This window comes from Helianthus annuus, chromosome 5 (assembly GCF_002127325.2).
Source record: "Helianthus annuus cultivar XRQ/B chromosome 5, HanXRQr2.0-SUNRISE, whole genome shotgun sequence".
NCBI classification, from domain to species: Eukaryota; Viridiplantae; Streptophyta; class Magnoliopsida; order Asterales; family Asteraceae; genus Helianthus; species Helianthus annuus.
In genome coordinates this window covers 46,328,982-46,401,070 of record NC_035437.2, presented here as the reverse complement: position 1 = coordinate 46,401,070, position 72,089 = coordinate 46,328,982, and the positions used below count along the sequence as shown (strand labels likewise).

Sequence of the window (72,089 nt, the reverse complement as noted above, 5' to 3'; positions counted from 1 at the left end):
TAAGCGACATGGAAGCTTGGGAAAGAAGCGGGTCAAATGGAACTTATGTGCACGGGAAGCGTACTCGGATGCAAGGTAAGTAAGCTTACACCCTTTTTGTAGAATATTTATTCGTTGTATTGATTACGAACATGGTAAGTAAACATGTGAAGTATGATGTTCTGACAAGTATTTGATACGGTTTGGAATATGTGGGTATGATAAGGAAATTAAAGTTGAAGTTTAAAAAAGGGTAAAATGTACATTTGGAACTAACGGGTCAAATGGTGGAGATGTCATCATTTGGCATTATCGACTAATGAATGGTTTTGTCAAGTATTATGAATTCACAGATTTAATAGCGAAAGGATCTCGCTGTTATCATCTAACAATTTGGTGGACGAAGTATTAAACGGATCTTAGCTTTGATCCAAGCAAGGTATGTGTGTTTAAAGTTGTAGTTAAGTGATAGGGATGGTTGAATGTGCATTGAAGTCCTTTGTTGAAAAGGATGGAGCGAAGTTGACAAAAATGCCCTTGATAGGTATATCGGGCAAACGAATTTAAAAGGTTGTTTAGAAACAAGCCATCAGATTAAATGATTACTTTGTATATGTATGAAAGCGAAAAGTATGATTTTTACGAGTCAAGGTCCTTAAAAATGCGTAAATACCCTTAACGGGTCAAAATAACATTTAAGTGGAAATGGGTTGGGATGTTGTAAGAAACCCGTGATTGGGACCTTATATGATAGACGATGTTGAAATTATAAGGTTCATGAGGAATTTAGGTTAAACAATCAAGTTATGTTGATATATGCATGAACGGGTCAAAATTTGGTAAAAGGGTAATAAGCTGAAGGTTTAGAAGTCATAAATTATGGTAGTCCAAATATTGGATTTTCACTCCATGTGATGGAGAATTAAATTACGGTTGTATAGGAAAAAGAATCGAGTAAAACGGATAAACGGTTTGAAAGTTACGGCCCTTTTCGTAAAAATAATAAGCCGAAAACGTATAAGTTAAGAATTTCCTTAACCCGGATGTTAAATTTCAAGTTCACATGATAGAATGTTAATTTACGATCATGTAGGAAGAAACGGGAGGTAAAACAGACAAACGGTTTGAAAGTTACGGCCGTTTTCGTAAAAAGGATTAAACCGATAAATCTGTAGCTGGGCTGCGGCGTAACCTACGGTTCAGCGTAGGCTACGGTACTGGAAGGGCTGTTTTGTTGATTAATCTGTAGCTGGGCTGCAACGTAACCTACGGCTCAGCGTAGGATACGGTATTGGAGGGGCTGTTTTATTGATTATTAATGGACTGTAAGCTACGGTCTGTAGACTGTAGCCTACGACAGGATTGATAAAATTGTTATATGTTGTTCTTTGATGGTGTATGAGGTAAATTATGATATTTAATAACTTTTTACACTTATAATACTAACATTTAAAGTTTTTAAATGTGGTTTGGGTCTCTAAGTATAGGGAACTCATTCTAATCAATTTCTAAAGCCTTATAAACAGTGTTAAGATAAATTTGATATTAAGAAAGATAAGGAAGGCATGTATATTTATGAAAGGATGAGAATGTAAATCGTTGTGATAAAAGATTATGATCTACACGATACGGTATGATCGTCAAGGACGATGATGTATAAAGTATGCATTATAAAGTGAATGTAATATTGTAACATGAGTTCCAATATGATGAAGAGATGTGAAAAGTCAAGGAGGAAACTTATTTATGTTTATAATGTGTGCTAACGTTATGAATGTATGTGGTGAGCGCAGGTTGATCGGGTCACGGAGGATTAACAAGGGACAGAGATCATGGACCGAGTCACATGAAGGATTGTACGGGGTGTCTAAGAATGTAATTTGTTATACATAAGTTATGTTTTATTCTATGATTGAGTTAGTTTCATGTATTCAATATAAAGGAGTTATTTTAAAAAGTGAACTTTCAAGTAAGACATAAGGTTTATAATGAAAGAAATTTTATGGCATGAACTTCCGCTGCGAATTTTGTCAATTACGTGTTAGGGTCTTACAAGTTGGTATCAGAGCCTTGGTTTGAGAGAATCAAGTACATGAGTATAGGTACTTGAACTCAAACATGTGTGCTCTTATGATAAGGAACCCGTACAATCCATGACTCGATCAAGATCTAAAGGTAGAAATTGAATGAAAGCGTGTATGTATGCACTCATATGAAGAAGCTAATGGTTTTGTATGTGCTAGGTAAGCTTAAAAGTTTGAAGAGGATGATCCGTGAATGCAGTCTAAGATGGACGCTAAGGCAGGCAATGATGCGAATGGATTGACGGACCCCAGGTACACAATGTTAATATGTATGGGTACCGTTGTTAAAAGAAAAAGGAAGAAATCTCCTTGGGAGGGTAAGTACTAAACGGAAGAGAATGATATTGTCTTGATAAGAATGTAAAAATGTAGCACGAACTGAGACCCACTATTGCAGACATAAGGCGATGATTACCTGAAGGCATGGAATTAGTATGTGAATTGCGCACCTGGCCAGTACGCAAGAAGCATATGACGTTCGTGAGACCGTGGTAATTATCACAGGTATCTCCGTTAGAATTGGGTAGCAGGTGGGCGTGCGGGTGAAGTGGGTAGTAAGACTCTCGGGATATTGAGAGTACTATGTAGGAATGAAAAACATGTGTGACATCTGTGCTTGTAATCATTGTAAACAGTTCAATTATCAATGAAATAAAGTTATTTGATCCCTATGTTTGTTTATTTGTGTTTGATGTTTTTCATGTTTTGACTTTTATTCGATTTCAAACTCTATATCGCTTTCTGGAGAATTATACGCAAACTGGTGCGGAAACGTAGTCAGTTAAAAGTGACAAATACTCCGGAACACCAATTTATGCTTAACATACCTTAAATAACCTTTACATAACTTAGAAATAAGTTTTGAAGGCTTTGGTATGGCAAAATCCAGTTAATTCGCTTACAGGGACTAAAATTGACAAACTGCGAAAAGTATGCCGATTTGAACTGTAACGAACATTCCGGAACATGATCATAAGTTAAACACACCTTAAATATCCTTTACATAGCTTAGAAATAGGCTTTGAGGGGTTCGGTGTGCTAAAATAAACTTTATGCTCATTTAGGGACTAAAAGCGTCAAAAAGTGCATAAGTTTGCATTTTCGCGCATAACTTACATTCTGAACACTTCCGGACATCCAAAAATTTATGTAATCATTAAAATATTATATTTTAGTGTTTGGCTTGTCAAAAATCCATTCGTCACGCAATTTGGATCGTTTTTGCGTCCGTTACGACTTCCGTCGTAATTAACCGAACAACGCAATCGTACGGCCAAACGAACCGACATCCGACATATTTTTTAGAATGTTTTATGTTCCCTATACTTTAACATCCTTGTAGAGCTTAGAAATGGGTTTGACGGGTGTTAGAAGTGCCAAAACACGACCATACGCGCACAGGGACCAAAACTGCCAAAACTGAAACATTGCTGGTCTGCAGGGTCCTTACGGACCGTATGGACCTGCTTACGGTCCGTAAAGCCTCCCCAGATCAGCAGAATGTGCTTTCCAGCCATTTCCAGCTGTTACACACCTTTACCCATGGTTTCTTGCATCTTGTGAGCTGGTTTTGGATGTCCCATGGTTTTCTAAAACAATGGGCACACATGGAGGGTGGAGATCGAAGCTCGGATTTCAAGAAACGATCCTAACGGTTCTACGAAATCTATAAATACCCCCCACCCCATTCACTCAAACCCACTTGATTTTTCTAAGATTTCTCTAAGTTGAAGTGTAATCACTTCATACCTGAGAATACTTGGAAAGATCAATCTTGCGGGGACCTTCTGTAAGTTTTCTTTCGCGTTTTTCGTTCATTTTAGCGTTTAAGTCAAACTGTGTTTGACTTTCTGCATTGACCAGTTTATGGTCAACGCGAAGTTCGTTTGAACTTCATAACGTGAGCGTAATCACGATGGTTATAGTCCCTAGTGACTATACCTACTGATTACCATGTTATCTAGGCTCAGTGACGAGTCGTAGTTTCGGCCAAAATGCGTTTCCTCGCGTATTTTGTAACCAAACTACTCTAGGGTATTAAAACCATTTGTTTTAATACCAAACCTGTTTTCTAACTTCACTAAACATGTTCTAGCATGTTTAGCTCGTCGCTTCTAGTTTTGTGCTTGTCTAAGGGTCGTAAGGTAAGCGATCTAATCAATCGCTTATGCTTACGAACCCGACCCATTTGGTCAATCATTAGGATCCGACCAAACATATTAGGTGACCATAGTTGTATAGGGAATAACCTTCCGAGGTTATACCTTATGGTCACATCGTTTAACTAGTTGTATGATAGGTAACGTATGTGCCTTAGGTAAATTACCAAAATACCCTTTTTACGCCAAAATTCATTTTAAGCCTATGTAACATAATTTTTGGTATCTAAACTGATTTAACAACAATATTGAACATGTTAAGGCATATCTTGTTTATCATAGGGCTAGTTAGGCATTCCGAACGCGTTTTACGCGAACGACGCGTTAAAGTAGCATAAGCTACCTAAGCGGGTCGTAACGGGTCAAGAGCACTTAGGATAGGTTTCGTTTTAGTACGTAGGCTTTGTTAGACCATATTACATAAGTTCCCACACTTATTTGGTTTACGAAACCTCGTACTACCCGATCCTCCGATAGGTCCGCTTATTAATGTAGATACCTTTATATGTGCCGTTTGATTCCGTGATCTTCTAGCATTGCTTGGTGGTTATCCTACGACTTCTAAGCAATCTCAAGTGAGATAATAGACCCCTCTTTTACTGTTTTCCAAACATTTTGGGGTGAAACACATGTGCCTACTTGTTACTTTCATGCTTTTCATGTTTTCGCATTATATACTTGCTATGTTCATTAGTACATTATTAGTACATGATTTCATTATGTTCTTGCTATGTATGTCCATTGTGCGCATACTTAGTACATCGTTTTACATGACATTTTCATATTATGTATGTCCATCATACTTATTACATTGTTTTACATGACATTTTCATGCTATGTATGTTCATCATACTTAGTACACTTGTTTTACATGACATTTTCATGCTATGTATGTTCATCATACTTAGTACATTTGTTTTACATGATATTTCACGCTATGTGTGTACATTTGATTACATACTTAGTGCATTGTTTTCACATGTTTATATTTTGGGTATGACATTTGGTTTGTTTAAGTGGGACCATATACATTCATTAACTTTGATCACACCGCTCGTTAGTAGGTAGTGGTACCATAGGAATTGACAACTCCCGTTCCTGACATCCTGGGTATGTTTGGATGAAAGGAATGACCGAATTCGATTTAAACATAAAAACCGATTGACCTTTAATTTGTTTAAAGGTTTATCACCACAGTCACAAGGCTTGGATGTATGCATTTTCACAATACCGCATAAATGTTTGTATTCAGTATAGCATGCATCTCCGCAAAACATAACGTTGACTTAAACTGAGTTTTACTTCAATACTTTGTTTTGTGCATTTTCACCTATGGTTTAGTTGATACATATTTCACTTACCATACATGATATTTTGTTTACACATGACATGATTTACATTGACATAGACATTTTGATATTGTTACACACATTACATGATTTACACTTGACGTTAGACAAGGTTTTTCGCATAAACATTTTGACATTTGGTTAAACATAAACATGTTTACACTGGTGGTTTGTTTGGGTAAGTGATTTAAGTAACGAGGCGTGTGTAATATGATACAAACATGGTGGATACGCCGCTGGTACTTCCTATATAAGTGTTTGTATGATATTACGCATCGCAGCGTTGTTTAAATCATTTCAGTTTAGCTATATAACATATTTTTCACAATACATTGTTTTACAAACAACTTGTTTTATACAACTTATTTTACTTGGTTATTCATTTAACCATACATTATTCTTTCAAAAATACATATCTACCATCGTTTTTCAAATGATTTACAAACAATACAATCAACAAGGTTCATGACTACATTCATTAAACATTTTTCTAAAACCTAAGTCATGGATCCTATTTTCACAAAACCTATGTATCTCACAGGCATTTTTATGCTGACGTACCTATTTTCACATGTGTTTCAGGAGCAAATGCATAGGATGATCGTGATACACTAGGATGGACTTGGGCCTTAGTGACGATAAAATGGATCTAGACTAGTTAAAACTTGTTATGTACTTTATTTCTTTTTATTTTAAGACAATGTAACTTGTGGGTTCTCGTTTGAAACAATGTATTCCACCCTTGGGTGATGAATAAAATATTATTTAAATTACCTTGGTTGTGGAACAATAATTCTGTTACAACACTCCCCGACGTTTCCGCCACGATTTGGTGTTTTACGTGGTCGGGGTGTGACAGAAGAGTTGGTATCAGAGCCAATGGTTATAGGGAATTAGGTTATTAGTAATGCATTGACCTAGACTATAACCTTTCTAGGACCCCAACACAAGTTATCTTGTGTTTAGATTTTAAAACATGCACTTCACCTATCCTTAGGTGATCACCAAAACAAGAACCCAGTTTTTCTAAAACGAGTTTTTTTTTTTTGAAAAACAATCTTCTGTTTTCAAATGATTTATTATATGGTTTTGAACCCCTTTTTGGTTTTTCAATTTGATTTTGAAACTTTATCATTTGTTTTTAAATGATTCTTTTGGCCTTGTGCCTTCCAAGTTTTCAAAATCTCGTCAAAGTTTTGGGTTCTAAATAGTGTGAACACGTGCAAACTGGAAGGGTGAATGCCTGTACCCTGGGTTTTCTGTCTAAGGCTAGAGTGTTCGTACAAATCCACATAATCGGACCAGTCACTCTTACCTGGGAACTCCTGGGGTGAGTGTTCACTTATAGGCGAGCATGTCTTCGCTAAGCATTATTTATGAGCCCATTTACATTGATTAGTCACTGTGTGTCGTTTGTTTGCTTTGTGATATGGACAAATAACCACCATCCTTGCTTTGTTGATTTTGTTTCGTCTCGTTCTTTTCATCTAATCATCTCACTCGTTTCCTCTCATGTTTTCCTCTTTTTAGCATGCCTCCTCGACGCGAAAATCAGCTACCCAATGCCGAACTGGCAGAAATCATCACACCGCATATGGCTGCTGCGTTCCCGAATCTTATTGCTCAGTTTAACCAAGCCAACATCAATCAGAACGCTCCTTGTAACTTCAAGAGCTTCAATTCGGCTAAACCACTAAAGTTTAGTGGTACTGAGGGGGCAACTGGGCTCCTTCAATGGTTTGAGAGCATTGAGAATACTTTCCGTCATGTTCAGTGTCCTGATAATCGCAAAGTTGAGTTTGCTTCAAGTGTTTTTCAGAAGAGGGCGTTAACATGGTGGAACGGGGTTATGAGAGATCGAGGTGCTGAAGTCGCTTTAGCGCAAACATGGGCGGAATTGAGGACTCTCATGATGAGTGAGTTTTGTTCTCGTCATGAGCTACGAAAGTTGGAAAGGGAGTTCGACGATCTGAAACAGGTTAGTGGTGAGCACCGGGCGTATACTGATAGATATGAAGAGCTGAGTTTGTTATGCCCAACGATGGTCACCCCACTTGACAAGGCTATCGAAAGATACATCGATGGTCTACCTGACTCTGTGCAAGACATCGTTACTGGTAGTAAACCTACCACTGTTCGTCAGGCAATCGAACTATCTGCAACGTTGACAGAATCGCAGATCAGAAAGGGTAAATTGCATAGGAAGGGTGACAAGGGCAAGAATCAGGCGTCTGACAAAGGGGATAGCAAGAAAGGTAAGAAGGGGAAAGATTCTGGCTCATCAAAGGGCTCCAGGAAGCGAAAGGCTTCCCAAAATTTTGCCATCACTGCCCAACAGAACCAAGCGGCTCCCAATCAGCCAGCGCAACCTCCCGCAAAGAAGCGGTATGAAGGGAATGCACCTTTGTGCAATAGGTGCAATAGTCATCATCAACAGCAACTCCCGTGTCGTTTCTGTACCAACTGTGGAAAATCGGGTCATCTTGCAGAGGTTTGTCGTGCTGCTAGAAATCGAGCCCAACAGGGAGCTCAACTACCTGTTCAACAGCAAGCACAAGCTGCACGACCTCACTATCCTCCTGGCTCGTGCTTTAATTGCGGAGACCTGACCCATTATCGAAACCAGTGTCCAAGGCTGGTTAATGCAAATCCAGTTCAGGCTCAGGCTCGTGGACGAGCTTTTAATATGAATGCTGTTGAGGCGCAAGCAGACAACGAGGTGGTGAACGGTACGTTCTTTGTTAATAATCAACCTACGTCTGTTCTTTTTGATTCAGGGGCCGATAAAAGTTTTGTGTCGTTATCTTTTGAGCCTTTGCTTCGCGTGTCTAGAACGAAACTAGGAAAGCCTTTGACAGTAGAAGTTGCAAATGGTGAACCCATTGTTCTTGATTCTGTTCTTCGCAACTGCCAGTTGAACCTTGACAACCACCTCTTTCCTATTGACCTCACGCCTATGCAACTTGGGAGCTTTGACATCATTGTTGGTATGGATTGGTTAGCCAAGCATCGCGCAGAGGTAGTTTGCTTTGAGAAGATCGTTCGTGTGCCGCTTTCGTCAGGTGAGATACTACAGGTTCGTGGTGAAAAACCTGCTAGTAGCCTCAAGCTTATGTCTTGTTTTCAAGCTCGGAAGTATCTGCGAAAGAACTATGTGGCCTTCCTGGCACATGTTACGGCAGATAAAGACCAAGGTAAGTCTGTTCAAGATATCCCTGTTGTTCGGGATTATCCGGAACTGTTTCCGGAAGAGTTACCTGGTCTACCCCCAGCACGCTAAGTCGAGTTCCGTATTGATCTTGTACCTGGTGCAAATCTTATTGCCAGAGCTCCATATCGTCTTGCACCATCTGAGATGCAAGAACTGTCTAAGCAGCTTTAAGAGCTTTCTGACAAAGGTTTTATTCGTCCTAGCTTTTCACCTTGGGGTGCTCCCGTTCTTTTTGTCAAGAAAAAGGATGGATCCTTCAGAATGTGTATCGATTATCGTGAGCTGAATAAGCTTACCATCAAAAATCGATATCCCCTACCTCGCATTGATGATCTCTTTGACCAGTTACAGGGTGCTACTTGCTTCTCGAAGATTGACCTTCGTTCTGGGTATCATCAACTTCGTGTGCATGAAGAGGATATTCCCAAGACAACATTCCGCACTCGATATGGGCATTATGAGTTCACAGTCATGCCATTTGGTTTGACCAATGCTCCTGCTGTTTTCATGGACTTGATGAATAGGGTTTGTAAGCCTTATTTGGATAAGTTAATCATCGTTTTTATTGATGACATCTTGATTTATTCTAAGACGCGAGCTGATCACGAGCGCCATCTTCGTCTTACTCTGGAACTCCTAAAGAAAGAGCAACTTTTTGCCAAGTTCTCCAAGTGTGAATTTTGGCTTAAGGAAGTTCAATTTTTAGGACATATTGTCAACGAACAAGGTATACATGTAGATCCCTCCAAGATCAGTGAGATTAAGGATTGGGATACGCCTACTACTCCTACTGAGGTTCGTTCTTTTCTTGGTCTTGCGGGTTATTACCGCCGCTTCATCGAGAACTTCTCAAAGATTGCAGTTCCTCTAACTGCTCTAACTCAGAAGAATAAACCCTTTGAATGGGGTTTTAAGCAAGAAGAAGCATTTCAGACCTTGAAGCAGAAGCTTTGTGATGCACCTATTCTGACTTTGCCTGAGGGCAATGATGATTTTGTTGTCTACTGTGATGCATCGAAATTGGGTCTTGGCTGTGTTCTGATGCAAAGGAATAAAGTCATAGCCTACGCATCAAGACAATTGAAGGTACATGAGAGAAACTACACCACTCATGATCTTGAGTTGGGTGCAGTCGTCTTCGCTCTCAAAACCTGGAGACACTATTTGTATGGTACAAAATGCGTGGTTTTCACTGACCACAAAAGTCTTCAGCATATCTTCAATCAGAAAGAACTCAACATGAGGCAAAGACGTTGGGTCGAACTCCTAAACGACTATGATTGCGAAATTCGCTACCATCCTGGTAAAGCGAATGTTGTGGCTGATGCATTAAGTCGAAAGGAACGTACTATGCTTCATTGTGTTCGTGTTCAATCTGCTATTCATGCTCGATCTGATATCCAAGCACGCATTACTCAGGCTCAACAGGCTTGTGTTTCACAAGACTTGATGGGTAAGGAATTACCCTATCACATTAAGCCTGATCTTGTGCTGAAGAAAGATGGATCATATTATTTCATGGACCGTTTGTGGGTCCCAAGCCAAGATGATCTTCGCACTTTGCTTATGGATAAAGCCCATAAGTCTCGTTATTCTATTCATCCTGGCTCAGATAAAATGTATAAGGATCTTCGTACTCAGTATTGGTGGCCTGGTATGAAGAAAGACATTGCCTTGTACGTTTCAAAGTGCCTTACTTGTCTCAAGGTCAAGGCTGAACACCAGCATCCTTATGGTCTTTTGGAGCAACCTGAGATCCCAGTTTGGAAATGGGAAAACATTGCTATGGATCTCATTACCAAACTCCCGCGCACTAAGAAAGGTCATGATGCCATCTGGGTAGTTGTTGATCGTCTTACAAAGTCAGCGCATTTCCTGCCGATCCGTGAGAATCTATCTGCTGAAGATCTGGCTAAAATCTATGTGGATGAAATCGTATCTCGACATGGTGTTCCCCTGAACATTATTTCTAATAGAGATGCTCGTTTCTCTTCTCGTTTTTGGAGAACCATGCAATCTGCTATGGGGACCCAACTCAATCTGAGCACAGCATATCATCCACAAACAGATGGCCAAACTGAAAGAACAATCCAGACACTGGAGGATATGCTTAGAGCTTGTGTGATCGATTTTGGTGGTAGTTGGGATTCACATCTTCCATTGATTGAATTCTTCTACAACAATAGTTATCACTCCAGCATCAACATGGCTCCTTTCGAGGCTCTCTATGGTCGAAAATGTCGTTCACCAGTCTGCTGGAATGAAATAGGTGAGGCTCAGCTTACTGGACCTGACCTCATTCTAAAGACAACTGACAAGGTTAAGAAGGTTCGTGATAACTTACAGGCAGCTCGAAGCCGTCAAAAGAGTTACGCGGACCAACGACGCAAGCCCTTAGAATTCCAAGTCGGTGATCGTGTATTACTTAAGGTCTCACCTTGGAAAGGTGTGATCAGCTTTGGAAAGAAAGGAAAACTTGCACCTAGATACGTTGGACCATTCAAGATCGTCGAAAGAATCGGTAAGGTAGCCTACAGACTTGCATTACCTCCCGAACTTGGAAATGTTCATCCAACTTTCCACGTATCCAATCTCAAAAAATGTTAAGTTGATGAGAACCTCCACATACCACTTGACGAAATCCGTGTTGATAAAACACTTCATTTTGTTGAGAAACCTGTGGAAATTATGGATCGTGAAGTCAAATGGCTTAAACGCAAGCGCATTCCATTGGTTAAAGTTCGTTGGGAATCTAAACGTGGACCTGAGTTTACTTGGGAACGTGAAGATCAAATGAAGGCGAAGTATCCACATCTTTTCCCACGAGTTTCCTCTAAACAAATTTCGGGACAAAATTCCCACAAGTAGGGGAGACTGTGACATCTGTGCTTGTAATCATTGTAAACAGTTCAATTATCAATGAAATAAAGTTATTTGATCCCTATGTTTGTTTATTTGTGTTTGATGTTTTTCATGTTTTGACTTTTATTCGATTTCAAACTCTATATCGCTTTCTGGAGAATTATACGCAAACTGGTGCGGAAACGTAGTCAGTTAAAAGCGACAAATACTCTGGAACACCAATTTATGCTTAACATATCTTAAATAACCTTTACATAACTTAGAAATAAGTTTTGAAGGCTTTGGTATGGCAAAATCCAGTTAATTCGCTTACAGGGACTAAAATTGACAAACTGCGAAAAGTATGCCGATTTGAACTGTAACGAACATTCCGGAACATGATCATAAGTTAAACACACCTTAAATATCCTTTACATAGCTTAGAAATAGGCTTTGAGGGGTTCGGTGTGCTAAAATAAACTTTATGCTCATTCAGGGACTAAAAGCGTCAAAAAGTGCATAAGTTTGCATTTTCGCGCATAACTTACATTCTGAATACTTCCGGACATCCAAAAATTTATGTAATCATTAAAATATTATGTTTTAGTGTTTGGCTTGTCAAAAATCCATTCGTCGCGCAATTTGGATCGTTTTTGCGTCCGTTACGACTTCCGTCGTAATTAACCGAACAACGCAATCGTACGGCCAAACGAACCGACATCCGACATGTTTTTGAGCATGTTTTATGTTCCCTATACTTTAACATACTTGTAGAGCTTAGAAATGGGTTTGACGGGTGTTAGAAGTGCCAAAACACGACCATACGCGCACAGGGACCAAAACTGCCAAAACTGAAACATTGCTGGTCTGCAGGGTCCTTACGGACCGTATGGACCTGCTCACGGTCCGTAAAGCCTCCCCAGATCAGCAGAATATGCTTTCCAGCCATTTCCAGCTGTTACACACCTTTACCCATGGTTTCTTGCATCTTGTGGGCTGGTTTTGGATGTCCCATGGTTTTCTAAAACAATGGGCACACATGGAGGGTGGAGATCGAAGCTCGGATTTCAAGAAACGATCCTAACGGTTCTACGAAATCTATAAATACCCCCCACCCCATTCACTCAAACCCACTTGATTTTTCTGAGATTTCTCTAAGTTGAAGTGTAATCACTTCATACCTGAGAATACTTGGAAAGATCAATCTTGCGGGGACCTTCTGTAAGTTTTCTTTCGCGTTTTTCGTTCATTTTAGCGTTTAAGTCAAACTGTGTTTGACTTTCTGCATTGACCAGTTTATGGTCAACACGAAGTTCGTTTGAACTTCATAACGTGAGCGTAATCACGATGGTTATAGTCCCTAGTGACTATACCTACTGATTACCACGTTATCTAGGCTCAGTGACGAGTCGTAGTTTCGGCCAAAATGCGTTTCCTCGCGTATTTTGTAACCAAACTACTCTAGGGTATTAAAACCGTTTGTTTTAATACCAAACCTGTTTTCTAACTTCACTAAACATGTTCTAGCATGTTTAGCTCGTCGCTTCTAGTTTTGTGCTTGTCTAAGGGTCGTAAGGTAAGCGATCTAATCAATCGCTTATGCTTACGAACCCGACCCATTTGGTCAATCATTAGGATCCGACCAAACATATTAGGTGACCATAGTTGTATAGGGAATAACCTTCCGAGGTTATACCTTATGGTCTCATCGTTTAACTAGTTGTATGATAGGTAACATATGTGCCTTAGGTAAATTACCAGAATACCCTTTTTACGCCAAAATTCATTTTAAGCCTATGTAACATAATTTTTGGTATCCAAACTGATTTAACAACAATATTGAACATGTTAAGGCATATCTTGTTTATCATAGGGCTAGTTAGGCATTCCGAACGCGTTTTACGCGAACGACGCGTTAAAGTAGCATAAGCTACCTAAGCGGGTCGTAACGGGTCAAGAGCACTTAGGATAGGTTTCGTTTTAGTACGTAGGCTTTGTTAGACCATATTACATAAGTTCCCACACTTATTTGGTTTACGAAACCTCGTACTACCCGATCCTCCGATAGGTCCGTTTATTAATGTAGATACCTTTATAGGTGCCGTTTGATTCCGTGATCTTCTAGCATTGCTTGGTGGTTATCCTACGACTTCTAAGCAATCTCAAGTGAGTACATAGACCCCTCTTTTACTGTTTTCCAAATATTTTGGGGTGAAACACATGTGCCTACTTGTTACTTTCATGCTTTTCATGTTTTCGCATTATATACTTGCTATGTTCATTAGTACATTATTAGTACATGATTTCATTATGTTCTTGCTATGTATGTCCATTGTGCGCATACTTAGTACATCGTTTTACATGACATTTTCATGCTATGTATGTCCATCATACTTAGTACATTGTTTTACATGACATTTTCATGCTATGTATGTTCATCATACTTAGTACACTTGTTTTACATGACATTTTCATGCTATGTATGTTCATCATACTTAGTACATTTGTTTTACATGATATTTCACGCTATGTGTGTACATTTGATTACATACTTAGTGCATTGTTTTCACATGTTTATATTTTGGGTATGACATTTGGTTTGTTTAAGTGGGACCATATACATTCATTAACTTTGATCACGCCGCTCGTTAGTAGGTAGTGGTACCATAGGAATTGACAACTCCCGTTCCTGACATCCTGGGTATGTTTGGATGAAAGGAATGACCGAATTCGATTTAAACATAAAAACCGATAGACCTTTAATTTGTTTAAAGGTTTATCACCACAGTCACAAGGCTTGGATGTATGCATTTTCACAATACCGCATAAATGTTTGTATTCAGTATAACATGCATCTCCACAAAACATAACGTAGACTTAAACTGAGTTTTACTTCAATACTTTGTTTTGTGCATTTTCACCTATGGTTTAGTTGATACATATTTCACTTTCCATACATGATATTTTGTTTACACATGACATGATTTACATTGACATAGACATTTTGACATTGTTACACACATTACATGATTTACACTTGACGTTAGACAAGGTTTTTCGCATAAAAATTTTGACATTTGGTTAAACATAAACATGTTTACACTGGTGGTTTGTTTGGGTAAGTGATTTAAGTAACGAGGCGTGTGTAATATGATACAAACATGGTGGATACGCCGCTGGTACTTCCTATATATAAGTGTTTGTATGATATTACGCATCGCAGCGTTGTTTAAATCATTTCAGTTTAGCTATATAACATATTTTTCACAATACATTGTTTTACAAACAACTTGTTTTATACAACTTATTTTACTTGGTTATTCATTTAACCATACATTATTCTTTCAAAAATACATATCTACCATCGTTTTTCAAATGATTTACAAACAATACAATCAACAAGGTTCATGACTACATTCATTAAACATTTTTCTAAAACCTAAGTCATGGATCCTATTTTCACAAAACCTATGTATCTCACAGGCATTTTTATGCTGACGTACCTATTTTCACATGTGTTTCAGGAGCAAATGCATAGGATGATCATGATACACTAGGATGGACTTGGGCCTTAGTGACGATAAAATGGATCTAGACTAGTTAAAACTTGTTATGTACTTTATTTCTTTTTATTTTAAGACAATGTAACTTGTGGGTTCTCGTTTGAAACAATGTATTCCACCCTTGGGTGATGAATAAAATATTATTTAAATTACCTTGGTTGTGGAACAATAATTCTGTTACAACACTCCCCGACGTTTCCGCCACGATTTGATGTTTTACGTGGTCGGGGTGCGACAACATGAGTGATAAGAATGAAGAATGTTGAATCCATAAGAGAGTACGAATCAACAAGATATGAATGAAATGATTAAATCCGCGAGACGGATTCAAGGAATGAACGGTATTCAAGGTATGAAAGGCATGAATGGAATGTTTGAATCCGCGAGACGGATTCAAAGAATGAAATGTGTGAATGCAATGTTTGAATCCGCGAGACGTATTCAAGGTATGAAAGGCATGAATGGAATGATTGAATCCGTGAGACGGATTCAAGGTATGAAATGCATGAAGGGAATGTTTGAATCTGCAAGACGGATTCAAGGAATGAAATGTAGAAATGATAAGTCCGAATCCGCGAGACGGATTCAACATATGTAAGGAATAAAAGATGTGAATGATATGTTTGAATTCGTGAGACGGATTCAAAGCGTAGAAGGAAGAGAATTTATAAATGGTATGCTTGAAACCGCTAGACGGATTCAAAACATAGAAATAATGAAAGGTATGGATGCTACGATTGTGTTCGCAGGACGAGTATAAAATATAGAAATGATGAAAATAGCCCACATCGCGATGTGTCAATAGTTTGACCGTGGTTGTGTCAAACGAATCATGTGAGTAAATGTAAAGTAACTGAATGAAAGAATGATCATGATTGGCACGCAAACCTAAATTTCAAATTTAAAATGAAAGAAAGAAGTTCTGAATAAGTTATGTGTTAAATGTGCTGGTAATCAACTATTGGGAGTCAAAATGAATGACGGGCTAATACCCGGACAATGATTTAAGTACGCACAAGAAGGGTAGGTTTTGTTAAGAATGCCGAAATGATGTAAGGAATGTTTGAATGAAAAAGTGCAAACTGTTAAATTTGTTGACGATAATGTTAGAACCTAGAGGTGATCAAACCCAACGATTTTGTGGGAGGTTGTGCACGAGCGAAGGCACATTGCACGGATGAATGAAATCTAGCCTGGTACGGCTAGTGCACGTGAAGAATGCGGATCGATCTGGGTTATGGATTGTCGATGAATGATATGAGATGAGGTTAGTAAAAAGTTTAACTTATGTTGGATAAGTATGAATTGGTAAATTGAGTACGACCTATGAAATGAATGTTGGAATGGGCATGGTATAATATGGAAAGCTTGATTTCTAATAGTTGACATAAGAATGAAAACTATGTCTTTAAGAAGTGAATCTAAAAGGTTTTAAGTAAAATATATGAGTATTAGTTAAACTCTCGTATGATGAATGTGCATGATACGTATACTTATGCAAATTAAGTAAATGCACGAAATGAGAGGAATAGTAATGTAGAATGAATAAGGTGAGTTGAAGGTAACGTAAGGGTATGTATTGTACCATAACTAAGGAAAATGTAGAATGATGTTAACTATGGAGTTAAGCATGTAGGCGTGACTATGAAATAGTAGTTTTATTTTGATAACGAAACAAGAATTAAATGACATACAGTGTATGTATGGAATGTAATTTTAAAATACGAGATAAATGTATTAGATTCGTTATAAACGGATCATACGAATGTATGTATTATCACAAGTTTGAAGAAGTATGTATAGTGACCTGTCACTAACGGGTCAAAGAAATGAAAAGGATGTGTGAAAGTATGGTATGGAAGGTATGGACTGTTGTAATGAGTATTTGTGCGATGAAAGCAAGAGTGGCATGTCCAACACGATTTATGAATAAAAGTAGATATAATCGAGTTGCTATGATCAATGAATGCGTGGAAGTGTTATGTTTAATTAAGAAAGAAAGGATAGGACGTACGGTTATATTTGTTCATGCATGAGGCCTTTTTATAAGGTGTGAGTAAATTCTTGCCATGGTATGCATTGTGAATGGAATGAATGAATAAACATGTAGTGATGATCATCACTAAGAAACTATCATGAGGCAAGAATTTGAAGTCTAAAGATATATATTTTAGAAGCGTGTTAAATAGAAGGAATGGTAGTAACCGGTAGGTAAAGGATTATGGTCCCGTGGATATGAGCAAGGTTTCGGGGACGAAACCTCTTTTAAGGGGGGTAGACTTGTAACACCCCAAAACCCGAATATTTATATTCGTTAAATGTTATGATATGGTACATCAAGAAATAAATGACTAGGTTATTTAACCTAGTTATGAGTATGGTAGAAACAACTAAAGGATGAGAGTTGTGGCAATTATAATGAGTGGCAAACTTGAGGGACCAAAATGGGGCAAGATGAAACTTGAATTAATATATGAAATATACACCCACAAACACACATAATCGTGTATTCTAGAAAGAGCAGGAGCTCTTATGGAGCCAAAACCCTAATCATGGAAAATCACCAAATTGAAAGGCTAAACTAAGCTTAAATTCACAACCGAGCATGGATTAATGATCACCTTCACGAGGGGATCATAAGGTATGTCTTAAAAGTTAGATTGGTGATTATGCATGAAGTGGGTTATGTTGTAAATCACGAATTGGTATGAGATTGATCATGTATAAGGGTTAGAATCATCATATAGAACATAGGTTATGTATGGTTTGTGTTAATTTTATGATTAGTGGTGAAACCCATTAGCTATGGTGATGATGATGACTTGAATGATCACCCATGTCCAATTCTTGCTTAATATTGATGTATTTTGATGTGTATTATAGATTCTTGTTAGAGGAATTGAAAGATATGTGATACTATCATGTTTGATGTTTATGCATGAATGATTCATGTTGATTAGAAGGAGGAATTTGATGAATTATGTATGAGATTAGGAGATTGTGCATGAATTAGTTGTACTTTATGTTTAAAAGGTAGTACATACACCAAGGGTATGATGAAATTAGAGATAATTGAGTTTAGATCACTAGTAAGTGATTAATAATGAAGTTATGAAGTGGGTTTTAGATAATGTAATGTAAACGGATGATTTAATTATGTTATTGATGTTCGGAATCATACTTGGGTGTGAATGTTTAAAGAAATCGGATAAGAAATGATAAATTAGCATGTTATAAGGTTGAATGATAAATTCCATATAAAATCCATGTAATGAAAAGGTTGTGATGAATGATGAATAAGCTAACTATCTTAGCTTTGATCCAAGCAAGGTATGTGTGTTTAAAGTTGTAGTTAAGTGATAGGGATGGTTGAATGTGCATTGAAGTCCTTTGTTGAAAAGGATGGAGCGAAGTTGACAAAAATGCCCTTGATAGGTATATCGGGCAAACGAATTTAAAAGGTTGTATAGAAACAAGCCATTAGATTAAATGATTACTTTGTATATGTATGAAAGCGAAAAGTATGATTTTTACGAGTCAAGGTCCTTAAAAATGCGTAAATACCCTTAACGGGTCAAAATAACATTTAAGTGGAAATGGGTTGGGATGTTGTAAGAAACCCGTGATTGGGACCTTATATGATAGACGACGTTGAAATTATAAGGTTCATGAGGAATTTAGGTTAAACAATCAAGTTATGTTGATATATGCATGAACGGGTCAAAATTTGGTAAAAGGGTAATAAGCTGAAGGTTTAGAAGTCATAAATTATGGTAGTCCAAATATTGGATTTTCACTCCATGTGATGGAGAATTAAATTACGGTTGTGTAGGAAAAAGAATCGAGTAAAACGGATAAACGGTTTGAAAGTTACGGCCGTTTTCGTAAAAATAATAAGCCGAAAACGTATAAGTTAAGAATTTCCTTAACCCGGATGTTAAATTTCAAGTTCACATGATAGAATGTTAATTTACGATCATGTAGGAAGAAACAGGAGGTAAAACAGACAAACGGTTTGAAAGTTACGGCCGTTTTCGTAAAAAGGATTAAACCGGTAAATCTGTAGCTGGGCTGCAGCGTAACCTACGGTTCTGCGTAGGCTACGGTACTGGAAGGGCTGTTTTGTTGATTAATCTGTAGCTGGGCTGCAGCGTAACCTACGGCTCAGCGTAGGCTACGGTATTGGAGGGGCTGTTTTATTGATTATTAATGGACTGTAAGCTACGGTCTGTAGACTGTAGCCTACGACAGGATTGATAAAATTGTTATATGTTGTTCTTTGATGGTATATGAGGTAAATTATGATATTTAACAACTTTTTACACTTATAATACTAACATTTAAAGTTTTTAAATGTGGTTTGGGTCTCTAAGTATAGGGAACTCATTCTAATCAATTTCTAAAGCCTTATAAACAATGTTAAGATAAATTTGATATTAAGAAAGATAAGGAAGGCATGTATATTTATGAAAGGATGAGAATGTAAATCGTTGTGATAAAAGATTATGATCTACACGATACGGTATGATCGTCAAGGATGATGATGTATAAAGTATGCATTATAAAGTGAATGTAATATGCTAACATGAGTTCCAATATGATGAAAAGATGTGAAAAGTCAAGGAGGAAACTTATTTATGTTTATAATGTGTGCTAACGTTATGAATGTATGTGGTGAGCGCAGGTTCATCGGGTCACGGAGGATTAACAAGGGACAGAGATCATGGACCGAGTCACATGAAGGATTGTACGGGGTGTCTAAGAATGTAATTTGTTATACATAAGTTATGTTTTATTCTATAATTGAGTTAGTTTGATGTATTCAATATAAAGGAGTTATTTTAAAAAGTGAACTTTCAAGTAAGACATAAGGTTTATAATGAAAGAAATTTTATGGCATGAACTTCCGCTGCGAATTTTGTCAATTACGTGTTAGGGTCTTACAAACACTCCAGTTCCATTCCTTTTCTTTTCAGCAAGAAACTCTTGATTTGATTGTCTCCAGAACGGTTCTTCTGTTCCTCTTCTGCACTTCCACCTGACACAAATTCTGTTTTTGTTTTAAAATTTTTTTCATTTTTATAATTTTCTGGTGGAATAAAACCAACACCTTTCTTTTTGTAGCTACGATTTTGGTTTGGTTTCTTTTGAAAACCAGGACCAGAATTGTAACCCTTTTTCTTGTTTAAACGTTGTTGAACTCTTGAAGTGTATCTTTTAGGTTTTTCAGTAAGATTTAAATCTTTTATTTCAGAAATATTAATTTCTGTCATTTTGAAAACCTTTTTGATCATGTCAAAACGAACACTTCTTATTGGAAACTCTTTGTCATAGTATAATTTGTCAGAATCATTTAAAGTGTATGCTACTTCAAATGTTTCATCATCCAAATTTGCTTTTGATAACAAAAATTCTTTGCTGTAAGTCTTTTTGACCGACGATTTTGGACTGTTGACTAACAAATTTGACCCTCCAGACTCAGACTTTGACTCGGACTCCTCATCAGTATCCAACACCTGATCGACCACCTTTTTGATTAACTCAGACTCATGATCAGTGTCAGACGAGGTAAACGTGACGTCAATGTTTTCTGGTAATTCATCAGTTGTGTCGGTTTTTAGCTTTATATTGACAGCGTTTTCAAGTTGCTCCTCGTTCGGTTTTCTAGGAGAATACCCTTCCCAAATTGGAGGCGGACACTTGTTATAGCTAACAGTCGGTTTCTTACCAGTATCCTTTTTCTTCGGCTTGTCGTCTTGAAAAGCTTCCATACCTGCAACAGTTGGATAAATTCGATCAATGAGATAATCAGAACTAGAATAACTCTGCAATAATCGTCTGATTCTCTCATTTTCAATCTTTTTTGTCTCCAACTCTTGCTTCCACTTAGCACTCTCTTCGATGTAGAAGTTTATAGCTTTCTGCTTCGACATCATGACTGCATTCATCATTGTCAGTGCTTGTTCTCTCTCAGAATTTGTCTTTTGAAGACCAGTTACTGTTTTATTCAAAACATCTTAAGATTCTTTCACATAGTTGAGGTTGAATAGCAACTGCTCTTTCTTCTTTTCATACTCAGCAATTATATCATCTTTTGTTGCACATTCCTTGCATGCTTCCAAACACTTCGTGCAAGGTTTGATGACTTCAACAATCTTTTCAACTTCTATTGTCTTCACCACTTCAACCACTTTCTCGACTTCAGTCACCTTTTCTTCTTCTTTCACTTGCTCACTCTCAACAATCTCCTCAGCAACACTTTCAACATTCACATTCTGAACAACATCTTTAGTTTTCATTTGTTGTTGTTCTTTAGCAGCTCGTTTCTCCTTAAGTTTCTCCAAGCGATCTGCAAAATAGAAATGAAAACTTTCAGGAGAAAGATGAAATTTAGCAACATTGATATGTTTCTCTTCCTCATCATCAATGCTGTCATCATCAGTTGGTGACTGATCAAACTGTACAGATTTTTCAGAACTAGCATCTGATAAACCAGAATCAGATGGTGTTTGATCAAAGACAACTTCTTTTTCTGAACTAACATCATAATGTACACTTTCATCTGAACTCTGTGAGTTTTCATCAGCACTTTCTGTACTTTCGTCAGAAACAACAAACTCTTCATCCACACTCTTCACAGTCTCACCAATAGACTTCATCCACGTGGCAAACATGTCTGGTTCTCTGACAATCTTAGCGATGAAAGCTTTGAATTCTCCTTTTTCATCAACAAACATATCCCAGCTGAAGCCTTCAGGTAGCCTTTCATCATCTTGATCGACTATACATGCTTTGCTTTCAGGTGAGATGTAATTGTTCCAGTTGAAGTCTACCAAACACGCTCTCTTTGAATCCTCAATCTTCCTACCATGAGCCACCTGTGGTTCTTGCTGTTGACCAACCTGTTGATAAATGGCTTTCTGGTAGTAATCTTCTTTTCCAAACGGATTCTGAGCACCACTAGCTTCCCTGTTCTTGCACTCCCTCTTGAAATGTCCTTTCTCCCTGCATCGAAAACAAGTAACTTTAGATTTATCAAAACCTAAAGTAGATACATGAGCATCGAGAAAGTCATTTCTCCCAGTAATAAGCTTGAACTTTTCAGCTTGTCTTAGAACACTTGCTAGACACCATTTAATATCCATCAGTTCCATCTCTTCGGCGTCTATCTGATCATAATCCTCCTTTGTGAGCATAGGATTCCCGATCCGACCAGCAACTAGACCTTCATATGAGAGAAGTACAGAACCAAGTAAAGCCATGTGATCTTTTGCGACTTCTTCCGGAAAACTTTGACCCTCTGGAAGATTCAATGCGATGTTACACTGGATCACATAACCATTTCCTGTCTTTGTGCTTTGAGAGTGAAAACTTGTATTTGACTCTTTAGGATTGACACTTGGAAATGAGGAGAATCCACTGCTGCTGTTGTTTGAACCCTGATCAACCTTCTCTGTTGAATCCCCAGCACTAAAAGCAGTCTGGACTTTAGGACTTCTTTCAGATTCTAGAACTGGAACACTACCTTTGTAGTACATCTTTACATCCTGTTGACCACTTGGACTGTTCATCCTAGCGATCTTCTGCTGTTCCAAATCCTGACTCTCGATCTTTTCAATAAACTGAGAAATCGTTAGCCCATCATAAACACCCGTATTCTTCAGAATCATCAAATACGTTCCCCAATCTTTCTGCGGTAATGCATCAGCAAGCTTGTCTACCCACTCTTCACGATCTTTTGTAATACTCAACATCGACATTGATTGCACTAAGTGGCAGTATCGTTCTATCAGCTTCTTCGTATCCTCTCCCAGTAAGCTACTGAACAGATCAAACTCTTTCTTTAGCAATGCCTTCTTGCTCTTTATCATGTTCTCACTACCCTCGAACTTAACTTTAAGTGCATCCCAGATCGATTTCGATGTTTTGTCATGCTGAAGCAGAATGAAGATGTCTTCTTTGATTGCTTGTTGAAGCAGACTGATCATCATCTTCTCTGCTTTATACATATTTCGTTCTTCATTTGTAAATTCTGATAAATCTTTGATAACCTGCAAATCTGTTCGAGGCAACACATATTTCTTCAAAATACATTCCCATGACCTGAGATGGTTTGCCTGAACCCAGTTTTTGAATCTGTCTTTCCACCCATAATATTCTTCGATACTCATCAGTTTCGGGGGCTTTTGTGTAGTTCCCATTTCGTTTTCTAAACTCATGGCTTGTGCAATGATAGACGGGCTAGATGGTGTAGCAAACGCGTTGTAAAACTCGGTATCCATAATTACTTAACAAGTTTTTCAAAAGCAACAACTTTTGAGCGAAATTAGCAATTTGCACCTTTAGAGCGAAATCACCCAAGTTCAGTCTGGAGCGAAATCAACACTGACTATGGAGCGAAATCAGAATGCATGTAGGAGCGAAATTATATCAACTTTGGAGCGAAATCTCTATCAATGTGTCACAGGAGCGAAATTAGCCTGACTTTAGAGCGAAATCAGATGTTTTGAGCAGCTTGGAGCGAAATCAAGAAGTTACCCTGGAGCGAAATCTCAAGAATGATATCCCAGGAGCGAAATTAACTTGTAACTTGAGCGAAATCAGGACACCAAGAGCGAAATCAGAGGTTGTCCGTTCGAGCGAAATCAGCTCGGAGGGCAATTTTGTCCATTTTTAGTCCGATTTTAAGTGTGAAACTTTCCAGGATTTGTTAATGTCCAATTATCTATTATCTGTGAAATTTTGAGCAGGTTTTGTCCGTTAAAACTCGTTCTAGTGAAGAAAGAAGGTGTAAAAGTAAGAAAACTTGATGAATTCCAGCTAATCTCTGCAGAACTCCTCCTCCTGAGCTCTGATACCACTTGTAGGATCGTGATTTGACCCGAATGAGTCGTTCAGAGGAGTTTTACTCTGTTTCAGGTGCGGAAAACAAGAAACAAAGCTAGAAACAGCTGTTTCTTCACTTTAACTACTTATTGTATTGATTAGAACTCAATTACACTCAGTCTTCACACCGGCAGCACCTCAGCGTGGAATACAAGACAACAGATACCTGATTTCGCTCAGGATGACCTATATATAGGGTCCTGATTTCGCCCCAAGTAATACATAACCACAAGAACGAAATCACATTAGTGATTTCGGGCGAAATCACATGTTAAACCTACAGGAGCGAAATCAGCTTCTAATACACATACATTCTCCTATTTTCTCGTAAAACGTGCCCTAATCTATACAATACAATCTAAGACTCGATACAAGACGAAGTCGATAGATGTATGCACAACAAAAGTGATGAAGCAGAAGTTCAAGATGTCTTCCATGGGTGAGATGAAGTTCTTCCTCAGTCTGCAGGTCGATCAACTGCTAGAGGGGATCTTCACACATCAAACGAAGTACGTTCATGATATTCTTGAGAAATTCAGTATGTCAGGAATCGCTCCTATGTCCACCCCACTAGCAACCAACCACGATATCAATCCTGATCTCATGGGAGAGAAGGTCGACGAAATATTATACCGCTCAATGATTGGATCGCTAATGTATCTCACTGCATCTCGACCCGACATAATGTATCCAACCTGCCTCGCGGCCCGTTATCAGTCGAGTCCAAGAGCCTCACATATGGTCATCGTCAAGCGGATTCTACGCTACCCGAAAGGAACTCTAAGCTTGGGGTTGTAGTATCCAAAGGATGATGATTTCAGACTAGAAGGTTATTCAGAGTCAGATTTCAGATGCTGCAAACTGAATTCAAAGTCTATAACGATCGGCTGCCAGTTCTTTGGAACATGCCTGGTAACTTGGCAGTGTAAGAAACAGACCACGGTCGCTTTCTCTACCTGTGAAGCTGAGTATGTCTTAGCTATCAGCTGTTGTTCACAGTTATTATGGATTCAACAGCAGATGAGAGACTATGGTCTGCAATTTCTTAACTTGCCCATATTTGTAGATAATGAGGGAGCCATTAACATAACAAAGAACCCTGTTCATCATGCTAAAACAAAAAACATTGAGATCAAATATCACTACATCCGTGATAGCTACGAGAAGAAGTTGTTTCGAATCGAAAAAATCCACACCCACGAACAAAAGGCTGACCTTCATACAAAACCGTTTGATAAAAACCGTTTTCATTATCTGTTAAAACTAAACGGGATGAAGCTTTTATTGTCAGGGGGAGATGTGATTGGCGTTGATGAGGAATCCAAAGCAGAGGACGTTGGGAAGCAATCTGCTCTGGTTTGTCACATTTTTAGATGTTTTGGTCTTTAGGGGGAGATAGAGTTATAGAAAATCCAAAAACATTAAAAAAATGTAAAAATATAAAAACAATAGAAAATTCAAAATGTAAAAAACATTAGAAAACCCAAACAGAGTTAGTGTAAAAAGAGGAAATGATAGTACATCAGCTTGACTGTTACGGTACACTAGATTTGGAAAGTTAAAAGTGTTAAACGGTCTCACTGATGATGTGTCGATAGGTTTTTACACGTTTAGTAAACTGCATTCGGGATATAAACCTAAATTCTACATCTTACTTATTTCGTGGGGAACATCTCTCGGATATATAGGTAACCCCTGAAATCTTGTTTCAAAGATTGCCTGTTTCTAAGATACTAGGTCTTTATACTTAGTGATATCTGGGGTATTATACTAGGATTTCTGATATTGCGGAAGCAATGGCCTAGTCATCATATAATACTTTATGCACTTTAAAAATAAAGCTTTCCCTCAGCATAAAAATTGATAAATATCGAAAGATACAAATCAAATGTTGTTGTAAAGAAGATCCCTAAGTGGGACACACCTAAAGTCGAGCCATCAACTCTCTGTCTGAACGGATGTTCTAACCTGAGCTCTCATGGTCTCGCAATACCCAGTGAACATATATCATTATAGTATATTCACCTGTAAGACTGAATATAGGGAATCTGGATTCGAGAGTATATTCTGAGGTGGGACACGCGAATAAGTTAAATTCTTATAACATTAATTCCATATCCTGAATCAGTTGAACTCTATGTGAAAATTTAAGTGGATCAGTATATCGACAATTTTGGTGAATCGTTTAAAACTTAATGTGAAATATAAGCTCAGTGGTGCTAGTGACACGTCGTTAGCTGATATGATCCTCTAACACAGCTCACAAACATGTTTGTATATAGTTTCCTATTATTTCATTTCAGCTTAAACCCAAAAAAGATTTTCAGTGTGTTTTGATATAAAGTTTCTAAAATACAAAAAGGTTTTATTTCTGCATTATTTTTGAGAAACCATTGTGGAGAGCTGATCTTCAGAATCTCAGATGCAGAGAAAGATATTGAATGACTGGGTGGGAGCTTATCTGAAAGTTTGGGAATCTTAAAAAGTCAAACAAGTTCATTAAATTAAAACTTGTATTTTCGAGAAAGTTGAAAAATTTGGTCAAAAATGACAGACGGTTCGTAATCGGGTCAACCAAGGTCATTAACTTGGACTTGGTCGACAAATCGAGTAACCAGGGTCATTAACTTGGACCTGGATACCCCAGTGGATTTAAAACTGACTTAAAAATGGTAAAAAGTTTGAAAATTTGAAAAACCCATCCGGGCAGATGGCCATCCGGATCATATGCCATCCCGGCCACAAGCCATCCGGACGGATGGTCATCCGAGGGCTATAGATAGCCATTCGGACAATAGTTAGCTCATTTGGTCGAAAAACCATTCAGAAACACTCACTTTTTCTCTCCATTTTCATTGTGATTTTGAGCCGTTACGCTGCCGGATTTCTTTCCTAGGGGTATTGGTTTGCACAATACTTACAATGGTGAAGGTAAGTATTCTCAAATTCATCATTTAATGCTTCTTTAAATCATTCGGAACTGCCGACACCTTGTATGCTTAGATCTAGGGCTTGTTAGGATGTTTTTCATGAAATTCATCGTAGAATAGTGATAACCGGCCTTAGTTTTAAGTGAATATGCTTTCAATTTCATCAAACCTTGCTTAGATTTGATCTTATACCCATTAGGAGGTCCGATAGCCGACATATGGTTTTTCTTAGATCTAGGGCTTATTAGGCCGTTTTTGATGAAATTGAACATAGAATAAGCTTAATCGGCACATTCTTTAAGAGAAATTGGCTTCAATTTTACAAAAAACTTGAAAATAATTGATTGAATTTGTTTGTGTGTTCATCGGAATTCTTCCGGATGACCATCCGGACCATATAACCTTTTCGGATGACCATCCAGACTATGTTCCCATCCGGACCATGTAACCTTTCCGGATGACCCTCCGGACCATGTTCCCATCCGGACCATATTCATTCGGATGAGTCCATTCAAACCATAAGCCATCAGGATCAAATGAATGTTTATCCCATCCGGACCATGTCCATCCGGATGGAGTGCACAGTGTTGAGGTGTTAGAAAATTTTCTAAGTGTTGAAAATTTTTACTGTGCACTATGTGTCTTGAAAAACGTGCATATTTTGATAATGAAAGTTTTGCAGGCAAAGGGTTCTGATTTTCATAGTAAACATAACATTTGTTGTATTCTAGACGAGAAGTATTCGAATATAGAACCGTTCAAAGATGTGTTGTAGTTTTTGAAAGATAGGAGGATCTGTAAAGCACTAACAGAGAAGCACAAATGCTAAGGATCGCATGTGAGGACGTTTTGGAGTGCTGCTCACTATGTTGAAGACGAAAAGGCGATTCATTCAGCAGTGAAGGTGAAGAATGAGAAGAACAAAGATATAGATCTTCTAGTAAAGATTACAGTGGATGATGTCAGGAGAGTGCTGGATTTGAAAGACAAAGATGAGGATCCAATCATCGGTTCTAAAAGACTATGCAAGGGTCTTTGGTTGAGAATGGGATACGTTGGATTCACCAATGATCCAACGTATACTAAGTCAAAGTTTTCAAGACCTTACGTTTTTAGTTCACTGTGTGTTACATGCACTGGGGCATAGAAAAGGGTGCTTACGATGAAGCTCCTGACTACATAATGAACATCATCACTAGCCTGATCCTCAACAGACCTTATAATATATCGCAAGTGATATTCAATCATATGATAGACAATATCAAAGGAGAAAGGTATGTGCTATATCCGAGATTCGTGCAGATGCTTCTTGATGATCAAATTCAGAATCTGCCTAAAGATGATGGTGATGAATTAATGCTAGAACATATGGATAGTGAGACATTGAAGTGATTAGACTTTTATAGAGGAGCTAAAAAGGGTGATGAACCGAAATACAGACAGAAGTTTAGAAACCAGATTATGAAACTCCGGAGGACGACAAATGGAGGCATGACAATAGCGATTCAGATGATGAAACAAAGAAAATGGATCCACTTATTCTCAAGAAGACCAAATGGTGAATTAAGAAGGATGAAAAGCCGAGGAAGAGAACTCCGAAAGTTACAACTTCGAAAGTTGTTCAAAAGGGTGATATAGATACACAGAAGATGAAATCTCCACCTCATTTGGTTGATGAACCTGTTATTCCTCCACAAGAAGTAATAGATAGAGGTGTTGATCTTCTTAACATGTCATTTGCCGTCTATGAAAGTTATCAGCTGCTCAGATTGCTAAAGATGCTGAAAAGACTGCTGAGAATATAGAAGCTAAAGCTGGTGGAGAAACATTGAAAGAGACATTCATTGAAGGAGAGGTGCAGACTGATTCAAGTGAAACTGAAAGAGAGATTGAAGTTACACAAATAGCACCTACTTCATATGTCAGTGGAAAGTTCAAGTTGAAGAAAACTCCAAAGAAAAAGAAAGTGTCAGACGAAGAAGATGCAACAAATAGCACCTACTTCGTACGAAGAAAGTGTTAGTCTTCGAAGAATTGAAGTTGAACGTCATCGGCTAAAGGCCAAGTTGAAAAAGTTTGAGATTGATGACGATGATGAAGAATTAAATGAGTGGTTTGGTGATGATGACGATGAAGATCACCAAGATGATAAAGATGAAAATGATGATAAAGGTGACAAAGATGATAAAGATGATAAAGGAAATGATGATGAAGATGGTGCTGGTGGTGCTTCGAATGTGAAATCAACAGGTACTAGACAAGTTGAAGATTTTCTAAATGATGAGCAGAATATGGAAAGGGATGAAGCTCAACATCAGGGGGAGTCTTCTTCTGGAACTAAGCATTCTGATCTTCATCAGGTATTCTCGAACACTCCAAAAGTTACCTATCTTAATCATACTGAAGAAGATGGAGAGATAGTGGAAAACTGGACTAGGGAGTTGATGTGTAAAATGCAACATATAAAATACATCAATTGAGGCATAAAACTAACCCTTTTTAGTACTAATGTTGGAAAAAGTGTGCTTTTGTCTTCCTTTTGTATTTTCAGGACTAAATGAGCGTAAATGAACAAAAGGAACAAATATGCAACAAAATCTAACATAAATACAAGAAAAGGAACAAACGTGGCATGCCCAACCCCTCGACAGCATCTTCCCAAGCAAAAACAAGAAAACAGAAGGCTGACCACGACCCCGTGCCCAGCGGACACGGGGGCATGGCCAGGTATCTGCAGAAAGGACAAAGCTATAGAAGCTTCTAATCCCGACACGGGGCCGTGCCTAGCTCAACACGTGTCGTGGTCAACGCTAAGATTCGCAGAATCCAAGCAAATCTTGATAGTACAGATACGCTTCTGCACACGGGGCCGTGCCCAGCGGACACGGGGGCGTGTGGAGCTAATGCAGACAAATTGCAATTAATGAAGAAAGAGAAAAAGGATGGACACGGGGCCATGCCCAATGGACACGGGGCCGTGTCCGGGCTTCTGTGCAGCCTATCAATAGAGGTGCTTGGTTCACTTCAAAGGCATCCCTTGGCAAACCACCTCTCTCCCACTTCACCCACACTCCACCACCATTACAACCCACATCCACCACCATCATCCATCATCCATCACAGAGTGTGTGTAGTAGTCTCGGGATCCAAGATTGATAGTAAGAGTTCTTGACAATCAAAGGCCATGTTTACCTATGTCTCTTACATCACTTGGTGTAGAAAAGCATTTAGTGTAATACTTTTGATTTTTAATCTTTTCGAACTTTTTATTTGGTTTTGTATTAATGACTTTAATAACTAGTTTCTTATGTTGAAGGTGAAACTTCCGTATCATTTTTCCGTGGTGTCTTGGCGTTATTTTACTGTCTATATAAAATAAAAGATTTACACCATTCATATCTCTACGGTCTATATAGAGATATGTTGGCTACCTGGTCGGGGGTTAAGGGAATGGTTTGGTAAGGTTCTTGCCTTATTCAGTGTATAGATCCTGCAAGGACCTGGGTCAAGCTTACTAGGACCTCCTTCAATACCCATTGGTATTGGATGGCGGGGGTGCGAATGGCTCGATCCCCTCATATGTAAACTACTATTAATACATTAACCCGGCTACTTGGGATTGTATCCCTGCTGACTCAAACCACTTAGCCGAGGGTAACGCCACCTTCAAAAGAGGGGCCTACCACATTACGCATTAATAACTTAATTAATTATCTTTCAATATTCCGACCCTTTAGGATTGTATCCTTGCTCGCTCAAACTACTGGGTTGAGGGTGACGTCACCTTCAAAAGAGGGGCCTACTACTATAACTAAGATAATCTCTTAAAAAGTGCAAAAGTGCGGAAATCATCAAAGGTTACGCTAAAGGCGAGTCGGATCCAAGTGATTCATCTTGTCTATCTGTTTTTATTTTTATTTTTATTTTCAGCATTTTTAGTTTTTATTTTCATGTTCAAAACTTTTTCTAAACTTTTTATTTGATTAGACGTTGAGGATAAACCGGTATTAAAAGCTCTTGTGTCCTTGGACGACCTCGGTATCTTACCAACACGATACTACGCTCACGATGGGTGCACTTGCCCATATGTGTGTTTAGTGTTAGTAGAATATCGTGTTTTATAAATTTAAAACTTGATTAAAGTGTTAAAAAGGGCTTAAAATATAACTAAAAATATATCACACTCGACACGCATCAAGTTTTGGCGCCGTTGCCGGGGACACAAGGATTGTAAGAAAGTTAGTAATCAACGACCTAATCGTTTTTCTTATTTTTATTTCTTTTTTAGGATTTTTTTATTTTTCAGCTTCTGCAGAGCTCAGCACGGGGCCGTGTGTCACACCCCCAAAATACCACTTGCGGAAACACCGTAGGGTGAGTGACGTACCAGGATCTTTAGCCACCAATCACATTGAACTCATAAATATATTTAAATAAAACTTTCATCCATTAATATAAAGTGTTACAAAACGTTACAAATAATTCATTTTACACAGCGGAAGCATAACCCAGTTGTTAAGTGTTTCATAAACCACACATACGTAAACTATTAGTCTTGTGTTACGATTTCATGTATCTCGACCCATGACCACTCCAGCCTTCCAGACAGCAAGTTCCATGATATAAACCTACAGACCTGCAAGCATGCAGACAAGTGTATCAGACGACGCTGGTGAGTTCAAAGTTTTGTTAACGTGTTTAGATACCAGTTGCCAGATTAAAAGGTTTCACAGATTTGATGATTTGATGTTGTAATAACTCGTTTACCGCTGATGTCTTAAAGTTGTTTTGCCCATACCCCATTGCCTCTATCAAAGCAATGGTTGCCAAGCCTAAATAGCGCTATTAACTAATATCCCGTTGCCTCCCCAGCAACAATCGGTAGATGGGATTTGATTGATAGATATGCGAGTATTAACAAACATCCCCAAACCCAACATTCCTCCCCGGAACGTTTACCAGATGTCCCTCCTCGGGACGCATGCTTGGAAAAAGAGCAGTGAATTCACCTTGGTTTGCTCGGTATGATTAATTACTTGTTCACACTTAAACAGTCACAACCTATGGTATTCACTTACGTGATGTCAGTTTACATTCACAAGGTTCACATATAAATGACAGTATGCATTTCAAACAGTGATTCCCAAATGGCACATAGCAGTTAAATAAACTCATTCAATTCCACAGTTTATATGCATGATTCGTAATAATGCCTAACAGTTGGATGTGCCATACATGAAAACCAAGTCATGCCTTCTTGGTCATAGTTAGTCATCATTAACAGTATATATCATGGTTTTATTAGCATAGTCATTCATCAACAAAAGTCAACCTAGTTCACTGTGAAGGACCCATGTGTCATCGTATTACCCAAGTTTCGTTGATACACAGCCGACAAAACATCATGTTTCGTCGAGAGACAAGTTGACGAAACTCCCCAACTTTCGTCGACAGCCAGGTGACGAAACTCCAGGGTGTTTCGTCGACAAGGTAGTTTCGTCACATTACTAGTTACATGCTCCCACCGAAACCCTAACTGCAACTGTTCCGATCATAACAAAACGATCATTTGCCATTATTAATCAATCAATCCAATCATCAATTACATTCTACACAATCTCAAAGCATCATTGAATTAAGGACATACAAATCATCAACAGTGATCATCCCCTAACAAAATGAAACCCCTAGATTATCACACTCAATAGAAACATCACTAATACTATCAAGTTTCAGAATTCAGATCACCCGATTATCATCAAACACATATTCGTATCACCGATTTACATACGTAGCCCACAAGTAACATAATAATCCCACAAACATAATCATTAATTTTGTGCAGTGATCATGAATAACTACAAGACATAGAATCATTATCTTGCAAGTTCTAGCCTAATTGGTTAAATGAATAAACTGCCAAAACCCTAATTAGCATAACATAGATCACAATCATCACACACAGTCAAACAACAACAAAGCAATCAGATCTAAACGAATAATCACACACTAACCTGAAATGCAGGGCCGACAAGTATGCTAAGATAAAAGAGATATGGCTTCAATGGATGAAGAGAGGCTACTAAGATGATGCACGATAAGATGGAGGAGGAGAAACTGCCGCCAAGAATATGAGGGTCTAGGGTTTTCGTTTACATCTTATAACATTACACAGTTGGGCCATGAAATGGGTTGGGCCGAAGCCCTTATTGGCGAAACTCTCCTGGAGAATCACCCTCCCATCTCGACGAAACAATAAGTGTTTCGTCAATATGTGTTTCATCGCTAAGGGTGTGACGAAAGGGTAATGTTTCGTCGCACAGAGGTGATGATGAGAGTCTAGTGTTTCGTTGAGTGGGATTGCAGGTTTTAAGTCTATCTAATCTACACAATTCATAAGCTTTGATTCATTTACCAAGCATTAAGGCAATTCATTTATCATAACACAAAGGGGCACATTTTACAACGCAATGAATCATGAAAATACAGTTCAACAGTTCATCAATTATGCATCAACAGTTAATCAAGTATGTATCCACAGTTAATCAAATATGCATCAGTTACAACACAAACAATTATGAGAAGATAGTGTGAAACAAGTAACGTGTCGAGGAAGGACCTTGAAAACTCGGGTTATCACATCATCCCCAACTTGAAAGAAATTTTGTCTCGAAATTTGACAAGTAGTCTCAAGAAAGTGAAATGACAGACTAGGATGATTGTGGATTAAAGTGAAATGACAGACTAGGATGACTGTAGATTCCCTCGGGTGCCACATCCTCCCCAACTTGAAAGGGAATTTCGTCCCGAAATTCGCCAGTTGCATCAGAAGTCAATTCGACAGTTTCAAACAGGTTAGGATACGTCAGCTTCATCTGATTATCGCGTTCCCATGAGAACTTCGGTTCATGATTTGAGTCCCAATGAACTCTTACGACTGGAATTCGACTATGCTAACTACTCTTGACTTCATGGTCCATGCTTCGATAGATTCCTTGACAACTACAACTCGTCGTTAACCTTAGGCTCCAATAAGGGTATCAAAAGCGTTTCATTGGACAAACACTGCCTTAGATTCGAGACATAAGTATCGTCGCGAACGTTATCCAATTCGTCAGTTAATTCGAGTTTGTGAGCCATGCTACCGATTCGTTCCAGAAATCCGAATGTCCCAACGCATCATAAACTAAGCTTGCCACGTTTTCTATAGCATACCGCACCCTCCCAGGGTGAAACTTTCAATTATGACACGTTCGCCTACAGCGAGCTCCTAGTGTTTCCTAAGCTTATCAGCTTTCGTGACGGTCTCGCTTTGCCGCCAAGTGATTTCCAGTCCAAACGATCTTCCTAAGAGTTTCGAGCACAAGTCCTGGACCTCCGTCACCCACCTCAATTCCACAAGGAGATTAGCGTTACTGTCCATGCAATGCCTCAGGCAGAGTTGCCTGAATTCTAGAATGGTAACTGTTATGGTAGAACTCAGCCAAAGGCAATCACAAACATGCTCGCAGCATGCCTTCGAGTGTCAAGATTGTTCGTTCACTCAGACCGTTTGCCCTACGACGATAATTCAGGTCATAATTCAGGTATAGATCAAAAATCAGAGATACAGGAGTTGGCACCCCGTGCCTAGAAGCCGCCTCTCTCAAAGGAACATTCCCAAGTTGTGACGAATCATCAATTTCCTTGATTGCAATAAAGTGTGCTGGTTACGCGAGATAATCAACGATCACCCAGGTGATACCAGTTTCTGTTTCGAGTTGTAAGTAGGCTAGCGACAAAATCCACGGTAGTCTGTTCTCTTTTCCATATGGGTGTTTCTGGTTGCTGATACTCCACCTTAACTTTTCCACAAGTCAAACATTATACTCTTATATCACCAGATGGGCCTTCCTGCCCAATCACCAGTACGAGATTTATAGATCCTAATATCTCTCATCAAATCCAGGCGACTAGAATATCGAGGTCGGTGAGCTTTGCTCAATACAAGTTCCGCCCAGTTGCCGTATAATGAGACCCATAATCGTTCCATGCAGTAGCGAATATCGTCCGTCTTGCCAAAAGTTGTTCCTCCATGCCCCGCATGGACCCAGCTTGAAAATTTTCTTCCTTCAATGCTTTGTTTTAAACAGAGCGAATCCAATCAGACAGGTTAGAGTCGCTGGTGTGTTGCGAGATCCATATGCATCTAAGTTTCACAGTCGAGATCATTCAATAGTTTCTTCTAGCGATGCCATCACTTGTTTAGCTCTTTCGAAACCAGGGTACACAGGAGGCCCTTGTGATCAGTCTAAGTAGTGCATCCGGTACCGTCCAAGTAATGGCTCCAACTTAAATCCAAAGACCACGGTTTCCACCGCAAGTTGTGTGTCGTGTCATTCCTCCTCGTAAATCCATTATGTAAGTCGTCACCTTTTCATGTTGCATCGGCGCGTAACTGGGACTCTGATTCTGACCATCATGGTATACCACTAGATCTTTATTACTCTCAGATAGAAGCGATGCTCCGTGCATTGCAGAGTTGGGTTTCAAAAGCTGGAAAGACGTCCTCCTGTTTTGCCTTCCACGAACACAGCACCCTGCTGTGCTAAAGAGATTTAAGCTGCGCGATCTTCGAAAATCCTGTGACGAATCTGTGATAGTGTCTAGTGAGGCCAAGAATTTGCTGTGTCCTTGAAGGGATCTTTGGCGTCGATCAGTTTCTAACAGAAGGGATCCTAGCGAGATCTACGTGTATTCCCACTTCTTTGATTACATGACCAAAAATGCACTTCTCGAATCCAGAAGTCACATTTAACAAGAGTTCGCGCGGAGTGGCTCTTCCCTCAGGAGCTCTAAAATAAGATTCAAATGCCGTCCATGATGTTCCTTTCTCCTGGAAATAATCCAAAACGTCGTCGATAAACACGGTCGATTCATGTGGTCCATAAAACTGCTGGTGTGTTGATTAACCCAATGGTTATGGTGTACTAGGTCGCACTGGCCGTATTACGTTTGATATGCCGTTTTAGGAACATCCTCCCCTTGGACTTCCCTCTGACGAGGGCTCGTTCGTTAGCCAATCCTCGAATGGGAGCTTGACCCTCGCAACTAGTCAACAGGTTGTCAATACAATGGTCAAGGCAAACAGTTCTTGACTGTCGCCTTGCTGAGTTCTGGATAATCAGTACACATACAAAAAGGCTTATCTTCACGGATATAACTGGGGCTCCCCAAAGCGAAAAACTAGGTCCGACAAACTCCTGTCCAACAGTTCCTGAAGTTGATTAGATAGTTCTTGCAACCCTCGCGGCGCAAGACGATATGAGTAAAAGTAATCAGAGTTGCCCCTGGCGTGAGGTCAAACTGAAATTCTGCCTAACAGTTGTGGAAGCAAGTCCAAAAGCTCCTCGTGTAGCACGCCGGGAGGAATCACGAACAATTGGTGGACCCTCGATCCTCTTTTCCTTAGCCTTAACATCAGTAACGGTTGCTAACGTTGCGGGGTAATCCCTTCGTAGACACTTCTGGCCTTCATTGCTAATATGATGCTAACCCTTACACCACTCTGACACTTCAAAGTATAAGTGACGCAAAATTTTCCTTCCTCAAGGTATATTTATCCCAATGAACATAGAAGGCTTCAATTGGCTTGCCATCAGCCGGTTCCATAACAGGTTTGGTTTCGAGAAGCATCAGGGTTAAATGGAATCGAAACGAAGCGGTTAGCTACCCATGCAAGCTACTATGTTGTTATTATTGTGACAACCCTCACTAAACCAGGTATCCGTACGATTTAATTAATAATTAATTGCTGCCTAATTACTGTGCTTAACTGAAATTGCTGATGAACTGCTACTTGATTTCTAGTACTTGTATATTCCTGCATCATACTTTACATACTGTCACTACATTATTTACATGCTGTACTCTAGTGACAAACATGATGCACAAAAGCACAGTAGCATTAGAACGGATAACCTATTGAACGTGCTGACAAAGCCAGCATCAGGCAGACACTGCCTCTAAGGCCTATATGAGCCATAAATATTTTACTGCACCCATAGTGAGTGTAGGGATACAAGGGTTGTAGAACTGCGTCTCTAGGAATAAGATATAATGACTGGATGTGCCTAAAACGTACTCTAAGCACAAGCCACAACACTTTTATTAACATACTAGCTTCTGGCTAACTAATAAAGTGCCAAAACATGAGGAAAATATTCCTGACACTTTGAGAAATAAGTTGTGTCACTAAAAATATTATTAACGACACTTTAATAGCTTATTTAAGCACTTTAACGGATTTCTATCCAACCGAACAACCGGATTATACCCGGAACATAAAAATATTGACATTAACAATATTGGTCTTTTTCTGAGCCAGTTAGGGTCCCTGAACACCCTAACACTCGTTTTAAAACACTACTTACAACTAACCGAGTTAACCCTAAATCTAACTTGGTTTAACTTAACTAAGCTCTAACCATTTGATTGGATTTGAACTAGCTTACCCCCCCCCCATTGAAATCGGCCAACTAGAGGGGACAAGAGTTGATTTCTTTTGATTAAAATATTATGGTTGTCCCATATCAAGAAAACATAATAACCCTTGGACGATGAACTTGAATTTGTCTATAAGATCACCACTTAAACTCTCACACACACTCCCTCTTGCTCTCTAACTCTCGGCCGAACTCCCCTCCCCCTCCACATCCATTTTCGAGTTTAGTTCATTCCATTCCAACATCATACAAGTGTTCAAGGTCACGCATAAGGAGTCTTGGAGCTAACGGAAGGTGAAGGACCTCGTTATCTTGCTTTTATCCACCACTTCTTCGCATAGATTCTTCCCTAGCCTCGAGCTAGAGGTATAACACTTAAAACTCATACTTGAACTAATCTAAGGTGGTTAATAAGATTTGCAAACGGTTAAAAGTCGGAAACTTGCATTTTGAATCTTTAAAGTCTACTAAATACATGAATCTTGTTGGTTAAAAGCATAATAATTGTGTAAAAGTTGTAGTATTTGTAAGTTGTGATTATCTAGGCCCGATCTACGTTGTGGTAGCTCGGATCACCATTTAACCCGGTTTGGTTAAGATCATGGATCTTGACATAAGCTTGTTTCGGACGGTACAAGGGTTAAAAGGTGAAACTCTACCACACGAGAAACATGAACTTGTGTAAAAGTATTTTTACTTGTAAAATAGTGTTTAAAACTAGCAGATCTACGTATCTGCAAGTGGTATTTTCAAAGGACCAAGTGTCGAGAAAATCATGCCTTCTAAAAGTCGAATAACACACTAACAAGTATGATTATTACAAACCACAAGTGTATAAACACTTGTGAAATGAAAGATCCGACAAAATAACAATCTTTGTGAAAGATGACGGGAAGTTGTAAAGATAGATTTATTCTAAAAACGAGGTTTTTACGAGATTAAACTACTTTATACAAAGATCCACAAAATATAACGGGATCTACACTATAGTTTTCGGAAAAACTACAAGTTCATACGATTATGCAATTTACATACTTATCGACTAGTTTGATGTGTCGGAAATTGATTGATTGATTAAAGAAGTGTTGAAGTGATTTTGTAAAAGAAAATGATACGCTTGAAAGCGTGGCCACCTCCAGTTACAGAGGAAACTCTGGCGAAATTTTTCTAAAAACCGAACACTTAGAATTATTTACAAGTGTTAGAATTATTTTTGATATGCTTTCAAAACGTATTTCGCAACGACTTTATTTACAAATATTCGGAGGTGGGATTTTCACAAAATTAAACGTGATAAATATATATTCGGTAAATATATTTTCACCACACTGTTTATGATTATTTTGTGAAAATACATAAATATTATTTTTAGAGTAAAAATAATATTTACAAACGTTGACGAATCCAAAATAATACGAACGCTTTCACGATAAACATATAAGTTACAACGGTAATTATTATTACCACACGATTACTAAAACGTAACTTACTCATTATACGGAAATGATTATGAACGTATATTTTATCAACGTATTATTTTTGGGAAAAATTATGTGAAATGGAAATATAATATTTTTGAGAAAAATATTTATATTTGGAATTAGAAATGAAAATATATTAAGTGAGACTTAATATTATAATTTGAACGCACATGTATTAAATCCCCCATCCTTGGGAAGGAGATTAACTACCAAGTACATGCAAAATATAAACACGGAATAGTTGTCTAACTATTTCCCAAAAACCTAAACTATAAAGCTAAGGCACGACCATCCGTCTAATAGAATTAGTACATGTAGGTCGTCACACAGCTGACATTCGGAGTACTTGGTAGAGACGCACTGACTGTGAGTTTATGTCCTCCTTTTCTCTTAACTGTTTTCAGTTTTCTAAACTGCGGGGGTGAAATACATGTTACTATTTACGAGTACTTTATACATGGTATGGTTAGCGTAAGGAGGGTTACTACTTAGATCATGTGAGTGGGTAGGCGCAACTTGAGGCCATTAATCCTCATTGTAGGACCGAGGGACAGTAGCGGTAGATCTATCTGGGTGTAGCGAGCCCAGCCCCAGGCCCAGCATAACGGACCTCGGGGTGACTTTGTGCCCAACGCAAAATCCGCTAGGTTTGAGTCTTCCTACTTGCACTTCACACATATCAATGGCCTTGCAAACGATTGGTGATCTCTTTTTCCTTATTTGCTACATACCAGGATTTTTGATAAATACAAAGGTTTATTTACTCACTTACACATGAACTCGCTCAACATTATTGTTGATTTTTCAACTTACATGTATTTCAGGGAATTAAAGATCTGGCACGGTATGGCACGTTTTCCCGCTGCACTAGTTTCCAAGGTCATCCGGGGTTTAGGGAATGTGACTCTTTCCTGGACAAGTCACAGTCCTTAAACTGTGTTTATGTTATGTTTAAGTTGTAATGTTTGTTGAACAAGATTATGGTTGTTAGGGTGTTTCCCGTTAAAACAATGTTATGGTATTTTCGGTTTTAACTTAATGGATGATCCTTGCATGTTTTTAATTCATATAGCTTTGGTATGATTAAGCTATGGTATTAAGAAGTCACACCAAATTATCCACGCTTCCGCAAAGCCAGGGTGTGACAGCTTGGTATCAGAGCTCTGATCATAGCGAACTAGGATTCCTTCTCGAGTCTAGACTATGATCACTAGGGCTCTCACGAAAACATTTTTACTGCATACCACTTAAGTCCAGATCCAAAACCTTTTTATAAACAAATGTTGAGCGCATTTTATTTATTATTTTTAGGCTCAGTCTGGGAGGCTGAGGCTCGGTCTGGGAGGCCGAGGCTCGATCTAATAGATCGAGGTAGTTGTCTAGTGGGACTAGGGAGTCAGTCTGGGAGGCTGGGAGAATTGGCTAGTGGGACTAGGGAGTCAGTCTGGGAGGCTGGGAGAATTGGCTAGTGGGACTAGGGAATCAGTCTGGGAGGCTGGGAGAATTGGCTAGTGGGACTAGGGAGTCAGTCTGGGAGGCTGGGAGAATTGGCTAGTGGGACTAGGAAGAGCAGTCTGGGAGGCTGGGAGGCTAGTGGGACTAGGAGAATTATGTGATATCTTACTTGGTAACTTATGTGATTATTTGATTGTATGACTGATTATTTGTGCATACTTGTGTCTATGTTACAGACTCATGGACTCAGCCGGTACTGGTGACTCGGACACCACCGGACCTAGACCTATCATATCTGATGACCTCCCATCTTCGGAGCATGAGGTGTATACATCTGATTTTACCAGCATGGACGATGACGATTTCCAGCCCTTCGCACTACCCGAGGGTGCTGATGAGCCTGCAGATGGCCCTCCTGCTGAGTACCTACCTCTAGTAGTGATTCCGGCTCCTATACCTTTAGCCGTCTATCCCGCATATGACTTACTACTTGACGCCGAGGCTGACGGCGATATCGATCTGTTTGAGGATGAGCCTATCGAGGATGAGATCCCGGACGCAGCCCTACTTCCTGCTGGCGATCTACTGATGATCGCTGATGCCCCTGCCGAGGACTCACCCGCACATTCACCGGTCCCAGACTCCTTTGAGTCTGTGGCATCCGCACCTTCTCACGAGGTGAGCGCACAGCACTTTGCACACGACTCGGATCCTGACCAGGCATCCTCTGCTGCACCTATTCCTAGCTTCGCATTTGACCATGATGACATAGAGGATTCTGATCCCATTTTTCCTCCGGGATTCGACCCGGATCATGATATTGAGTTTATCCCGATGGACCAGCCCATGGAGGATCCCGCTGATCCAGTTGATCCTATTGATCCCGAGTTTGATTTCGAGATGGCTTTTGATGACCATGAGCCTGCCTTGGCTCCTGAGCAGGCAGCTGCTCTAGACCCTTTGCCCGAGCATGACCCCGTACATGCTGGCATCCCAGTTGAGCCTGTTCTAGCTGACCCGCCTGTCGATGATCATCTGGAGGGTGATCATGTTGTTGCTGTCGATCCTGTTGTTCCTCCACCTTTTGTTGCTGATATACCAGTTGACCATCCTGTTGATCACGTTGCACCGGTTCACCCCGTCGTTGCTCCCCCATTTGATCTCGTTCCACTTGAGCCTGATGAGCATGGATCCACCGGATGAGCATGCACAGCACGGTTGGATACCTGCTGATGAGGATGTTCCATCTTTGCCCCCTCAGATCCCTGTTACACGACTTTATTTACAAATATTCGGAGGTGGGATTTTCACAAAATTAAACGTGATAAATATATATTCGGTAAATATATTTTCACCACACTGTTTATGATTATTTTGTGAAAATACATAAATATTATTTTTAGAGTAAAAATAATATTTACAAACGTTGACGAATCCAAAATAATACGAACGCTTTCACGATAAACATATAAGTTACAACGGTAATTATTATTACCACACGATTACTAAAACGTAACTTACTCATTATACGGAAATGATTATGAACGTATATTTTATCAACGTATTATTTTTGGGAAAAATTATGTGAAATGGAAATATAATATTTTTGAGAAAATATTTATATTTGGAATTAGAAATGAAAATATATTAAGTGAGACTTAATATTATAATTTGAACGCACATGTATTAAATCCCCCATCCTTGGGAAGGAGATTAACTACCAAGTACATGCAAAATATAAACACGGAATAGTTGTCTAACTATTTCCCAAAAACCTAAACTATAAAGCTAAGGCACGGCCATCCGTCTAATAGAATTAGTACATGTAGGTCGTCGCACAGCTGACATTCGGAGTACTTGGTAGAGACGCACTGACTGTGAGTTCATGTCCCCCTTTTCTCTTAACTGTTTTCAGTTTTCTAAACTGCGGGGGTGAAATACATGTTACTATTTACGAGTACTTTATACATGGTATGGTTAGCGTAAGGAGGGTTACTACTTAGATCATGTGAGTGGGTAGGCGCAACTTGAGGCCATTAATCCTCATTGTAGGACCGAGGGAAAGTAGCGGTAGATCTATCTGGGTGTAGCGAGCCCAGCCCCAGGCCCAGCATAACGGACCTCGGGGTGACTTTGTGCCCAACGCAAAATCCGCTAGGTTTGAGTCTTCCTACTTGCACTTCACACATGTCAATGGCCTTGCAAACCATTGGTGATCTCTTTTTCCTTATTTGCTACATACCAGGATTTTTGATAAATACAAAGGTTTATTTACTCACTTACACATGAACTCGCTCAACATTATTGTTGATTTTTCAACTTACATGTATTTCTGGGAATTAAAGATCTGGCACGGTATGGCACGTTTTCCCGCTGCACTAGTTTCCAAGGTCATCCGGGGTTTAGGGAATGTGACTCTTTCCTGGACAAGTCACAGTCCTTAAACTGTGTTTATGTTATGTTTAAGTTGTAATGTTTGTTGAACAAGATTATGGTTGTTAGGGTGTTTCCCGTTAAAACAATGTTATGGTATTTTCGGTTTTAACTTAATGGATGATCCTTGCATGTTTTTAATTCATATAGCTTTGGTATGATTAAGCTATGGTATTAAGAAGTCACACCAAATTATCCACGCTTCCGCAAAGCCAGGGTGTGACAGCTTGGTATCAGAGCTCTGATCATAGCGAACTAGGATTCCTTCTCGAGTCTAGACTATGATCACTAGGGCTCTCACGAAAACATTTTTACTGCATACCACTTAAGTCCAGATCCAAAACCTTTTTATAAACAAATGTTGAGCGCATTTTATTTATTATTTTTAGGCTCAGTCTGGGAGGCTGAGGCTCGGTCTGGGAGGCCGAGGCTCGATCTAATAGATCGAGGTAGTTGTCTAGTGGGACTAGGGAGTCAGTCTGGGAGGCTGGGAGAATTGGCTAGTGGGACTAGGGAGTCAGTCTGGGAGGCTGGGAGAATTGGCTAGTGGGACTAGGGAATCAGTCTGGGAGGCTGGGAGAATTGGCTAGTGGGACTAGGGAGTCAGTCTGGGAGGCTGGGAGAATTGGCTAGTGGGACTAGGAAGAGCAGTCTGGGAGGCTGGGAGGCTAGTGGGACTAGGAGAATTATGTGATATCTTACTTGGTAACTTATGTGATTATTTGATTGTATGACTGATTATTTGTGCATACTTGTGTCTATGTTACAGACTCATGGACTCAGCCGGTACTGGTGACTCGGACACCACCGGACCTAGACCTATCATATCTGATGACCTCCCATCTTCGGAGCATGAGGTGTATACATCTGATTTTACCAGCATGGACGATGACGATTTCCAGCCCTTCGCACTACCCGAGGGTGCTGATGAGCCTGCAGATGGCCCTCCTGCTGAGTACCTACCTCTAGTAGTGATTCCGGCTCCTATACCTTTAGCCGTCTATCCCGCATATGACTTACTACTTGACGCCGAGGCTGACGGCGATATCGATCTGTTTGAGGATGAGCCTATCGAGGATGAGATCCCGGACGCAGCCCTACTTCCTGCTGGCGATCTACTGATGATCGCTGATGCCCCTGCCGAGGACTCACCCGCACATTCACCGGTCCAAGACTCCTTTGAGTCTGTGGCATCCGCACCTTCTCACGAGGTGAGCGCACAGCACTTTGCACACGACTCGGATCCTGACCAGGCATCCTCTGCTGCACCTATTCCTAGCTTCGCATTTGACCATGATGACATAGAGGATTCTGATCCCATTTTTCCTCCGGGATTCGACCCGGATCATGATATTGAGTTTATCCCGATGGACCAGCCCATGGAGGATCCCGCTGATCCAGTTGATCCTATTGATCCCGAGTTTGATTTCGAGATGGCTTTTGATGACCATGAGCCTGCCTTGGCTCCTGAGCAGGCAGCTGCTCTAGACCCTTTGCCCGAGCATGACCCCGTACATGCTGGCATCCCAGTTGAGCCTGTTCTAGCTGACCCGCCTGTTGATGATCATCTGGAGGGTGATCATGTTGTTGCTGTCGATCCTGTTGTTCCTCCACCTTTTGTTGCTGATATACCAGTTGACCATCCTGTTGATCACGTTGCACCGGTTCACCCCGTCGTTGCTCCCCCATTTGATCTCGTTCCACTTGAGCCTGATGAGCATGGATCCACCGGATGAGCATGCACAGCACGGTTGGATACCTGCTGATGAGGATGTTCCATCTTTGCCCCCTCAGATCCCTGTTACACGACATATTGATTTTTCTTTTCAGGTTCCTCAGTTTGTACCTCCAGCGAGGCCTGGAGAGGGTTCTTCAGCCCATCCTTTTGGGCACGTACCGATGTCTAGCCCCTTCATGCCCCAGATGTCATCTGTTCCACCCTCTACTTCACCGTTTCATGTGGCACCGTTTGACCCCACCAGTGAGCCTTTGCTTTGGTCGACACCACCAGTCATGCCACCTACTGATCCTTACCATCCATTTCATGTGGGACACACTATAGAGGACGTTTTGATGTCCTTCGTTTATCAGCACGAGTCACATACGCAGCGTCTCCAGGAGCTTGAGAGAGCTCAGCTGCCACCATGTTCATGCCATGGTCAGATACACTCCCCTCTTCAGCCATGTCGATCATTACCCCCAAATTATGCTGCTCGCCTCTTTACACTAGAGCAGCAGGTTGCTTCTGTCATCCGTACTCAGCGAGCTATGGAGGAGGACTGGCTCCAGTTACGTCGCTTGCTTTACACTTACTTTCCCCCTCCTCCACCGCCATCTATATAGAGCTCATTAGTACTGCTTGTGTAGGCGTTGGTGAGAGGACCGCGATTGCTTTTGGTTGCATAGCATTTTGGAGACTACATGATGATACTGACTTTTGACACATACTTGATGTATTTGATGTATTTGACACTGATTTGATATAGCTTTTGGACAGGGGTGATGTAGCCCCTAGTTGATTAATGATTGTATGACACAGTGATGTACTGATATACTTACGTTGTGGTCTCGATATATATGGCAATCGCAGTATTCTCATCATATTTGATTCGTTTGATTGCTTATTTACATTATTAGGACATGGGATGTTGTGTGTATATTTTTGTGACATGGGATGTTGTGTGATTAGTATTTGTGAAGTATTGATAACATGAGATGTTATGTGCTATTACTATTACTATTTACGTACGCTTTACTATGGCCTGACCGACGTAAACACATCTTTAGAAGATGCCGCCAAGACGTCAACAGCAGCAAATGCCTACAACCCAGGCCGAACTACAGCAAGTCATTGCTGCAGCTATTGCTCAATATGCTGCCTCTCAAGGAGGAATGAGTGGAAGCAACTCTGGCAACACTGGCAACAACAACAATCCACCTCATGGGTGCACCTACAAACAGTTCTTGGACTGCAAGCCCGTAAACTTTGATGGCACCGGAGGTGCCGTCGCTTTTGTCCGCTGGGCTGAGAAAACAGAATCCGTTCTTCGCATGAGCAAATGCGCATTGGATCAGCAAGTCACTTATATCTCTGGGCTATTTTTGGATGGAGCCCTATCCTGGTGGAACTTGCAAGTACAGACACTTGGCGAAGCTGCTGCTTACGCGCTGACATGGACCGAATTGAAGGAACTCATGCGCAAAAAGTACTGTTCTCGCGCCGAAATCCAGAGATTGGAGACCGAGTTCTGGCATCTAAAAATGGAAGGCCCAAAGATAGCATAGTATGTTCAGAGATTCCACGACTTGTCGCATGTGGTACCTTACATGGTCACTCCTGAGTTCAAGAGAATTGAACGCTTCATTTGGGGATTAGCTCCTCAAATCATAAGCATGGTGACCTCCTCCAAACCTGCGACTATCACTGAAGCCATCGATTTGAGCGTGGCTCTTACAGAGGAGGCAATTGGTTTGAACAAGTTTGATGAAGTGGAGCCTAAGAAGAAGGAGACTCATGTGGAGTCATCTGGAGGGAACAAACGGAAGTTTTCAAACTTCAAGCAGGGCACTGGGGTGGTGGTTAAGAAAGGAGAGCAGAACGCGCCAGCTCAGGATACAGCTGGTGGTAGAAGGAAAGGTAAGGGATATATGGGTACACATCCCAAGTGCAACTCATGCCAACGACATCACTCTGGTCGTTGCGGGCTAAAAGTATGTGAAGCTTGCGGAAAGACTGGCCATTCAAAGGATTCTTGTTGGGCTAGTGCTGGCCGGGGAGGCCAAGGAGGATTTGGGAATAGAAATAACCGTGGTGGTACTGGGAACCGCCCACAAGGAGATAATGGAGGTGATGGGAATCGGGTCAATAATGCAAACCAAGCGGGCGCCATGAATCGTAATCAGAGAAACAACCAAGCAGGAAACAATGGTGGAAACGGGCAGAGGCCCGGATGTTTCAACTGCGGTGATATTGGGCATTACAAGAGGAATTGCCCGGAATTGAACCAAGCCCACGGAAGGGTTTTCAACATAGAAGCAAGGGAAGCGCGCCAGGATCCCAATGTTGTCACTGGTACGTTCCCTGTAAACCAACGCTATGCATCCGTTTTATTTGATACTGGTGCCGACTATAGCTTCGTGTCGTTAGAATTTAAGAGTATGCTTGGTTTAGCCGCTAGTAAGTTAGATATTCCGTACTCGATTGAATTGGCGAATGCGAAGTTAGTAGAAGCTAAGGAGGTGATTCGAGGTTGCGTAATCGAGTTGGGAGAACACGAGTTCGCTTTAGATCTACTACCAGTCCAGTTGGGAAGCTTCGACGTGGTAGTAGGGATGGATTGGTTATCGAGTAACAAGGCCGAGATAGTTTGTCATGAGAAGGTCGTTCGAATCCCGACCGATGATGGTGAGACCATTGTTGTTCACGGAGAGAAGCGTGAGACGCCGTTGAGGATTATTAGCTGCCTGAAGGCAAGAAAGTGTTTGCAGAAGGGATGTGCTGCCTTTCTGGCACACATTGTAGATAAGAAGGCTGCTGAGCCAAAGATCGAAGACATCCCAGTCGTGAGGGAATACCCAGAAGTCTTCCCAGAAGATTTGCCTGGCTTGCCGCCACAAAGGCAAGTGGAGTTTCACATTGACTTAGTTCCAGGCGCCGCGCCTGTGGCTAAGGCACCCTACAGACTTGCTCCGTCTGAGATGCAAGAACTGTCGACGCAACTTCAAGAGTTGTTAGACAAGGGATTTATCCGACCGAGCTTCTCGCCTTGGGGAGCTCCAGTTTTGTTTGTCAAGAAGAAGGACGGTAGTTTCCGTATGTGCATTGACTATAGAGAGTTGAACAAGCTGACGATCAAGAATAGGTATCCCCTGCCAAGAATCGATGATCTGTTTGACCAACTACAAGGTTCAAGCTTTTATTCAAAGATCGATCTTCGATCTGGATACCATCAGTTATGGATACAGGAGGAGAGTATCCCAAAGACAGCCTTCAGAACTCGATATGGACACTACGAGTTCCTCGTTATGCTGTTTGGGTTGACAAACGCACCTGCAGTGTTCATGGATTTGATGAATCGAGTTTGTAAGCCGTACTTGGATAAGTTCGTGATTGTATTCATCGATGATATTTTGATTTATTCAAAGACGAAGGCTGAACACGAGCAGCATTTAAGAGCCATTCTGGAGCTACTAAAGAAAGAACAGCTATACGCCAAATTCTCTAAGTGCGAGTTTTGGCTAAGAGAAGTGCAATTCCTTGGGCACGTGGTAAACGGAGATGGAATCCACGTGGATCCCACCAAGATCGAGGCGATCAAGGATTGGGAAACGCCAAAGACGCCAACCGAGATTCGACAATTCTTGGGTTTGGCTGGCTATTATCGAAGGTTCATCGAGAACTTTTCAAAGATCGCTCAACCATTGACGCTCCTCACGCAGAAGGATAAGAAGTTTGATTGGGGAATCAAACAGGAAGAAGCGTTTCAGATATTGAAAGAAAAGCTTTGCAACGCGCCAATCTTAGCTCTACCGGAAGGTACAGATGATTTTGTGGTATACTGCGACGCTTCGCGTCAAGGATTGGGTTGTGTGTTGATGCAACGCCAAAAGGTTATTGCTTACGCATCGCGACAGCTGAAAGTGCACGAAAAGAACTATACCACGCATGATTTGGAGCTTGGCGCAGTGGTTTTTGCTTTGAAGATCTGGAGACACTACATTTATGGTACGAAGTGCACAATCTTCACAGATCACAAGAGCCTCCAACACATATTCAACCAGAAGGAGTTGAATATGAGGCAAAGACGATGGGTAGAACTGTTGAATGACTACGACTGCGAGATTAAGTACCATCCAGGGAAGGCGAATGTGGTCGCCGATGCCCTAAGTCGAAAAGAGAGGATCAAGCCCATAAGGGTTAGGGCTTTGGAGATGGTTATTCGAACCAACTTTCCTCTGCGCATTCGTGCCGCGCAGAAGGAAGCTCTCAAAGAAAGAAACCTTGAAGAAGAGTATCTCCGTGGGATGGAGAAGTTATTGGTACCAAACAGGGAAGGAACGTTGTGTTTTGAGAAAAGGATTTGGGTTCCTCTGTTTGGTGGTTTAAGGAAGGTTATTTTCGATGAAGCTCACAAGTCGCGGTACTCTATCCATCCTGGAGCGGATAAGATGTACCAGGATCTTAAAGATTACTATTGGTGGCCTAGGATGAAAGGCGATGTTGCTATTTATGTGAGCCAATGTTTAACATGCGCCAAGGTTAAGGCAGAATACCAAAAGCCTTCGGGACTTCTGCAGCAACCAGAGATTCCCAAGTGGAAATGGGAACAAATCTCTATGGATTTTATTACGAAGTTGCCAAGAACGCCAAGAGGCCATGACACTATTTGGGTAATAGTGGACCGCTTAACGAAGTCAGCACACTTCCTACCTATCCGAGAGAAGGATAATACGAGCAAATTGGCTGAAATTTACATGAGAGAGATTGTTACACACCATGGAGTACCTCTCTCGATCATCTCCGATAGAGACGGAAGGTTCGTATCGAGGATATGGCAATCCTTCCAGGAAGCTTTTGGCTCAAAGTTAAATCTGAGCACTGCTTTTCACCCGCAGACCGACGGCCAAAGTGAGCGGACGATTCAGACGTTGGAGGACATGCTGAGAGCGTGTGTTATGGATTTAGGCGGTAGCTGGGATAAACATTTGCCTCTGGTTGAGTTTTCATACAACAACAGCTACCACACCAGTATTGGTGCCGCGCCATTCGAAGCTTTATATGGGCGCAAGTGCAGATCACCGCTCTATTGGTCTGACGCAGGTGATAGACAGTTGGTTGGTCCTGACATGGTACAGGAAACCACAGATAAGATCGCACAGATACGAGATCGCATCAGTGCGGCTCGTGACCGGCAGAAAGCCTACGCAGATCGAAGCAGGAAACCTCTAGAGTTTGAGGTTGGTGATATGGTTTTGTTGAAGGTATCACCCTGGAAGGGTGTGGCACGCTTTGGGAAGCGTGGGAAGTTGAATCCAAGGTATATTGGACCGTTCAAGATCTTGGAAGAGAATCGGGTTAGTAGCATACAAGTTGGATCTACCTGCTTAACTAAATGGTGTTCACGATACATTCCATGTATCCAATCTGAAGAAGAGTTCAACACAAGTTACCGTTGCCATTCCCACCGACGAAATTCATGTTGACGACACGCTCCATTTCGTTGAAGAACCTGTTGAGGTCACGGATTGGAAAGTAAACAAGACCCGCCGGAGCAGTGTCAAGCTCGTCAAAGTTCGTTGGAATGCTAGACATGGTCCTGAATTCACCTGGGAGCGTGAGGACCGAATGAAAGAGAAATACCCCCACCTATTTCCTGAGAACCCTGCTTCTACAAGCAGAACTTAAAATTTCAGGACGAACTTTTTCTAACGGGGGGAGAATGTGACAACCCTCACTAAACCAGGTATCCGTACGATTTAATTAATAATTAATTGCTGCCTAATTACTGTGCTTAACTGAAATTGCTGATGAACTGCTACTTGATTTCTAGTACTTGTATATTCCTGCATCATACTTTACATACTGTCACTACATTATTTACATGCTGTACTCTAGTGACAAACATGATGCACAAAAGCACAGTAGCATTAGAACGGATAACCTATTGAACATGCTGACAAAGCCAGCATCAGGCAGACACTGCCTCTAAGGCCTATATGAGCCAGAAATATTTTACTGCACCCATAGTGAGTGTAGGGATACAAGGGTTGTAGAACTGCGTCTCTAGGAATAAGATATAATGACTGGATATGCCTAAAACGTACTCTAAGCACAAGCCACAGCACTTTTATTAACATACTAGCTTCTGGCTAACTAATAAAGTGCCAAAATATGAGGAAAATATTCCTGACATAAGCTTGTTTCGGACGGTACAAGGGTTAAAAGGTGAAACTCTACCACACGAGAAACATGAACTTGTGTAAAAGTATTTTTACTTGTAAAATAGTGTTTAAAACTAACAGATCTACGTATCTGCAAGTGGTATTTTCAAAGGACCAAGTGTCGAGAAAATCATGCCTTCTAAAAGTCGAATAACACACTAACAAGTATGATTATTACAAACCACAAGTGTATAAACACTTGTGAAATGAAAGATCCGACAAAATAACAATCTTTGTGAAAGATGACGGGAAGTTGTAAAGATAGATTTATTCTAAAAACGAGGTTTTTACGAGATTAAACTACTTTATACAAAGATCCACAAAATATAACGGGATCTACACTATAGTTTTCGGAAAAACTACAAGTTCATACGATTATGCAATTTACATACTTATCGACTAGTTTGATGTGTTGGAAAATGATTGATTGATTAAAGAAGTGTTGAAGTGATTTTGTAAAAGAAAATGATACGCTTGAAAGCGTGGCCACCTCCAGTTACAGAGGAAACTCTGGCGAAATTTTTCTAAAAACCGAACACTTAGAATTATTTACAAGTGTTAGAATTATTTTTGATATGCTTTCAAAACGTATTTCGCCACGACTTTATTTACAAATATTCGGAGGTGGGATTTTCACAAAATTAAACGTGATAAATATATATTCGGTAAATATATTTTCACCACACTGTTTATGATTATTTTGTGAAAATACATAAATATTATTTTTAGAGTAAAAATAATATTTACAAACGTTGACGAATCCAAAATAATACGAACGCTTTCACGATAAACATATAAGTTACAACGGTAATTATTATTACCACACGATTACTAAAACGTAACTTACTCATTATACGGAAATGATTATGAACGTATATTTTATCAACGTATTATTTTTGGGAAAAATTATGTGAAATGGAAATATAATATTTTTGAGAAAATATTTATATTTGGAATTAGAAATGAAAATATATTAAGTGAGACTTAATATTATAATTTGAACGCACATGTATTAAATCCCCCATCCTTGGGAAGGAGATTAACTACCAAGTACATGCAAAATATAAACACGGAATAGTTGTCTAACTATTTCCCAAAAACCTAAACTATAAAGCTAAGGCACGGCCATCCGTCTAATAGAATTAGTACATGTAGGTCGTCGCACAGCTGACATTCGGAGTACTTGGTAGAGACGCACTGACTGTGAGTTCATGTCCCCCTTTTCTCTTAACTGTTTTCAGTTTTCTAAACTGCGGGGGTGAAATACATGTTACTATTTACGAGTACTTTATACATGGTATGGTTAGCGTAAGGAGGGTTACTACTTAGATCATGTGAGTGGGTAGGCGCAACTTGAGGCCATTAATCCTCATTGTAGGACCGAGGGAAAGTAGCGGTAGATCTATCTGGGTGTAGCGAGCCCAGCCCCAGGCCCAGCATAACGGACCTCGGGGTGACTTTGTGCCCAACGCAAAATCCGCTAGGTTTGAGTCTTCCTACTTGCACTTCACACATGTCAATGGCCTTGCAAACCATTGGTGATCTCTTTTTCCTTATTTGCTACATACCAGGATTTTTGATAAATACAAAGGTTTATTTACTCACTTACACATGAACTCGCTCAACATTATTGTTGATTTTTCAACTTACATGTATTTCTGGGAATTAAAGATCTGGCATGGTATGGCACGTTTTCCCGCTGCACTAGTTTCCAAGGTCATCCGGGGTTTAGGGAATGTGACTCTTTCCTGGACAAGTCACAGTCCTTAAACTGTGTTTATGTTATGTTTAAGTTGTAATGTTTGTTGAACAAGATTATGGTTGTTAGGGTGTTTCCCGTTAAAACAATGTTATGGTATTTTCGGTTTTAACTTAATGGATGATCCTTGCATGTTTTTAATTCATATAGCTTTGTTATGATTAAGCTATGGTATTAAGAAGTCACACCAAATTATCCACGCTTCCGCAAAGCTAGGGTGTGACAATTATGCCTACCTACGCCAATCCTAAATGCCCTTCCACAAGCACCACTACCAGTGTTGTTACGATCACGTGGATTTCCCAATACTGTTATCGTTCCCTTGGTCGTTGACATTTTGACTTAACAACAGTCGATCCTTGTCGAAGTCACCCTTGTTTCCATATGGTAGGCTATGATTACGAGTACCTTGATGTCGCTATGACTGTTGCCTCTCATGCCGTTGCTTGAAACGGAGACAGGGTCCATCTTTTCACATTTCCGTGCCACGTCCTAAGGCGCTACTCCTTGTGTTGGCAGTTACACATTCCACACCATGGTCAGTTGTCATCGTTTATGTCCCGATTATTCCGTAGGAGCTGACTCCCATAAGTCGCTGACTAGGGTTAAGGATTTGGTTGAAGTCAGCCTGCTGGTGTCCGTTGCCGGTAGTCAAGGTCGTTCTAATACTAAGGTTGGTACGGCACTACACTCATCCTCTTATCCATCGTTCTTGCAAGTTGACTGAGTATTACACGATATGTTTCCCGAGCGTTGCAGAAGTGATCGCACTTCAGGGTCTAAGACGTTAACGCGCTAGGTTCTAACAAACAAAGATAGGTGGGGAAGGTATAGACCAATCATTTGACGCGGAGACATCCATCTCAGGGACGTTCGTACGAGCACCTAACATTCTACACAGTTTGTTAGGCTTTTATATGGGTGCTCAGGTAATACTCGATAGCATCGAGATTCGAAAGAATTCAGAGAGGAGTGCAAAGATCACATTCGAGTAAAAGACAATTACTTCTATGAATCCCATAGATTTGTTATATTTCACATCGATCAAATAACGGAACGGAACCCCATTTTCACTTGTTAAGCCTCACTGGGACTCCCATGCACCCCACATTATTATTATGTGTGCACCCACAATAATATTGTGATTTGCATGCTCATCTCAGCTCCTCCTAACTCATGTCCAATGGTTCCTCAAACTCGAGTAGCAAACAAAGAGCATCACGAAACGTAAGTCATGAATGTTTAGGGAATACCACCCTATCAGTCACATAACACATGCAAGTAATACAAGAATTCATACTGTTGTGCTAAACGTGCAATCACATGCAATATCATATGTAAGTGTTCACTAGTTATGCAGTACAATGAGTATACGAGAGACGAACCTTGCAATCTGGAGCTGAGTGTCATGGTCGTATTCACATTTTTAGAACTGTTCGGTTATAGTTTGGTTTAAAAAAACGTTTTTAAAACCAAGTTCACTATAACCAGTGGCTCTGATACCAAACTGTCACACCCCCAAAATACCACTTGCGGAAACACCGCAGGGTGAGTGACGTACCAGGATCTTTAGCCACCAATCACATTGAACTCATAAATATATTTAAATAAAACTTTCATCCATTAATATAAAGTGTTACAAAACGTTACATATAATTCATTTTACACATCGGAAGCATAACCCAGTTGTTAAGTGTTTCATAAACCACGCATACGTAAACTACTAGTCATGTGTTACGATTCCATGTATCTCGACCCATGACCACTCCAACCTTCCAGACAGCAAGTTCCATGATATAAATCTACAGACCTGCAAGCATGCAGACAAGTGTATCAGACGACACTGGTGAGTTCAAAGTTTTGTTAACATGTTTAGATACCAGTTGCCAGATTAAAACGTTTCACATATTCGATGATTTGATGTTGTAATAACTCGTTTACCGCTGATGGCTTAAAGTTTTTTTTGCCCAAACCCCATTGCCTCTATCAAAGCAATGGTCAAGACTGGGATCATTAGTTCACTCCCGACCTCCCCGGTGCAGTGTGAGGTTGCCAAGCCTAAATAGCGCTATTAACTAATATCCCGTTGCCTCCTCGGCAACAATCGGTAGATGGGACTTGATTGATAGATATGCGAGTATTAACAAACATCCCAAAACCCAGCATTCCTCCCCGGAACGTTTACCAGATGTCCCTCCCCGGGACGCATGCTTGGAAAAAGAGCAGTGAACTCACCTAGGTTTGCTCGGTATGATTAATTACTTGTTCACACTTAAACAGTCACAACCTATGGTATTTATGTACGCGATGTTAGTTTACATTCACAAGGTTCACCTATAAATGACAGTATGCATTTCAAACAGTGATTCCCAAATGGCACATAGCAGTTAAATAAACTCATTCAATTCCATACTTTATATGGATGATTCGTAATAATGCCTAACAGTTGGATGTGCCATACATGAAAACCAAGTCATGCCTTCTTGGTCATAGTTAGTCATCATTAATAGTATATATCATGGTTTTATTAGCATAGTCATTCATCAACAAAAGTCAACCTAGTTCACTGTGAAGGACCCATGTTTCATCGTATTACCCAAGTTTAGTTGATACACAGCCGACGAAACATCATGTTTCGTCGAGAGACAAGTTGACGAAACTCCCCAACTTTCGTCGACAGCCAGGTGACGAAACTCCAGGGTGTTTCGTCGACAAGATAGTTTCGTCACATTACAAGTTACATGCTCCCACAAAACCCTAACTGCAACTGTTCCGATCATAACAATACGATCATTTGCCATTATTAATCAATCAATCAAGTTTCAGACTTCAGATCACCAGATTATCATCAAACACATATTCGTATCACCGATTTACATACGTAGCCCACAAGTAACATAATAATCCCACAAACATAATCATCAATTTTGTGCAGTGATCACGAATAACTACAAGACATAGAATCATTATCTTGCAAGTTCTAGCCTAATTAGTTAAATGAATAAACTGCCAAAACCCTAATTAGCATAACATAGATCACAATCATCACACACAGTCAAACAACAACAAAGCAATCAGATTTAAACGAATAATCACACACTAACCTGAAATGCAGGGCCGACAAGTATGCTAAGATAAAAGAGATATGGCTTCAATGGATGAAGAGAGGCTATTAAGATGATGCACGATTAGATGGAGGAGGAGAAACTGCCACCAAGAATATGAGGGTCTAGGGTTTTCGTTTACATCTTATAACATTACACAGTTGGGCCACGAAATGGGTTGGGCTGAAGCCCTTATTGGAGAAACTCTCCTGGAGAATCACCCTCCCATCTCGACGAAACAATAAGTGTTTCATCAATATGTGTTTCGTCGCTAAGGGTGTGACGAAAGGGTAATGTTTCGTCGCACGGAGGTGATGATGAGAGTCTAGTGTTTCGTCGAGTGGGATTACAGGTTTTAAGTCTATCTAATCTACACAGTTCATAAGCTTTCATTCATTCACCAAACATTAAGGCAATTCATTTATCATAACACAAAGGAGCACATTTTACAACGCAATGAATCATGAAAATACAGTTCAACAGTTCATCAAATATGCATCAACAGTTAGTCAAGTATGTATCAACAGTTAATCAAATATGCATCACTTACAACACAAACAATTATGAGAAGATAATGTGAAACAAGTAACGTGTCGAGGAAGGAACCTGAAAACTCGGGTTATCACATCATCCCCAACTTGAAAGAAATTTCATCCCGAAATTTGACAAGTAGTCCCAAGAAAGTGAAATGACAGACTAGGATGACTGTGGATTAAAGTGAAATGACAAACTAGGATGACTGTGGATTCCCTCGGGTGCCACACCGTGCCCGCTGAACACGCCCCCGTGCCCAATCTTTGGTACTAGCAATCCTGCTTTAAGTCAGACAGTAGCTGAACACGAGACCGTGCCCACTAAACAAGCCCCCGTGCCCAAGTTTCAGATACTGAAAACAGAACCGTAAGATCCCGACGGTTGGTAATTTCTGAGGCAAACATGAGTGATACTGATCATTTTTACTTTCGCTCCTCTTATGGTACATGGTGTCAAATATGTGGCGGAACTCATAAAGATTTAAAATGTTATTTTTTAAATTACATTCCCCACTATATAGACCCATTGTTTTCCTGTAGCCTTAAGATGGGCAAAAGTAAAAACAATCTCTATCTCTCTCTCGAATGCTCTCAATCATCCCTTCTAGATGAAATGATTCTTGAAGAATGATTTCAAATGGAAGAACTAATTCTCCGATGGATAAAAGAACTTGACATGGATATAACTAATTCATCTCAACAAGACGACAATCAAGGAGAATTATTGAGATCGCATTCGGATTATAACAACATCGTTGCTCCCAAAATCACATCTAACTCTTGCAAGGACTTGAGCGATAGTCGTCCCTGTGTCGATTGTGTCGTGAAGGACTCCCCATCGGTTTCCAATGATGCATACATAGACTTGAGCGATTCGACATATACCTTGTTTAACGAGAGCCCGAATAAGGGAAATAAAGGTTGGGTTTGCCCACCGGTATTTAGCTTAGGAATCACCCTTTCCGATAACCTCTTGCGTTCTTGTCTAAAACTAGGGCAACTTAGGTATCTCAGGCACTTCGGTGTTGTTCCGTCTAGTCTGGAACCACCCGATCCGGATAAACTCCTTAAAATAGACAAAACTTCATAAAAACTTCTAGCCACGGGGCTGTGTCCAGGTCAGCACGCCCCCGTGTCTACCCAACGATTCCCTTCTGACTTTTGGTCAGAATACGAACAAAAAGTGTCAGAATTTTGTCTGCACACGGGGTCGTGTCCAGCCGATACGGGGCCGTGTCCAGCGTGCTGTCGTTTTCTATAAATGCAGCAAGATTCCTTCACTCTTGGACCCATTCCAAAGACAAAGATCTGGTGGGATCTTCACATATACCATACAAGGTATATTCTAAAGAAGGTTCTCAACAACCATCTTGTCTTTTCTACTTTTGTCCATTGACTTCTTCTTCTTTTTCTCCTCAAAACTTCCATTAGAGTTTGAAATCTCCATGGTTTCAAGCTTTATTGTGATATTTGTTAGGTTTTTATTCAAGGAATCTTGTCAAAAATCAGTTTTACAACACTGTTTTAAGTTATTTCTCCTTAAAAATGCTTCAAAAGTCGGAAAAATAATTTAAAGCTCCAAGATTCCTTGTTTCAAAAACCTGTAGAGAGGTGGCCACCGGGCCGTGCTCAGCGAGCACGGGGCCGTGTCTGAGGTACTGTTTCATTAAATTGAACTCTTTTTGACTTGTTTTTCGTAGAATGTCGAGCCAGAATAGTGGAACCTCTTCAGCACATTCAAGGAACAGTTGTAGGGAACGAAGGCCTTCAATCGAAGCAACTCTTGTGCACTATGTGATGGCACTACGGGAAGCTCTCGATGAAATGACACCCATAGAAGAAGTCCTAATCGATCGTATTAATTATCTCACGGTGGGGCTAGAAAACAGTTTCCAAGAAATCAATCTCTTGCACCAAAGGTTGAACATTCTTGTAACACCTCCCATGGAAGCAATCATCCCCCAAGGAGATTGGAACTTAGCTCAAGGAGTCATTAACCCCACCGGGTGGGATGGCATCCCCACGGAACCTCCTCTTGACAACTTATAAGAGGTTCTGGTGGAAGTCACACCCCCTCAAAACGAGGATGCCAATGAGCCCGCCTTTCTTCTCTCTGTGGATATAGAAGAATGGCTCAACGATGTATGAGGGGCCATTCCCGGAGAAGAAGTTCTTCAAGCCGCATTCAACCGAGAAAATTATCTTTTTCGGAAATTTTGCTCTTAAAATAAACTATAGGCTAGGACTTCTTTGTGGTTTTAGATTCCTTGTGTTTCATGATCCACTTATCTAGATTTAGTTTATGCTTTTATTTTCTAGGAACTAATGTAATTCACTCTTTAGTGAATGATGGTGTTTAAGTATTAAATGGTGTTTGGATGATGTTGTAATGGATTAAAGACACTCGGAATGATTGAGGTTACTAAGGGAAACTTGAACCCACACCCCATGCATAAAAATAGAGCCCCCCGACAATTTTTCTTCATTATAGCAAGTTCAGCACGGGGTCGTGCTCAGCCCAACACGCCCCGTGCCCAAGGTTCTGCAGAAAATGCCCAATTCAGGAAATTGGACACGGGGTCATGTTCACTGAAGACGCCCCCGTGCCCAGCCTTCTGTTAATTATGATACTGGCAATCTGAACACGGGGCCGTGCCCGGACCAACACGGGACCGTGTCCAGACGCCCAGTAACATAAAATTTTGTTTTTAACACCTTTTTACACATTCAATCAACCTAAAAACTTATTTTTGGGACACATTGAGGACAATGTGTAATTTAAGTGTGGGGGGGGGGGTGCTAAAACCTTGAATTTTGCAAGTCCTAATAACAAGCCCTACACAAAACTCTATTGGAACCACTAATTACCCCAAAATTTTTCAAAAACCTTTCATTTTTTTTACTTGTCTTGGTTTAATTTGGGATTAACAAGTTCTAAAAAGGTTATATTTTTACAAATTTACAACCGATAGCGTCGTGATAAAAAGAACCAACATAAGAAAATTATGAAACGAGATGACAAATCTAGTTAAAATTTGATTATATATACTTGATCACATTAAAAACCCATTCCCACAAAAAGTGAGTTTTGAGCCTTTATTGAGCATAAAAGCATACATCTTTAAATTAAATGCTCATTTTTCGTTTCTTGTGTGAATAGCCGCTTGGTTTCTTACGACTCTAGAACTTGCCATGACGATACATTCCCGGTCCTTACCAACTTAAACCCAAGTAAGTAAATGATGGAGGCATTAGGACTAACCATTTTTCTTTTCTACGCCATTACTTTTCATTTTTTATCACCTACCCAAAATCCCCCTAGTTAACCCCTTTGTGCCTAAACCTTTTCGTTTCTAAATCCACAAAACAAACACCCTTTACCCACCAAAACCCTTTTTATTTTTAACCCTTTATTTTAGTAAAAAGCTCGGTCTTCATGTGACATCCCTTATCAAAAAAAAAGAAAAAGAAAAATGAAGTATAGCAATAAACAAACAAGTTCCTCAAAGAAACTATGTTTGAAAATGCTTTGTTTGAACACAAGTCACAAAAACAAAAAAGTTTTACGACGACCGACGTTTTTTACGCTTTTAGCCCTTTTTACTAACCACTAACCCAAAACCACGTACCTTTAACCCAAGCCTAACCCTTCCCCAAATCCTCTTGATATTTACAAAGGTGTATTGTTAAAAAGGAGGAGGATTGATTGCTTGGCAAGCATATAGTAGAAGTAAGTTCCATGCCGGTCTCGAGTGATTCACAAAAATATATCTTCGGCCGAGTGTTGAGTGATCTCCCGTGAGGTATGTGTACTTGTATATAAATGGAATTTTAATGAGGCATGTTATGCCCAAATAAGTAATTTCTCTTATAAAATGTTCTAAATAAAGCATAACGAATAAGATTGTAAATAACACAAAAATAAAACGTAATAAAAGTCTTGGATTCCCGACACTCAAGACAAACCCTAAACTTCTCTTCTACCCATTCCATTTGGGCGTGGAAGCCACATTATAAAGAGTTTTGCTTGAGGACAAGCAAAGATTCAAGTGTGGGGGTATTTGATGTGTGTAAAATGCAACATATAAAATACATCAATTGAGGCATAAAACTAACCCTTTTTTAGTACTAATGTTGGAAAAAGTGTGCTTTTGTCTTCCTTTTGTATTTTCAGGACTAAAGGAGCGTAAATGAACAAAAGGAACAAATATGCGGCAAAATCTAACATAAATACAAGAAAAGGAACAAACATGGCATGCCCGACCCCTCGACAGCATCTTCCCAAGCAAAAACAAGAAAACAGAAGGTTGACCACGGCCCCGTGCCCAGCGGACACGGGGGCATGGCCAGGTGTCTGCAGAAACGACAAAGCTATAGAAGTTTCTATTCCCGACACGAGGGCCTGCCCAGCTCAACACGGGCCGTGGTCAACGCTAAGATTCGCAGAATCCAAGCAAATCTTGATTGTACAGATACGCTTCTACACACGGGGCCATGCCAAGCGGACACGGGGGCATGTGGAGCTAATGCAGACAAATTGCAATTAATGAAGAAAGAGAAAAGGGATGGACACGGGGCCGTGTCTGGGCTTCTGTGCAGGCTATAAATGGACACGGGGCCACCTCTCTCCCACTTCACCCACACTCCACCACCACTACAACCCACATCCACCACCATCATCCATCATCCATCATAGTGTGTGTGTAGTAGTCTCGGGATCCAAGATTGATCGTAAGAGTTCTTGACAATCAAAGGCCATGTTTACCTAAGTCTCTCACATCACTTGGTGAAGGCAAGCATTTAGTGTAATACTTTTGATTTTTAATCTTTTCGCACTTTTTATTTGGTTTTGTATTAATGACTTTAATAACTAGCTTCTTATGTTGAAGGTGAAACTTTCTTATCATTTGTCCATGGTGTCTTGGCGTTATTTTATTGTCTATATAAAATAAAAGATTTACACTATTCATATCTCTACGGTCTATATAGAGATATGTTGGCTACCTGGTCGGGGGTTAAGGGAATTGTTTGGTAAGGTTCTTGCCTTGTTTAGTGTATAGATCCTGCAAGGACCTGGGTCAAGCTTACTAGTTACTCCTTCAATACCCACTGGTATTGGATGGCGGGGGTGTGAATGGCTTGATCCCCTCATATGTAAACTACTATTATATATTAACCCGGCTACTTGGGATTGTATCCCTGCTGACTCAAACCACTTAGCCGAGGGTAACGTCACCTTCAAAAGAGGGGCCTACCACATTACCCATTAATAACTTAATTAATTATCTTTCAATATTCCGACCCTTTAGGGTTGTATCCTTGCTGACTCAAACTACTGGGCTGAGGGTAACGTCACCTTCAAAAGAGGGGCCTACTACTATAACTTAGTTAATCTCTTAAAAAGTGCAAAAGTGCAGAAATCATCAAAGGTTACGCTAAAGGCGAGTCGGATCCAAGTGATTCATATTGTCTATCTGTTTTTATTTTTATTTTTATTTTCCACATTTTTAGTTTTTATTTTCATGTCAAAACTTTTTCTAAACTTTATATTTGATTAGACGTTGAGGATAAACCGGTATTAAAAGCTCTTGTGTCCTTGGACGACCTCGGTATCTTACCAACACTATACTACGCTCACGATGGGTGCACTTGCCCATATGTGTGTTTAGTGTTAGTAAAATATCATGTTTTATAAATTTAAAACTTGATTAAAGTGTTAAAAAGAGCTTAAAATATAACTAAAAATATATCACACTTGACACGCATCAGAGTCCAAGTTGGAAAGTTTAGATATGGAAGAAGATAAGTTCAAGTTTGACATCGAAGAAGAAATTCCACCAACTCCTGATCGGGAGTATGTGTTCAAATTCGTTAATGAGGCAGATAATTTTGATAATGTGGTCGTTGAAGATGGATCAGATTCTGACCAGGACGTTCCATTTCATTATACTGGTCTACATGATGATTTTCCTACCTTTGATGAGTTGTTCCGATCACATAATGAAGATGAACTTCGAAGGAAAGTTTCTGAGAAGATTGCTTCCAATGATATTCCAAAGACTATTTGTAAAGAAGATCTTCTACAAGAAAAGAAGAGCTGGTTCAGGGCAATGCCAGAAGAAAGAAAGTTCAAAAGGCCTTTAAAGTTTTTCACAAGACATCCAGATAAGTCGCTTGGAGATATTCTATCTTGGGGGTACTTAGAAGATTTAAAAGTTTATGCTATCAAGCGTGAGTTTGGTGTCCAGTACTTTGAACTCCTTCAGGATATAAAACTCTTCCATGGTGGGATGTTGAAGAGTTAGTGAAGATGAAGAACATAAAGCAGTATTATTATGGTTCTGAAGTGAAATGTCATGGACAAAGGTTGTGGAATCACATCAAGCAGCAAGCTAAGTTGAATTTTCCAGATTGGAAGCCACAACAACCTAAACAGGTGGTGAGGATTGATCCAAACACAGGAGAGAAAGATATCACACTACACATGAAACGTCCAAGGTGTTTGAAGAACATGCCTCTTAGAGAAATGGAACAAGATTTCTATAGAGACTTCAAAGGCTGGATCTTTAATCCAAGTACGTGTGAGGCGGTGATAACTCTGTTAGATGCAAAAACAGGCGACTGGAGGCACATTCATGTTCTTGATCTGAGGTGGCTAGTCAACTGTTCGAAGAAAGATATAGAATGTTTAATCTTCAACAAGATTGTGTACAACGAAGTTGACAAGAATCATGCGCAAAGGTACCAAAAGCTGATAAATGTTTGTTTTTCAAAAGAATTAACTCTGGTCGTTACTGGGAGTCTAAATGGAGAAACCTCGAGTTAGAAGAATTTCTTAAGAAAGAGCGTCGTATTGAAAGGAGGGAAAAGATGAGGGCTGATGCTGCTAAGCGTGCTAGTTGGAGATTAGGATTGGAAAAGCCTGTGACAGATCAAACTCTAATTGAGAAAGAAGAAAGAAAGATTCCCAGGTGGTCGAAATCTACAGATGGTGATAGAGTATATCGTGAATAGTGGATCAACGTGGGAAGACCTTTGAGACAAAAGATGTTGGAAGAACGAAAATAAGAAGGAAGAAGGAAGAAGGAAGGCTAAGGAACGAAGACGCAACAGGAAGGCATGATGAAGATTATACAGGATGAAAGACTGCAGCTACATCCAAGGGGGAGTCTGTAGATGCATATGTCTGTAGCTTTCGTCTGTATCGAGTCTATATTTACCTGTTTGTAGTCTATGTACAGTTTTATATATGTTTTGTATCAAATCCAGGATGAAACGTGAAGTTTAGTTGTACTGTAAGTCCATCCGGACGGATAGCCATCCGGACGGATGGACATCCCATCCGGATGGATAGTCATCCGAACGGATGGGTTAGTGTGTTTCATCCGGATGGGTTCGCCTATAAATAGAGGGTCATGGTTCCTCATTTGAAACACCTGTCTTGACACCTCTTGCGAAGCCCTGCTCAATTTTTCTCTGGATCTTTGTACGAGTCATTACCATCAATGAGAATGAATGTGTTTAATGGTGTCTATGTTGTATATCTCTTTCCTACTTCACTTTCAGATTCCGCACGATCGTGTAGCTGCTAATCTGACCTGAGCGTATTCGAGCAAACCGAACTCCCGGTCCTCACATATTTTTCTGTTTCACTAAGTTTATGTTTCTCACTTTACGATCCTTCTTTATCTCAACATTAATATATAACTAGTGATATTCACTCGCGCTTCACGGCGAGAACTCGGTCGGTATTAGTTCAGTTCGTTACAGTTCCGACATTTGCTATAATAATGAAATAGGAAACTTTACATCGATAAAAAACAATAAGAACGATTTTCAATAATAGTACTGATGTTGTTTACTGATAACGATTTGGTCCGTTTGCTTTATGGGTACCAATGTTGTTTAGCTGATATCAATTTGGTTCGTTGTGTTCTATGTTTATTTTGTCAACATTGCGGTATAAATTTTATTGAATATGAATATTGTGTCGCTATCGTACCAAATTCAATTGTAGCCGCTACCATACAATATAAACTGAATCAAACAACATCAATATCTATGTATTTGTTTTTATGGTTTTTCAGTTTAATAGCATATACCATGCCATTATTGTAGTGAACTCAACTGAAACCAAACGACAACATAGATTTCAGTACCATTATTTATTTTAGTGTGTTTTTCGATAAACTGACACCATATCGCTACAGTATCATACAAACAACATCGATACTCGTACTCACATTCATCTTTTTTGTTTTCGAAAACTTTTCATTTATACAACTCTGTTTGTGACGCGAATTGAATACCGGTATTAATACCATGACAAACTGAATCCACCGATACCGTTCGACCAACATTGAATAAATAAAATATTACTAAAATAATAAAATCAAATACTACTAAAAACTAAAAAAAACAAATAAAATACCATTAAAAAACAGATATTTAAATATTTTGAGTTACTATTAAAAATACCATTAAAAAAATACTTAAATATTTTGAGTTACTATAAAAAAACAAATAAATACAATACCATTAAAAATAAAAAAACAAATACTTAAATATTTTAAGTTACAATTCATCAAGAGTCTTAATCTTAATTAATATATATAAAAATAATATAATACCGAGATTCCCCTGCGCTTCACGACGGGAATTCGGACAATATCGGTTCGTTCATTAAGGTACTGTGGAAAACCTTACATCCATCGAATACCGGAACCCATCTTGTTTAGTTGAAATTAGTTCCAGTTGTTTGCATTTTATGTTTATTCTTTTCAACATTGCGCATGATACAAATTGTATTGTTTGTGCTTACCATAAACTGACATGTATCACTACCCCATACTGAATCGGACTAGACAATATCGGTACCGGTATGTATTCCTTTTTAAGGTGTTGTGATATATTTTATAACGAATATCGTGCCGCGACCGTAGTGAATTGAATCAAAGCCGAACAAACAACATCGGTTTTGGTACCGATATATATTATATTATTTTTCTTTAGATGAACCAATATTGTATTGCTACCGTACCATATTGAACAACAATAGTACTGATACTTCTATTCATTTTATGATTTCCGGTTTAAAAATGTTTCATTTATACAATTATGTCTGCGACGATAAATAAATATCGGTACCAGTACCGTGACAATATGAACGATGGATACCTTTCGAACAACATCATGCTGGTACCGATGTTTGTTTTTATCGTTTTCAATCAACGTAAACACGGGTTGATTTCTATGTATGGTATTGGTACTGTAACGAACCGAACCATTGCCCACAGTAACGTACCGTCACAACATGTGGATAAACAACCTAGAATGTAAAAAAATAAATAAACACAGATATTGATATTGACTTCGATTTTTTTTAAGTTAACGAAAGCAAGTTATTACTAAAAATAAATCGAATATAAACAAAGTACCACTAAAAAATAAAAAAAAAATTAAAAGTTATTAATTGCTATTTATTACCAAAAAATATTGAATAAAAAATGAAATAGAAAACAAATATTCAAAAATTACAAATAACTGATCATGGCACTTCAAATTATAATATCTATACGTATAATAATAATTATCAAAAATAAAAAAATTTAAAACTAAGAAATCACTATTCATGGCCATTTCAAATTCAAATTGATAATTGATAATATTTATTTTATATCAGACAAACTTATTTGACAGAATGACACTTGCCCTCTAATACTAATATATGTGGCGATAGACCAAAAAGGTGACAACATAATAGTTTGCATATGCATATGCATAAGCTTTTAAGATAACTCTAAACAATATATTATACATATATATGCTATACGTATATTATTATTATTATTATTATTATTATTATTATTATTATAATTATAGTATATCTTTATTACTTCTGTTCAACAATTTACTTCAGACACCTACGAATCATATTATTTGATAAATCAAATCTCAAATAAATTTTTGTTTAATGTACAATTACCCCATAATATTATTAAATTATATATTAACTAAACAAATATTTTTAATGTACATCTACCCCATAATATTATTAAATTATATATTAACTATACTATACTCAAATATTTCAACTTTCCTTTCTAACATTTGCGAATTTATTGAAATTACAAATATGTGTTGTATTAGAATGACTTTCATTTCAACGTACACATATATTATATGATATATCTTAATTATTATACATACATCATACGTATAAATATGCATAAATAATATATAAATCACACATATTTGTTGTATATTCATTCGTCTTGATCGCTAATGGGTGGTTAAACATCCATTTAGACATATCAAATCTTATTAGTCGTTTTACATCTTACGTACTTGTTTAGAACCTATAATTATAATGAAATGACTAATATATTTTTATATTTGGTAAGCAGCTTTATGTGTTTATATAAAATTAATTGTTATTATTATTAGTTTTATAATACTAACTACTCGTCAGGATACCTCATATTTCTAATAATCATCTTACCAAACAGAATTATCACATACTCCCCACCTTTATTTAAATCTCGTCCTCGAGATTTAGTTGAACAAGTGTGGTATTTCTTTTTCATCTCTAACTCCGGTTCCCAACTATATTCCGGTCCTCGTCTGGAATTCCATTTAACCTTGACTAACACAAGTCTTTTCCCTTTTAGTTTCTTTGATTATCGGTCCTTGATTTGTATTGGTTGTTCCACAAATTTTAGTTTTTCATTTACCTTCACGTCCTAAAGTGGCATTACTAAAGATTCATCGGCCAAACACTTGCGTAGATTTGACAAGTGGAACACATCATGTACTCTGTTCATTTCTTCAGCCAGTTTTATATTATAAGCTACTGATCCAACTTTCTCGATAATTTCAAACAGTCTGACAAAACATGGACTTAGTTTTCCTTTCTTACCGAATCGGACAACACCTTTCCAAGGTGAAACTTTTAATAACACCTTGTCTTTGACCTTAAATTCTAACGTGTACCCATAGCCTTTTGAAAACTTTTCCGAGTCGAGACATGAATCGACTGTCTTTATCTAACACAATGGATAATGGTACCCATGTAGAGATACGATCTTATCAACGTACAATCGTTCCAACATATCCATACTATAGGTTTCTTTCATAGGCAAGAAATGGGCAGACTTAGTCAATCTGTCTATAATAACCAAACTTGTATCATTCCCATGAGTGGTTCGGGGAAGTTTAGTAATGAAGTCCATGGTTATCATTTCCCATTTCCAAACTGGAAATTCTAATTTTTGTAGTAAACAAGATGGTTTCTGGTGTTCTACCTTCACTTGAGAACATGTGAGACATTTTGCAATATAGATAGCAATCTCCTTTTCCATTCCAATCCACCAATAGTTTCCTTTCAAATCTTTATACATCTTATCACTTCCTGGTTGCATCATGTATTTGAGTTATGAGCTTCTTCTAAATTTCTTTCCCGCAGATTGCCCGTGATTGGCACCCAAATTCTTGTATTCATTCTTAGGATTCCGTCATCTCCCTTAACCAACTGATTAATCATTCCTTTCATTTCTTCTTTATCCACATTATCTTCTTCTAGGGCTAACCTCTAAACATCCTTTAATTGACTTATCAAATCAACTTGAAGGTCAAGCCACAAAGAACGAACTCTTTTTGGCTTTTCTTTCTCCTTCCTGCTCAATGCATCAGCTACTACATTATCTTTTTCTTCATGATAGCAGATTTTACAATCATAGTCACTTTAGACTTCCATCCACCTTTTGTGTCTCATGTTAAGTTCTTTCTGACCAAAGATATATTTCAAACTTTTATGATCAGTGTAAATAGTAAACTCCCTCAAAATCGACATGCGGAGTTTTACCATGAGGCGTGCGATTGACCAGGATCATGCCACCAATCATGTTGATCAATTAATTAATATAACAAAATCCATCACCATCAACATGATCTATGATTAAGTTTTCAAACGTTCAAAGAGAAAGTCTTAGTTAACAGCGGAAGCAAAATTTTCACAAATCCAAACAGTAGTTTAAAACAATAATTGTTTAATAAAAACCCAATCAAACAGTTCATCGCAATCAACAAACTCCCACAGTACAAGCTCTTGAGCTGTACCTAACGACTTGCAAAGCATGCACAAGTGTGTTAACAAAAAATTGGTGAGTTCACATGATTCAGTGTTGTTACAAAAACAAGTTTGTTTAAATACATAGTTTATAAAACATGTCATGGGTAGCTAGCCCATCTTTAAGCTACTAAACTGTGTCGTACTGAAACTTGACTGTTGTAGTTGTTTGTGCCACTTGTCAATGTCTATCATCATTGACCAGGTGTCAAGGAAACGTTCATGCCCGTCTTTCCCAGTACGGTGTGAGGTCTGTCAAACCTAATAGCGCTATCAACTAATACCCCGTTAGCCAAACCCGGCGACTAATAGGTATAACGTGTGGGGAGTTTCAGATAGAGGTTCGTTTAGTCCGCTAAAGACTTGAAGTATAATTTATAGTATTTAGTAGTATTCCAAACCAGGAATACTAGGCGGTCCCAATCCAGGGATATTGTGGTTCCTCAACTGATGATAGCCCGATCACAGATCAATCTTGGAATAGAAATTTGACCCTTGCGGTTGGTCGAATAGAGCATCTATACGTAGAAGTGGATAGTGGTTCTTGACGGTGACCTTGTTTAGCTCGCAATAGTCTATGCACATACGAAAAGTGACATCCTACTTCTTGACAAAAAGTATAGGGGCTCCCTAGGGTGACGAGCTAGGACGGATAAAGCCTTTATCCAGTAGCTCCTGCAATTGTGTAGATAACTCCTCTAATTCCGTTGGGGCTAGTCTATAAGGTGTACGGGCTATAGGTGTCGCTCTAGGAGTTAGCTTGATTTGGAATTCAACTTAACGTTGAGGTGGAAGACCAGGTAACTCATCAGGAAAAACTTCAGGAAAGTTGCGAACAATAGGGATGTCCTCGATCTTTTTCTCTTTGATTTGAACATCAGTGACGAGAGCTAGAATAGCGGTATGGCCCTTTCACAAACATTTTTGGGCCTTCAAAAATGAAATAATACCTACCATGGTACCACTCTTCTCGCCTAGGATAATGAGGGGTTCGCCGACAGAAAGAGGAATGCGGACAATCTTCTCTTGACAGAGTATCTCCGCTCGATGATGGGATAACCAATCTATCCTGATGACAACATCGAAACTTCCAAGAACAATAGGAATGAGGTCGATAACAAAACTCTGACCGGATAGCATGAGTTTATAGCCGCTGATGATGTGAGTAGCCTTGATGTTTTTACCATTGGCTAACTCGACGACGTGTTTGGAGTTCAAAGGAGTTGGGGAGACTTAAGCATCTTGCTAACACTTAGGGATACGTAACTAGAATCGGCTCCAGAATCAAAAAGTACAGAAACAAAGTATTCTTCAAGTAGGAACTTACCCGTCACAACATTAGGATCGTTCCTTGCTTCTCCCGATCCAATCACTAAAGCTCGTCCTTTTGCACCAATCCGATCGTGTTGTCGTTGTTATTCCCAGTGCCATTGTTGTTGTTGTTGTTGAGGTTCTGGTTCAATTGAGGGCAATCCTTCCTAAAATGCTCTATAACTCCACACTGGTAACATCCTTTACCATTACCCTGCTGCTGTTGCTGGGGTCGCTGATTTTGGTGCGTTGACTATTGCTATTGGTTCTGCTTTACTGGGTACTTGCTTCTACAATCCTTTGCCGCATACCCCGGTTTACCACACCGCTGACAGTGGTTCTTCTCACATTGGCCATGATGGTGCAGATTGCACTTGTCACATTTTGGTCGATTTCCTCGATAACCACTTTGACTCTAATTGGCTGAAGTCTGCTGACTAGGGCTCTGGTTGTTTTTGAACTTTCGTTGCTGTGACTATGGCTGAGATGAGCTAGAACCCTTGCCCTGGTTGCCATCCCACTTACGCTCGTTGTCACTAGAAGTGTCAGAAACAGAAGAATTCCGCTTAGGCAGCTTGCCTTGCTCGACCGCCTGGTCCGTGAGTCGATGTGTCACACCCCACTCGATGGCGGAATCATCGGGGCGCGGCACTAGGCAAATCAGATTGCTCAAGAGAATCCATAACAACTATATTGCGATAATATCCATTACATTTGTCATCCCATACTATCAAACAATACAATCACATAAGTTATCACAGATTTCTTGTCCTCTCGAACAATTCAAATCCGTCAACTTAGAATTTAGGTGTGTTTCTAGACTTCCTAGCTTGATTTGATGTAGACTTCGACTAATCCTGCAACATACGTTAAAATATTGTCAATACAAAAGTATTGGCGAGTATACATGTTTGATATGTAATAGTATAATAGACTAAAGTGCTGCGAATTTCCATATGCATAAACGTAATACACGACATATATACTCACAAAACTAATACTACCATCTAAGTCCTCGATGCTCGACTCTTCGATGGCATAACTAGACCCCGTCGGGCGCAATAGTACTATACTAGTTTGGGTGGGACGTCACAAGTATAAGTCCTAGCATACATGCAACTAGCATCACGTATATCTACGCAAACAGTTATTCGCAAGTGATAGATTAACAATTTGAATCATTCATTGGATAAGTTCGATTTATAAGGAACGTATGTTACACCCAAAATTCGATAAAAGGGGTCAAGTATACTCACAGTGCGTATTTGGTTGGATTGACGGGATGGTGCCTGAGAATGTCCTGATTTCAGACTAATTGCATAAGTATTGAATTATGCGTTAAACGGTATCGAATTATGTGAAATTGGACAAAAAGTTGGATTGAGCTGGCCCATTCGGATGGACCGCTCGATCGGCCGGGCTGCTCGATCGAGTGGGCCGTTCGATCGGCTGGTCCAGCCGATTGACTGGGCCGCTCGATCGACTGGGCCGCTCGATCGACTGGGGCTAGCCTGTCCAGCTGTTTTCGATGATTTTCGAGTGTTCTTCGGTGTTTTTGGTCGAGACGTTGTTGTGACGCGTTGAATCACTGAAATTCCATCAATTCCGACCTGTTCTATCGGCCGGGAATCACCCCGTTCCATCAGAACTGGCCGTTCTTGGCGGTTTTTCATGTTTAACCCGAAATTGGTTGTCTCTTCGGTAGGAATCAGATCCCTGACCAACACGACACTAAGAATGAGTAGAAGGTCAGTCTAAGCTCTGTTCCTACCATTTTTGGTGTATAGATCAGATATGAAAAACCTTGATTATTCTTGGAAATCCCTGGGTTCTGAGTTGTTCTTGGTGGAATGAGGCCAACACTTGAAGTTCATAAGAACCTTGTGATGACATCACTCTGAACATCTCAATCCATGGCTTTTTGATTAGAAAACATAGATTTGGGCGAGATTCATGAAGAATCGCATGGAAACCATTCGGATCTGAGTGGTTTTTCATGGGATGACGTCACCTTTGAAGAACTCCATGGTGACATCACCCTAGAACACTCCGAATCCGTTGATTTCACGGTTAAAAGTCGGATTTTGAAAGATAGAAAGATGAAGGATTGCATTTAGATTAAGGAAGTACAAGATTTGAGTTGAAAACTTACAAGAATCGCGAGAAATCGGAAGATTAAGGGGCTGGAACGTCTTGGTTGAGTAACAGCAGCAACAACAAGTGTTTGAGGGTGATAGAGGGGTATTTATAGGCAAGGGGGGAGGAAAAAGGAGGTAAGGTGGGCCGGATCGACTGGCCCGTTCGGTCGGCCGGCCCAGCCGATCGGCTGGCTTGTCCGATCGGACGGCCCAGCCGATCGACCGGTCCGTTCGATCAGATGGGCCCAGCCGATTGGCTGTCTGTCCGATCGGCCGGCCCAGCCGTTCGGCTGGCCCGTTCGATCGGGCGGCCCAGCCGAT

The 72,089-nt window shown here is 39.7% G+C and overlaps 1 protein-coding gene across 1 annotated transcript; it reads left to right on the top strand.

Annotated features, from left to right (window-relative positions):
- Nucleotides 1-28,651: 28,651 nt before the first annotated feature.
- On the top strand, nucleotides 28,652-58,241 carry LOC110943139 (transcription initiation factor TFIID subunit 11-like). The gene is made up of 5 exons (XM_022184895.1): nucleotides 28,652-28,702; nucleotides 28,756-29,007; nucleotides 29,063-29,362; nucleotides 53,485-53,546; nucleotides 57,893-58,241. The coding sequence occupies exons 1-5, from the start codon at nucleotides 28,652-28,654 to the stop codon at nucleotides 58,239-58,241; spliced, it is 1,014 nt and encodes a 337-aa protein (XP_022040587.1).
- The last annotated feature ends 13,848 nt before the right edge of the window (nucleotides 58,242-72,089 follow it).

What these genes read in the sequence shown, in the direction of transcription:
- LOC110943139 (XM_022184895.1), top strand. Translation starts at nt 28,652, where the DNA reads ATGAAATCTCCACCTCATTTGGTTGATGAACCTGTTATTCCTCCACAA. An exon ending in CAACAAATAGCACCTACTTC is followed by an intron (nt 29,008 to 29,062) that starts GTACGAAGAAAG and finishes CATCGGCTAAAG; the next exon opens with GCCAAGTTGAAAAAGTTTGA. An exon ending in AGTGCAAAGATCACATTCGA is followed by an intron (nt 53,547 to 57,892) that starts GTAAAAGACAAT and finishes TGTTTTTCGTAG; the next exon opens with AATGTCGAGCCAGAATAGTG.